This window comes from Peromyscus eremicus, chromosome 6 (genome assembly GCF_949786415.1).
Source record: "Peromyscus eremicus chromosome 6, PerEre_H2_v1, whole genome shotgun sequence".
Classification (NCBI taxonomy): domain Eukaryota; kingdom Metazoa; phylum Chordata; class Mammalia; order Rodentia; family Cricetidae; genus Peromyscus; species Peromyscus eremicus.
Window position 1 is genome coordinate 109,319,431 of NC_081421.1, and position 72,089 is coordinate 109,391,519.

The 72,089-nt window shown below is 40.7% G+C and overlaps 1 protein-coding gene and 1 pseudogene across 3 annotated transcripts; both read left to right on the forward strand.

Annotated features, from left to right (window-relative positions):
• Positions 1–12,568: 12,568 nt before the first annotated feature.
• On the forward strand, positions 12,569–50,059 carry Eif4e (eukaryotic translation initiation factor 4E). 3 transcript variants are annotated; one of them, XM_059266339.1, is made up of 8 exons: positions 12,569–12,784; positions 13,760–13,806; positions 37,684–37,790; positions 43,658–43,753; positions 46,242–46,305; positions 46,838–46,951; positions 48,406–48,545; positions 49,304–50,059. In XM_059266339.1, the coding sequence occupies exons 2-8, from the start codon at positions 13,789–13,791 to the stop codon at positions 49,416–49,418; spliced, it is 654 nt and encodes a 217-aa protein (XP_059122322.1). In that variant the 5' UTR covers positions 12,569–12,784; positions 13,760–13,788; the 3' UTR covers positions 49,419–50,059. The 3 variants fall into 3 exon arrangements, with proteins under 3 accessions (XP_059122322.1, XP_059122321.1, XP_059122320.1); XM_059266338.1 differs by lacking the exon at positions 12,569–12,784 and adding an exon at positions 12,865–13,042; XM_059266337.1 differs by lacking the exons at positions 12,569–12,784; positions 13,760–13,806 and adding an exon at positions 35,792–35,917.
• On the forward strand, positions 47,042–47,138 carry LOC131913905 (U6 spliceosomal RNA; annotated as a pseudogene).
• Positions 50,060–72,089: the final 22,030 nt, after the last annotated feature.

Consider the following 72,089-nt stretch of genomic DNA (forward strand, 5'->3'; position numbering starts at 1 on the left):
TGGAGACTTCAGAAATTGCAATTGGAAAGACTTATTTTTCATTTTGGAAAACTTAAATATATTAATATCAAAATGGAAAGTTTGGATTTTAGGATGATGTGACATGCGTGGAAGGATTCCCAGAAATCAAGAATAAGCATGGAGAGAAACAGAATCTTGACAACAATGGTCCCCAATTATTGGCATTCTTCTGTCCCACACCAAACAGCTCTTCTGATATGTGACAGAATCTCTTATTTTTTTCTTTTAGCAACATGCTTGGGGTTAGAGAAGGAGAGAGTCGCATTCCAACTCCAAAGCCAGCTTGATTTATAATTAAATAAGGACCACAACTTTTCTAGAGTTAAAGAGATATTGATGTTAGGCAGTGAGATATTACCCTGTATATATTGGTACCAATAGATTCTTCCTTTCTGCTGTAGATGTCTGGATATCCAAGGCTTTTTGATTTATTGAAGATGGGTATTCCTGTTAACCTGTAAAGACAAAAGCTAGAACTCTGCTCCAACCCTTGTTTGTTGAGTTTTCCCTACAGTTCTACTTGTAGAATTGTCGCATCAGTGGGTGAGCTATTACCTCTATTCATCAAGTGGTTTCTCCTGTTCAAATCGAATTTTTATTAATTTTGTTGGTATCCATAGCTTTTCTTCTCCTGCAGAAACAAAAGCAAAACCCCTTCCCCAACATAGGACATATCCTGGATATTTCCATTCCAAGGTCAACACATCTTTGAAGTAAACAGGTTGGTTTAGCTCAGGAGTTTTGTCTGTTGTCCAATGTCTCTCTGCAGCTGTTGTCCCTTTCTCATCAGCATTGAGAAAATTCAAGGTTAATAAAGCATTATGTAATCTATTTCTAGGGGTCATTGTTACCTCTTTCTGTTTATTTAGCATATCCTTTAAGGTTCAATTAGCTCTTTCTATGACTGCTTGGCCTGTGGGATTGTGTGGTATACCTGTAACATGCTTTATATTGTAATGAGCAAAAAACTGTCTCATTTTATTGGAGACATATGCTGGAGCATAGCCAGTCTTAAGTTGTACAGGTATTCCCATGACGGCCATAACTTCTAATAGGTGTATAATTACAGAATCAGCCTTTTCATAATTCATAGGAGTTGCCTGTTGAAATCCTGAATAGGTGTCAATGGTATGGTGTACACATTTTAATCTTCCAAATTCTGCAAAATGAAACACATCCATCTGCCAAATTTCATTTCTTTGTATACCTTTAGGATAATTTCTGCCAGTAATGGAGTTTGGTTATAGAAGGAAGAAGTAGGACATTTTTTTTCAAGATTTGAGCTGCTTCTAGCAGGCAGGGGTTTTAGGATTCTCCGCATGGATAAGGGCTGTGGGGAAGGCCCACCCATGTGGGCACCAGGTAATGTGAGAAATCCACAGAGTCTGGTTAAAGGGCAAAGGGATTTATCAGGAAAGGGAAATTCACAAGACAACAGAGGAATTGTCACAGGGTCCTGGAAAGGTGAGGCAGAGTCCCATGCTGTTCTTCCAAACCTGAGACTGGCCCAGCATCCAAGTCCCACAGGCAGTGAGGAGAGCAGCCTACAGTCTCTGGTCTTCAGCGTTGCCCCAAGCCATGCCCCAGGGGCAGGTACTTCAAAGTCATAGGTATGTAGGACAGTTACCCGCTATATCTCTAGGGGTGGTGCTTCAAAGTCATAGACAGAACAGCTATCCACTGAGAGAGAGAAAGAGAGAGAGAGAGAGAGAGAGAGAGAGAGAGAGAGAGAGAGAGAGAGAATATGAATCACTCATAGTCTCTCCTTATACAATGGACACATTTTCATAGTTTAAAAATACATATTTCATCAATTCTGTTTGCATTCTCTTGGTGAGCTATAAACAAAATTAATTAGTATTTAGAGTACTCCTGGCTGTCTTGGAACATGCTCTGCATACCAGGCTGGCATCAAACTCAGAGATCTGTCTGCTTCTGCCTCCTGAGTGCTGGGATTAAAGGCATGCATCACCACCACCAGGTTTAAAAGTTTTCTTAAATTGAGCATGAAGGTACACACTTGTATTCCTAGCAGTACAGAGGCTGAGGCAGGAGGATTGCTTTAAATTTGAGGTCAGCCTGGACTACACAGTGAGCACTAGGCCAAAATTTCATAATAAACCCGTTTTTATTTATAATGAATCTATGCTAAGCAAAGCCTTAAAAAATCATGTCAGAGAAAATGAAGTATGTAAGTATATACTTTAAGAAAGCATATATAGAGTGTTTGATAATACATAATATACAGACTTAAATATATATACTGAGATTAGCCTTATTAGAAAAGTACACAGTGGTTGGGCTGTGGTGGTGCATGCCTTTGGGTGGATCTCTGAGTTTAAGGCCAGCCTGGTCTACAGAGTGAGTTCCAGGACAGCCAGGGCTACACAAAGACACCTTGTCTCGAAAAACCAAAAGGAAAAGTTTGTATCATGTAATTGTGCTTGGTTGAAATGTTAGAACTGTCCAAACTGAATATGAAGGAGTCAGAACAGGAGGTGCCTGTTGGGGAAAGGAGTTGTATTTGCACAGAAAACAGAGCTGGTCAAAATATTTTATACGGTTTTGAGTTTTTTCTTGTGTTTTTATAACATTTTACATCTTGATAATGTTTTGAATTGTGCAACTCTATTATGTGCTAAAATTCATTCAATGCATCAGTAATATCTGTACATTTCATTTTATATAAATTTAGTCTAAAGAAACATGCCATAAATAAATAGTGAAATCTTCTTAATCATAGGCATTTTGAAGTATTTAGTTCTAGGAATATTGTCAATTTATTTTAAAATCATCAAAGGAATAAAAGGATGAATATGATCAAGGCATATAGCATATATATGAAAATCACAATGAAATCCATTATGCTGTATAACTATATGCTAATGAAGACAAAGAAGGATATGTAATTGAGTACAATAATGCTTTTTTTAAAAAAGCAGAAGGGCTGGTGAGATGTCTCAGCAGGTAAAGGTGCCTGAGGCCAAGCCCGATGCTTTCAGTTCAATCCTTAGGACTCACGTGGTGAAGAAGAAACTGATTGTCCCAAGTTGTCCTAAAGTTTGGTCTAGACTTGTCCTAGGGGACAGATTCCTGAGTGCCATACTGTCCTGTGATGAGAATTTGTGTACTTATTTTTCCTATCAAAATCAGTTACAGAAGTACAAAGTAGATCTTATGGGCCCCAAGCAGACCCTTCAGATCTCAGCCCATTTCTGCTGCTAATATAACACCACCACCAAGGTAGTTTATAAAGAAAGCAGCTTATTTTGACTCGTATTCCCCCCCAGGTCATAGAGCCGTATCTGGTGGTGGCCTTCATACTCGTAGAGTCCCCAGGTGACACAAGCATTCTATTAGAGAGGCAGGAATGGGCACAGATCTAGCCACACTGACTTTTCTAGCAAATCTATTCTGTTTTTGGTTCGTTTGTTTGCTTGTTTGAGACACAGTCTTACTGTGTAGCTTTGAAACTATATAGACTAGGCTGGCCTCAAACTCATAGAGATCCACATGCTTCTGTGTCCCGAGTGGTGGGATTAAAGGTATGCACCACTACGTCTGTGCAAACCTATTCTTGAAATAAACCATTAATTTATTAGTCCATTAATCCACACCCATGGATGAATCCATTCATAAAGGCCTCATGTATAGGATCTCATAAGGTATGATGTCAGACTCCTGAGAGATGGGGCAGTGTGTTCCAAGTTCTCATCATCCTTAGGCATGTATCACTCAGCAAATGTTAAGTGATGGAAAAATTTCAAACTACATAGCATGTTTCCTTGATATGACAATCACTTATATTTACTTTTGTTGTTTTCCAAATTTTTGAGACAGGGTCTCATGTAATCCAGTCCAGCCTCAAACTTGCTATGCTGCTGAAGCTGGCCTTGAATTTCTGATCCTCCTGCCTCCTAAATTGGGATTATAGGTGTGCACCATGTGCAGCTGTACTATTTACTTTTAAAAAGTTCTAACCATGGTTTTCCATTAGTTCTTTGAGTATATCTTTGTTTTTAAGCAATGTTATGAATATATAATGAAAGGTAGTGTCTCCCAAACTCTGAAGTTAAGGATATAGACACTCATTGTGATAGGTGGTTTCAATTGTTAGCTTGACAGAATCATCTGGGAAGAGAATCTCAATGAGGGGTTTCCTGGATCTGGTTGGTGTCTGGGCATGTCTGTGAGGGACTGCCTTGATTCCTAAAGTCAATTGATGCGGGACACCCTAGCCCACTGCAGGCAGCACCATTCCCTAGGCAGGGAATCCTGGACTGTATTGTGGTAGAGAGAGGGCTGAGCATGAGTAAGCATGCACATCTCCATTCTCCTCCTGCTCTTGACTGTGGACATGACTAGCTGCTTCAGGTTCTTTCCATGAATTCCCATCAATGATTGACTGGAACGTAGAACTATAAGTCAAGTCAATACTTTCTCCCTTCAAGTCACTTTTGTCAGGGCATTTTCTCATCCCAACAGAAATGAAACTAGGACGCTCAGGAAGCAAACACTAACACAATTCAAAGTGAGTCATTGAGCAAGTTTCAGTAGTTTATCGGGATTATAATAAACTTGTTACATTTTTTTCTGGGTAACACCAACATTTGAATTTTTTTTTTTTTTAAAAAAGGGTTATATGTGTATGAGTGCTTTTCTTGCATGTGTGTATGTGCACCTGATGTATGCTTGGTACCTGCAGAGGCCAGAAGAGGGCATCAATCCCCCAGATGGTTGTAAGCCACCACATAGGTGCTGGGAGCTGAATCCAGATGCTCTGTAAGAGCAGCAAGTGCTCTTAAGTGCTGAACCATCTCTCCAACACAACATTTGGATTTTTTTTTAAATTAGAAAACTTCCTACTGACAATAATATGGTGTTTCTAGACTCTTTATCACACAATAGATTCTATCTGTTCTCTATACTTGTGTAACATGAGTTGTCCTGCATGCAAGGACATGTTATTAATTGCATTTGCCTTTTGTGTTCTTTCTGAAAATTTGCTACTAGAATACACTTAACTACTATTAAAAAAAAAATTCCCAACTTGCAGGTGTCTAGTGAAATGGAGTAGAAAGTAAAATATGGCAAATGCCGGCAAAGGATGATAACCACCCGGACAGTTCCCATAGGATGGCATTTCCTCAGGGAATCATCCCAGTCTCAGGACACAGAGGAGATATGGTCCAATGGGTAGCTCTCAGCTTCTCCCACAGAAAATAATTACAAGAAAATAACCCCAAGAGCCAAGCACCCCTTTAAACAGTGACTTCAAACAACCTAACTACTATTGTGTGCACATTTGCATTTCCTGAGAAGCCCTATATACAAATAAATATGGGAATGTAGGTTGCTGTGGGATGGTCTGTATGTCAAATGTGTTGCTGATTGGCCATTGGCTAGGCAGGAAGTATAGGTGGGACAAGGAGAAGAATTCTGGGAAGTGGAAGGCAGAGAGACACTGCCAGCCGCCATGATGACAAACAGCATAAGATGCCGGTAAGCCACGAGCCACGTGGCAAGGTATAGATTTATAGAAATGGATTAATTTAAGCTGTAAGAACAGTTAGCAAGAAGCCTGCCACGGCCATACAGTTTGTAACCAATATAAGTCTCTGTGTTTACTTGGTTGGGTCTGAGTGGCTGTGGGATTGGTGGGTGAGAGAGATTTGCCCTGACTGTGGGCCAGGCAGGAAAACTTGAGCTACAGTAGGTTTATCTTTATGGTTGCTTGATGAGCCTGAAATTAAGACAAGGTGAATAGGTTGTGTCCTGAAGCAACATCTCCAACAACTGGATTTGTGTTTTCCACACTGGGAAACCTTGTCCCTGGAACAGGGAAACACAGTCCAAGTACTGTCACCCTACATTTCTTATAGATGGCAAGCAGCTGCTCCTAATGAACACACGTCCAATCGAACACTGCATTGTAAAGGCAGTGTATGGAGTAATGAAGACCTGAATGTGCTTCCCTCACCCAGATCTCTGATTAAATTTTGGGCACTCTAAATGAAAATGAAAGAAGGCCATTGTTTTGGACCAAGTTCCTACACTGGACCCAATTAATGGTCCATAATGCTGAAGTTCCACGTCCCCATAAGGAAACTAAGCTGTTTATCTATTAGGATTAGAGAGATAAGAGCCCAAATTCCCCAAAGACTGGTCTGAGGCAGTACGATAACGAAACCCCTCTGCTTTAATCCTTCCATCGAGATGAACCAATTCCTCTCAGTAATCTTCCTATTTCCATTTCCCATTTTACATGGCAAAGAACTTGGAAATGACCAATCTGCTTTTTGCCTTGTTTCTATTTTCGTCAGCCTTCTATGTTTATGAGTCCAACCTCCTTTGCTCAGCTCTTCAGAGCATTCCTATTTGAAGAGTGTGGCGTTATCTGACTCTAGCATTGAAAAAAGACCCAATCTTTAAGACCTTAAAATCCAATTGTTTTGTTTTGCCCCACAAGTGTTTACAATGTTGATTTCTTTCTAAAGATTACTGATTTTATCCCATGCATTTTTTATTTCTCCCAGGTGTTGTGAAATATTCCTTTACACTGTGTGAAGATGTGTCACTATGATAGGTTTAATAAAAAGCTAAATGGCCAAAAGCTAGGCAGGGGGTATAGGTGGGTGTTGTTTTTGTTTTTGTTTTTTTTGAGCTGGCAGCCCAAAGGAAAAGAATCTGTCTATATAGTGGCCAATGTCCAGCTACATATATTCACATAAGGCCTAAGAAAGCTTAAAAAGAACAAAAACCTTGGCTTCCTGGCATGGCTTCCTGGTGACCGAGTTCTCTCAGTAGGCTCGGCACACAGAGATGACTGCCCCAGGGCTGGAGGCACCCACCAGCACCATGCGCTGAGTTATGCCGCTCCAGTGGCTGACATAGTAGTTTAAGATTTGTCTCCTGTGATCAGAGAATGCTATAGATGCTCAGTAAAGCCAGGTCCAGACACATACAACCTCTAAAAAGGTACAATATGTTTAAAAAAATCTGTGAGGCTTAAAAAAGAAAAGAGATTGAAGACCAGATAGTTATAGTTTCACAGTTTTTCTTGTTACCAAATTCAAAAGAAAAACTTACATAAGAGATATAAAGTTTATAAGGTTGAGAAACATAAAAGCTTAAGTTGTTTATCTAAAAGGATGTTTTAAGGTCTAAAAAGATATTTTTAGGATTGTAATACAATTTATGACAAATTGTGGTTTAGGTATAAAACTTTGGACTAAAATAGGATAATGGAGTATTTTCTCTAAGTTTGCCAAATGCAAATGGACTAGACATTATAAATGTAATTCTTACCCGATAATTGTTCTTATTGTAAATAGTTTTACTGTGTTAGAGTTAAAACTTTTCTTTTTTATTTAGACAAAAAGGGGGAAATGTGGAATATTCCTTTACACTGTGAAGATATGTCACTGTGACTGGTTTAATAAAAAGCTAAATGGCCAACAGCTAGACAGGAGGTATAGGCAGGACTTCTGGACAGAGAGAGCACTGGGAAGAAGGAAGGCAGTCATCAGCTAGACGCAGAAGCAGCAGCATGAGGAGTACAGAGAGATGATGGGGTAATTGAGACATGGAAGAACATAGGTTAAAAAATATGGGTTAATTTAAGTTATAAGAACTAGTTAGAAACAAGACTAAGCTAAGGTCAAGCTTTCATAATTAATATTAAGTCTCCATGCCACTTTTTTTGTGAGCTGGTGACCCAATTCTGGTCTACATCCAGGTTTCAATTGCATAAAGTAATTATGTTTATTTAACCTTATTGTTGGCCTAATATACTACTTATATGAATTTTTCACACTATCCACAGGTTGTTTCTTTTCTCATCGTTTTGGAGTGTAGCCTTCATTATGCAGTCCAGTTACAATCTGGTCAATCTCACAGACTGGCTAAGAGTGACTCCCTCACCTGAACAACCAGGCTGCCAACTTCAGACTGCTCTTTTGAATGAAGTACCCATACAAATGACTTAGTTGGCATACACTGAAGGATTTTTTCCTGATTAGTTACTTGATGAGGCCTAAGGCTGGGCTTTTTAAGAAAAATGACTGTTGGGGGATGTCTTTCTGTATGCTGTGAATATATGTTGTTCCCATTGGTTAATAAATAAGCCGCTTTGGCCTATGGCAAGGCAGCTTAGGGGCAGGCGGGAAATCCAAGGAGAGAGACAGCAAAAAGAAAGGTGGAATCTGGAGAGAGGCGCCAGCCTGCTGTCCAAGGAACAACATGCCAGCAGACTGGTAAGCCACAGAACACAGGGCAAAACATAGATTAACAGAAATGGGTTAATTTAAGATAAAAGAGCTAGCTAGCAAGAGGCCTGCCATAGACCATACAGTTTGTAAGTAATATTAAGCCTCTGAGTGATTATTTTATAAGCAGCTGTGGGACCGTAGGGCAGGGAGGGACTGTGGGGCTGGGCGGAACGGGAGAAACCTTCCAACTACAAATGACTTTTGAGTTTCCTTTAAATATTTATTACACTGTGCCTACACACCATCAAGGAGCTAGTGTCTGCATGGCAGAGGTGATCAATAATTAAAGAATGTTTGGTATGATGCCACGCTTAGAGTAAGGGCAAAATAGAGCAGAGTTGGGACCAGGTAATGGGGAAGCTAGTTTACCGGGATGAGCAAGGGTGGCATCTCTCACATGACATGGGACAGAGGCTTGAATGCAATGCGGCAAGCAATCATGTGACTGTGCCACTCATCACTAGGGTGCCTCATGGTGCTTGTTAGCTGCATCCTCTTGCTTCTTAGTCACACTCCTTTATATGGGCACTGAATTATTTATACCTCCATGACTTAGTATACCAACCAGATTTTAAAATCCAGGAAGGAAGTGCCTCTATTTCATGTGTCTTTAAATAGCCTTGACTGATCACATAGTTCCCATTAGTTAGTACCTCTTGGATGCTTTCTTGTCAGGCTTGCAAACCAACTTCTAATTAGGAGTGCTTTGAAGAGAGCCCAGGAGATGGCTCAGTGGGTAAAGGTGAGCTTGACGACCTGAGTTTGATTCTCTGAACACACATAAAGGTAAGAAGAGAGAACGGGGTTCACACTCACTTCCTGCCACCACCACGCCCAAAAACAAATTTAAATGTTTTCAAAGAAAAATAAGCATCATCTGGAAGAGCTAATCAGAAGAGAGCAACTATGTTGTGAAGAGGAGAAAAATGGTTTGATTCTATCATTGTATCTGCAGACTTCAACATGTCACTTAATAGTAAACACTCTTTCTATTTAAACAACATCAACAAACAGGATTATAAAAGTCAAATGAAGTAATGCATATGAAAAATACTTGGCATGTTACAGGAGACCAATCCATGTTAGCTGACTTCTTACTTACACAAGCTTGAAATATCCTAAAAAGATAATAAGCAGCAGTTGGTTCTTGAGACAAGGAATCCTTAAAATATATTACATTTTACCAAAAGAGAAGAAACAATATATATTGTCACACTCAGTCTCACTCAGTACTCAGGAAACAGATGGAGGAGGACTAGGCAGTTCCAGGCTAGCCTGGGCTACACAGTAAGTCTCTGTCTTAAAAACAGCAACAACAACAACAACCACCATAACAAAGCAAGAAGCCTGGCCAAAGGTCTCTAATGCCACCTACATGGAAGGCTGACACAGAGTAGGGAAAATTCAAGTTCTGCCTGGGCTAGAGTGAGTTCATGGCCAGCCTGAGCAACTTAGTGAGACCCTGTCTTAGAATAAAGAGTAAAAAGAGGGCTCTGTATAGCTCAATGGAAGAGCATTTGTCTAGTATATGGCAAAGAAAATTAAATTAAAAAAGAAATTTACATCAATGTAATATTTTACCACTCTAATGACCAGTAATGTTGAATGTTTGTTGCGTTCTAAAAACTATTTCAAACATACTACATGAAACAGTCACTATTTCTCACTGTAACCAAATGAAACAGTATTATTTTCCCATTTAACTCATGAGAAAAATGAGGCACAGACTGACTAAAACATCTGTCCATGATCAACAGAGTGAGAAGCAAGGTTTGTATTATGAGAGTTTTCGGCACCCTAGATGTTCTTAGCTATCGAAATAATCCCAAAGGCTAATTTTCATGTAGAAGACACTATGTTGAATCTTTCCTGAAGGAAAAGTACAATAATAACAGTAGAACATAAATTATAGTACAGGCAGTACCATATCTCGTGGACAGATGAATGGAGTGGAAGATGTGACTAGAAATTGGTTTAGATTATTTCTAGATAATGTTCAGTTTACAACATTGACATAATTTATTTGCTCATACAACTTCATACCTTCGTTCTCAAAGTCTACTTAAGAAAAATGACTTATTAGGCTTAGTACTTATTGGGAACTATGGATGTCTAAAATTCTAAAGCTTGCTTAAATAAAAACAATGATGAGAACTCAAAGTGAGCAGTAATAATTTTATACAGATCATAGAAGGTATGATTAGTTTGAAGTATAGTTGAAAAATCTAGCAAAACAGTAACTTCATTCATCTAAATCAGGGAACTAAAACTCCAAAGATAAAGTATACATCCAAAATGACTGATGTGTTCTATCAAATTATTTGAAATCTCAACATTAGTTAAATCTATAAAAACTGGTAATATACCAGTCTGAGGAATATATTATATTGAGAAAATGTCGTCATTTTTTTTTACTAATGCTTAGTAACATTCAATCAGCCCAGGATTATAAGGAATAGCTACAGTGATACTGTGCCGGACCAAAGTAGCTGTGTGTGATCTAGACAACCCCATCATATAGGACAGCAGTACAACATCATCTCTCATTCATAAGTCTGATTTAAAATTAAACTTTTGTTTTCTTTAATACCAGCATAGATATGGTAGCAGGGTGATAAGTGCATTTTTTTTGTAAGTAGATAAAACATAATCTATTCTGCTGCATACATTTAAGTTTAGCACAGAGCTAGGCACAGCAGCCTATATCTTTAGTTCCAGCTTCTTTGGAGGATGAGGTGGGGGGATCCTTTGTGTCTATGAGTCCAAGACAATCTTGGACAACATAGCAAGACTCTGACTCGACAAATAAATAAATAAAACTAAATCAATTACATACAGACAGATATATAACACACAAAACCCGGCCACTATATATTTGACATGATGAAAAATCTTGAGTGTTGATACTAGGCAAACACATCTGAAATGTTAAAAATATGAAACAAATAATATACAAATATGGAGATCAATTAAACTACAAAGAATGGGGCATACATAAGTACTATAAAAGCACAAGTCTTTTTTTTGGGGCGGGGGGGGGGGGGACAGGAAGGACAGGAGTACTGGAAATTGAATCCAGAGTCTTAAGCAAAGTAGGCAAACGTTCTACCTCTGAACTACACCCTAGCCCAAGATAAGAGTCTTGATTGACAATAGAGGAGGAAGGTTGAAGAAAAAAAAAATATAAATGAAAGCTATTTAAAACAGAAGTTTTATAACCGTGGCTGTTGGGCTCATCGGGATATTTTCTTGCCAAAGGATTGATTTTTGTTGTTATCTTGCAGCTTAATAAAACAGGATATTTATGGTGTCTTGTCTTTTCTTGGATAGATTCTCTTGTTGCTTTGCCTGGCCTGGAACTTGCCACCTAACTGAAGTTGAACTCCTGATCCTCCAGAATGCTGGTTTTATGTGGTGTTGAGGATCTAAAACAGGACCTCCTGCTCACTAGGTGAGTGCTCTACTAAGCTACACTCCCAGCCCTGTATGCTGTCTTTTCACCAAAGTTAACCAGATATCATTTTACAAACAACAGAAAATAAAGGGATCGACTGTAATTACCTTGGTTAGTGTAACAGATTTGTGCGTAAAAATTCACCTATTTGTTTAGTCTGCAGAACTGTATCGACTTTAGAATCTACTGGTGCTGAGTAAACAAAAGCTTTCATTTAAATCACTTCTGCCATTCTGGTAAACAAAAACATGAACAGGCAACTGGCTTTGAGCTCTTCTACAGCTTCAAGTATGTGTTAGTCAACCCAAGCATCCATTATGTACTCAATAATAGCTATGACACAGCTCCGGACAACAGCAACACCCTAAGGAGGCAGGCACAGATAGCCTGCTTGTACTGCTTTTCCTGGTGATAACATGCTTAGGCATCGTGGAAATTGCAAGGAGACCCTGTCTTCCTCATTAGAACCTTTACTCAACACTGTCTTGAGAAACGATAGCCCAGTAAATTAGAAGAAAATGCAGCATGCCTGCGTGGGGACAAATTTCTGTTTGTTAGAAGTTGTTATGAACATAATTTCCTGAACATAAAGCTTCTGTTGAGAGCAGCTACATTCGAAAAGAAAAAGGGTCTTGAAACTTTAAAACTGTGTTGGTGTACATGGCAACGTAACAAAGTAAACCAAAGAAAAATTTAAAACATTGTTAAGGGTTGGGGATGTAGCACTCAGGAAGCCCTAGGTTCCACCCCAATCGCCGCATTACCCCACCCCCACCCTGGCATGCGCCAGCATTCCCAGTACTTTGGGAGGAGGTGGAGGCGGGAAGATCTACAGTTCAAAGCCATCCTCCCCTACACCGCAAGTTCGAGGCTAGCCTTGGGCTACAGGAGACTCTGTATCAGGAAAAAAAATTGTTAAAACAGCAGCGGAAGGAGAAGCAGCTGGTTCTTAGGAAGGCACGCACTTGCTCCTAAGCATTTAGATTCCGAAGCGTTTTCAAAGCTGGTTACAGTCCTTACCACAGCACACCCTTGTGAGGTAAGTGTATTATCATCTTTGGTTCATAAATGAAAAAGCTGAGGCACCGAGCGATTAAGTCACTCGCCTAAGGAGCATGAGTCAACGTCAAGAGTCATAGTTGACCCGGCTTAACGACTCCTGACCTTCAGTCCAGGGCTGAGTCAGCGGAGCCCCGAGTGGCTTCCCTGGCTGGCACCTGGACGTAGGCTATTTCCGTTCACGTTCAAGCAGAATACTGGAACTGATTGGACAGAACTTCCAAACTTTTTACGTCCAGTAAGATTCAACCCTGACACATTCATCTCAGGACTGGGAACAGGAAAAGCCGACGCGTGCACTCCTCCTCCCCAAGCGTGCGAGTGGGTACTGTGGGCTAGCCCGCCCACCCGCTTGGGCAGCGATGGAAACAAGTGACCACCCGCGTTAGTGGAACGGGGACGGGGGGAACGCAGACCGCATCAACGACTCTCCATCGCCGCCTCTTTCTGAAACCAAGAGAAAATGGTGGGAGGCGAAAAGAAAACTCAATAAAAACACACAAGCAACTTGTCCTAGAACCTCAGCTAAGCAAATGAAGCCTCCTTGCGTGTGCTGAGCGTGCAATTCCCAATCTTCTAGGAAAGATGGGAGGACTGGGCGACAAAGGGCACAGCAGGAATGCCCCGCAGTGACTGCGACCGTAGCTCTGCTCGCTACACCGCAGAGGCCTAAAACCTACTCTGCAGCTAGCACCCGCGGCGCCGGGAGCCGCGCACCCTCGCCAGCGACCACGTGATCAGTTTTTTTTTTTTTTTAAGAGGAAAAAAAAAAAACTTCTTCGCGTTAAGAAAAAAAAAAAAAAAGAGACTCCACTTCCCAGAAGCCTCTCGGTCCCCACGCAGCTGCAGTCTTGCGCAGGCGCCGCCAGGGCCAAACGGACACGTCCGTCACGTGGGCAGGAGCCGGCCAATCCGGTTTGAATCTCATTTTTTTCCTCTCGCCCCCCCCCTTCAGGAGCGGTTGTGCGATCAGATCGATCTAAGATGGCGACTGTGGAACCGGTGAGTATTGCCTTCGGCCCCCACCCCCGAGGTCCCCGCGCTCTGGCTCCGTCCGCTCAGGGACTCCCCGCGGGACGGCGTTCCCGGCGCGCACGCCGCCCCCGGCCGCGCCGGGCCCCTGTCCCCCGGCCTGACCTTCCGCAGGCAGCCTTGGCGCCGGGAGGCTGGCGGCGGCAGCGTGGAGCGCACACGCCGTGTGGGGGGCCCGGGCACCGGGGCGGTGGGGGAGGGGCGCCGCCGCGCGGCCCGGAGGTGCGGCCGGCGGTGGGGGCGGCGCGGGCCGGCGGCGCGGGGGGCGGCCCGGGTCCCGGGGGCGCGGGGCGGGCTCTTAGCGGGCACGGTGCTCGGCGGGGCGGGTGGGCGGTGAACCGGCCTGGAAGAGCCGGAGGGAGAGCCCGGGGCCGCTGCGCCCCGCCGCCGCCGCCGCCCGCGCCCCGCTGCCCGCGCCCCGCCGCCGGGGTCCTCGTGCCGGCCGCGCACGAGCCGTTCAGGAGGGTGGGCTCGGCGGAGCCGGTGGGCGCGCGGGGCCGGGCGGGCGGGCGGGAGGGGCGCGGCAAGAGGGCGAGCGCGTCCCGCGGAGAGCCGCGGAGCTGCGGGGTGGAGTGGGAGGACGCCCTGGGGTCGCGCCACGCACCTCTCGGGGCCGGGGGAGGGGGGCGGCCGGGAACGGTGATCCCAGCGTCCCGGCCCCTCCGCACCGGGACTGGGCTGTCATGGAGGAGGGAGCGGGGAGGAGCGAGGCCTACAGATCGCGGCCGCGGGTTGGCTGGCCGGAGCCCTGCAGTTCACACGCGCCGGGCTCCCATTCATTCATCTTCTCGGCGCAGCGCGCACGCCTCCGACGACTCCGTAGATTCTTCCGCTCTTACGCGACTTGACCGTCCCGGAAGATAGCCAGCGAACACTGATACTGGAAATAGAAACTTTCAAGATCGTCTTTTCTTAAGTCTAAAAGAAAAAACATTAGCATGGGGGCGGCAGCGCGTGCCGCGGCTCCCGTGTGGAAGTCGGAGAAGAGCGTTTGGAGTCCGGAGGATCGAAATTCAAGCGCTTTTGCTGAACTCTGGTACCTCCGGCGTTTCCCTCTGATTTCCCCCCTCCCATCCTACACTGCTTTCCTCTTAATTAAAGCACTATTCCGAAATTGATTGAAGCAAGATGCTCACCGAGCAGCACGCTGGTAGTTACCCGGAAGGCAGAAGAGTGTTTTTTTTGTCATGGTTTGGGTTTGCCAGCAGCTGGCCATCCATTCAGGTTTTTTAAGGAATGTCACACCTGTGTGATAAAGTCTCAGGTGATTAAAGGTGTAGACTAGCAACCAGAAGCCTTTGACATACAAGAGTTTGTAGACTGTGTTTGCTAGATTTTTTAAAAAAAAATTAAAAACTCACCTATAGACTCAAGAATTTTGATTAGTTTGCAAAATGGACTTATCCTGGCAGAATTCACGGAAACGGTTTTTTTTTTCTTTTTGGCATGATTTACTTTTTTTTTTTATTGGCATCGGTTTTCCTGGCAATTTGGTTGTCTGCAAAACTGCCTCGTAAGTTTAGTGAAATGAACTGACTTTAGAATATCAGTGTTATGTAAGAACAAGAGGGAAGCATTTAAATTTAACTTAAACTCTCTTGACAAGTTCTGATGTCTACGTTCGACTGAGTCTTCTACCTTTCTCAACCAAGTGTTAAGGGAAAATAGTATGGGTAATAATAGAGGCAACCCAAAGACCCTAAGCAATAAAACAGCAGTGTGTCCGTTCTATGATAGTTCAGTTACATTGAAGTCTTGGAATGTGAAAGCCACAATTTAGTCTTTAGATTTTATTCTGAGTCCATATTTAGACCTGATGCTATGTTTAGGGTGAGGAAACAAGTGAGATTTAGATACAAAGTTGAACAAAATGTGCTCTGTACTTGTTCATTGTGAGCTCTTATGGAGCCTAACTGCCAGTGTTGGGGTCAGAGGTGAAATACTCCTAGTGATGACTCTGTTGTGATAGTTGTATTGAAAGTAGTTGGAGATAGTATGCAAAATGGCATTGAGGTACATGGGTTCTTTGTTTGATTTTTTTACACCCCCGCCTGTTGACTAGTCATATGGTATTTTTAATATTTTTAAGATTTGTTTTTGGAGCCCGGCTGTAGTGGTACATGCCTTTAATCCCAGCACTGTAATCCATCAGAGGCAGGTGAATCTCTTGAGTTTGAGGCCAGCTCGGGCTACACAGTTCCAGGATAGCTGGGGCTACACAGAAACCCTGTCTTGAAAAACAACAAAGATTTGGTTTTGGTGCTTGATTTCAGGTCAGGCCTGGTGCGTACTAAGCTAATTCTACTACTAAACTAGACTCATGCTTTTTCAGTTTCAAATAACTTTTTTAAAACAGCTGATTGTTTTACTATTGGATTGCAGTTGAACTGCATTGAAGCTTGTAAAAATCTTATTTGTTTATTTAGTTTTTTCGAGATAGGGTTTCTCTGTGTAGCTTTGGAGCCTTTCCTGGAACTCACTCTGTAGCCCAGGCTGGCCTTGAACTCACAGAGATCCACCTGGCTCTGTCTCCCGAGTGCTGGGATTGAAGGTGTGAGCCACCACCGCCTGGCGCTTGTGAGTTTCTTTAGATTTTTTTTGTAGTGTGCTTAATTGTAGTAGTTCTCGGGAGCATCTAAGACCATCTAAAACCACAGATATTTACATTTTGATTCATAACAGTAGCAAAATTACACTTACGAAGTAGCAACAAAAATAATTTTATATGGCTGGGGGCCACCAGAGCATGAGGAACTGTATTAAAGGGTCGTAGCATTAGGAGGGTTGAGAGCCACTTAGAGTCATGAGTAGGTGATTTTTCTCCCCTTACATATCCAACCTTTTATAAGTATTCGTCAAATTTTTAGTCTATGGAAATTGCATCAATGATCAGTCATTTTGATATGGCAGTATTTCTAAGTGTTTGAGCTTGGTTACATAAGTAATAGCTTATAAATATAAATTGAGAAGTTGAAAAGGTAACATTAAGGCAAGTGTATTGCTTCACAGAACCTGTGGACAAAGGCTACTCCTCTTAGTTTGAATTGTAGGAAAGTCAAAATAGACTGAATGAAGATGGCAGACAGTGTCCTTAACCGTCTTCTAGTGGTTCATGTTTCTTTTTGGATAGGTTGCTTTTCTTCTGCTCTGTTTTTCTTGTTATTTAGAGAATACTTTCATTAGTTTTTATAATTTCTTGTTTTTGTATGTGTGTGTGTCTGTTGGAACTTACTTTGTGGATTGGGCTGGTTGGCCTAAAACTTGGGTGGGAGTTCTTCTTCCTTCCCAGTGTTGGGATATACAGGTGTGGACCACCACACCTAGTCCAGATATTTCCTCTCTTTATACTTAGCAACCTGCTTTTAAAATAAGACTGACAGACATGGAGAAGCCAGCTGTGGTGGTGCATGCCTGTAATCTGAGTACTTGGAAGTGGAAACAAGAGAATTGGGAATTTTAGTGCAGCCTGGCCTACATGTCAAGACCTGGTCTCAAAGCACAATCAGATCTTAAGGAAAAAGGTCCACTGAGAGGCTTAGGGTAAGGGTGTTTGCTGCCAAGCTTGACGATATGAGTTAGAGCCCTAGAACCCTCATAGTGCAAACAGGACCTCTTGCAAAGTTGTCCTCTGACCTTCAAATCCACACCAAGGCAAGTATACACCCAGAAAAATGAGTAAATATATGTTTGGAAAGCTTTTAAAGAAAACAGGAAAAGAGCTAAATGTTCTAAAGTATAATATATTTACCAACAAAAAACTGTTGATGGGTAAGCAAACTTTGACAAACTTTTAAGTGAGGAACCCATTTTATTAATAACTTTGTTCAGGTGTTTATTTCACATTTCACTTTACTTTATACTCTGAATCTGTAATTATTTGACTTAGAGAAATGAAATGTGGGTGTATACTTTACACATCATAGTTCCATAGAATCAGATGTAAAATGAGTCAGGTTGGCTTAATCCAGATTGAACAAAGTCCTGAGCAAATAACACTTTCATGAAACACTTAATTTCTAGAACAGTGGCTCTCAACTTAGGGTTGAACAATGCTTCCACAGGGGTCGTCTAAGACCATTAGAAAACACAGATATTTATGTTATGATTCATAAAGTAGCAGAATTATAGTTATGAAGTAGTAACAAAAGATAATTTTATGGCCGTGGGTCACCACAGCATGAAGAACTGTATTAAAGGGTCACAGCATTGGAAGGTTGAGAACCACTCTTCTAGAAGGCTAAGAATATAAAGTTCAGTAGAAGTGCCAGCAGCCCTGGACTTCCAGTAGCTGTTCTGGCAACAATCATTTCTCCTTTCCTTCCCTGCCACATTGAAGATTATCTTCTGTTACATTGTGATTTGTGCCATCTTTCTCAGGGAGATGGCTGAGAAGTGGAAATGAGCATGGCTTCTATAGTCATTAAAATGTCTCTGTGATGAGGAACGTTGAAAAATGGGAATCAAATATCCTAAAGTGATCCTGATTTTTAAATGTAGTACTAAGAGGATAGTTATCATGTGTGGATCTAACGTTTATACTTGATCAAGGTTCTGCGTACAGGTACCTCTGCATGCACACATCTGCTGGGAAATTCTGCCAGTCCTTGGCCATTAGCAAGCCTTGGGGAAGCCTATGATCACAGCCTTAGGATTGTTCCCTTTCCTGTCCTTACCAAAGAGTCTAGTCACATCTAGAGAAGAACGGATTGCTTTTCATCTAAAAAATAATCATTTTTTGTCTTAATAGTCAGAAAAAGTTGTTGTGTGTGTGCACATGCGCACGAGAGTGTGCATGTGTCCCTTTAAATTTTAAAAATACGTTATTCCATGGAAATTGATGGGAGGCTTAGTTACACTATGTTAAGAGGATTTATTTATGTTGAATTCATGATAAGCCTGACTAGTATTTCCAGGAAGGTGGATTTAGTGTTCTAAGCAAGTAATTTTTAAAAAATGACCTTTTAATCACCGCCTGTTGGTAACAACTGTTTGCTTTTGTAGTGGCTATTTTTAATATAGGCAGATCTTTATTAATTGCTAACTTAGTGTGTGTCAGGCATCACAGCAAATACTTTATATATATTCATTTATATATGCTTGCAGCAGTTCTGTGAGATAGTGGAGTTAGTCTTCACAGATGAGGAAACCTTTAAGGTAGCCAGGTCCCAGAGTATGTGCTCCTAAACATCACACTGCCATCTATCTGCTGGGCATGCAGGGTAGCTTCAGAAAGGGGAGCTTAGTGTTGATAAGCTTACTAGGGGCTTTGCTTCAGCTATAAAATTGAAGGTTGTGTAGACAGGCTTTAAGACAACGCTTATGTGATCATGTCGAATTAAAACGTAGAATTTTAAGAAAATAGCCTGCAGATAGTTTACGCCTCATATGCAATGGTATATTTGCATGTAACGTATTCATCCTGCTGTGAACTTGGGATAATGAGTTCAGCATAACACAAATGCCACAGCAAGATCAACCCTGTGTTTAGGGAATAATGACAAAAATCATGTACATTTTCAGAATAGGAGCTGGTTTTTACCTCAAATATCTTCTATTTAAAGTTGGCATGGAGAGCTCATTGTGTAATTGTCATGTTTTAGTACTCGGTCTAGAACTTTGTAGGTAGATTTCAAAAGATAGCAAGTGACCGCTTCCTTTCTCCTGACTTCTTGTTTGCCTCTTAGGATATTTTGCTAGTGAAAAGTTTCAGTGAATTTTTTTTTTTTTTTTTTTTTTTTTTTTTTTTTTTTTTGGTTTTCCGAGACAGGGCTTCTCTGTGTAGCTTTGCGCCTTTCCTGGAACTCACTTGGTAGCCCAGGCTGGCCTCGAACTCACAGAGATCCGCCTGGCTCTGCCTCACGAGTGCTGGGATTAAAGGCGTGCGCCACCACCGCCCGGCAGTTTCAGTGAATTTTAAAAAGAAAAGAAATCCACAAACAGGAATTTACTTGCTGTAGACTAAGTAATTTTAGATAGGCTTGCCAGGGTGAAAGTTATTTTTGGGAAAGTTTCAGCTATAATGACTATTAACAGGTATTTAAGCTTGTTACTACAGTGTGCTGTACAGAAATCAGCTGTAATAGTCTTTGCTTTTATAGTGACAGATTTTAGTATCAATGTATTAGTATTTCCATATGAATTCTTAGGGGACAGTAGCCTGGCAGCTGCAATGTCTGTTCAAGTGTCACTGAAGGCAAGAATATCTGATTTCTTAACAGAAAGGTGAAAAGTGCATATTTTTCTCCTTATATTTTAGATGAATTAAGTATTTTATAGGTAAAGAATTATATTTTTGTAAATTGTATTTTATCTTGCCAAGATTATATAGGTGCTAAATGAGTTAGGACTTAAACCCCAAAGCAAATCTGAAGCTTTATTGATGTATTGATGTTAAGGGGGAGGAAAACTACATCAAAATTCAACCAAAACTAAAATGTTCAACTCTGCTTTTCAGCAAAACTTGTACATTAAGGATAAAATTGATGCTTAGGTCATCATTAAACATGAATAAGTTAATATAAAATCATTCCACTGAAAGTCTATGCCATATGGTATGGGTGGTAGGGTTATGAATTTTATATATACAATATATAATGCATATATTAGAGACAGATACACATAAGTATATATTTTTCTTTTTAAAATTGTATAGTGTTTTTCATTATTTTGGCTTGTAAATTCTATAATGGTATTTAGCTATTATTGTGCTTTTATAAATTTTTTTTTAAAATAACTAATCAATGGTCATGATCTAAAATTGAAATAAATTCCTTTAGCATTCTGATGAAGTCTGTGGTCATATTCTCTATATTTTTCTCTTTGCGTTGCTATGGATAGAATCCATTTCAGTATTTTTAACTGTGTTATAAAATGCACAAGGTTACAGAAAAAAATTACCAGTTACATTGTTGTATAATGAGACTGCTGTAAAATGCCTAGGAGTACAGAATAAAAACCAATTATATCAATGTATATTAAGGTTGAGTTAATGAAACATACTAAATACATTGACTGTCACAGGCTAAATCCTGTCTTTTATTATTTTGTTTTTTATTTTATTTATTACTTGTGTCTTATGTGAATGTATGTCATGTGTATGTGGGTGCCTGTGGAGGTCAGAGGGCGTTGGGTTCTCTGGAATTGGAGTTACAGATGGTTGTGAACCACCATGTGGATGCTGGGAATTAAACTTGTTATCTTCTACAATAGCAACAAGTACTCTGAACCACTAAGCCATCTCCCCAGGGAGTGCACATGCCATTTTTGTTTTTGAGACAGGGTTTCACTGTATCTCCGTCTGGCCCAGAACTCAGATCTGCCTGCCTTTGCCTCTTGAGTGCTGAGATTAAAGGTGTGTGCCACTGTGCCTGGCCCTTTTATCACTGTGAAAAGTAACTCTTGCCTATCCCCACATACCCTGTTCATTCTAAATATTACTTATTTGCTTGTTTTCTAGTAATATTTATTACACTTATTTAGTGAGGGAACATGTGCTAAGGGGATCATTGGAGGTCAGAGGACGGGGGTGGAAGTTGGTTCTGTCTACCATGTGGGTTTTGTGTATTTTATATTTGGTTTAATTTAGAAAATACAATTAGGGATGTCCAATTTGGCTGGATATTTAAATTTATCCAAAAACACATGTTTAAAAAATAAAGTGTATGAAATTGGTATTGTTCTCTGAGTTAAAAAAAAATGGAAATTGTATATGCCTATACATAAATACATAAAATGTATGTACATACATACGGTATAGAGTAATAATATATATGTACTTATATGGTTTATAATAATAAACTGGAAACCAAGTACCCCACTAAGGAAATCAACTTTCTTTTTACTCCATTGTCATAGTCTTACTTTTTAAAAAAGGCCTTTTAAATGTATTTTATTTTTATTTATATGTGGGGGAGGGGCGCAAGAGGAGGCCAGAAAAAGGCATTGGATTCTTGGAGCTGGACTTAGAGGTGACTGTTGGGAATTAAACCTGGGTCCTCTGGAAGAGCAGCAAGTGCTTTTAACTGCTGAGCCACCTCTCCAGCCCCATAGTCTTTCTTTTTTGTCTGTCTACCTACTACTCACTATCTTGACTTGGGACAGTTGGTCCCCTTTTTTTTTTCTTACTGTAGATTTTTATTTTAAACTGTAGATTTTTATTTTATTAATTAATTTTTCCCGGAGCTGAGGACCGAACCCAGGGCCTTGCGCTTGCTGCCACGGTCATATGTGCTTGTGTTCATAATGTGCGTCAATCCTGCTGCATCTTGAAGACACTTTTCTTAGAGTGTCTTCACCTGGCTCTTACAGTCTTCCTGCCGCTTCCATATAGATCCTGAGCCCTGTGGGGAGGGCTTTGATGAAGACACCCCCTTCAGGACTGGGTGCTCTACGAAGTTTCTTGCTTTCTGCAAATTGTCCAGTTGTGGGTCTCTGTTAATTCTCACCTACTGCCAGAAGCAGCATCTCTGATGTCAGTTGAATAAAGCACTGATCTCCTGATAGCCTGCAGAGTACATTCCAGTACCCTGATGTCAGTCAGTAGGGGTGAAACTTTTGGTTAGACACCAGCTGGACTTTTGTGTTCATTGACTTAAGTGTTGTCTTCAGCAATAGGGCCTTACCACCAGGTTGTGGAGAGCAACCAATAGTCTTGGCAATAGCCTGTGATGTTTGCGGTGGAGGTGGCAGTCTGTGGAATTCCTTTGGCCAATGGCTCAACAAGATAAAACCCATTCCTGGGTACTGGAGGATTTATTTGGTGGAATAAGATAACTAGTTCGGACATTGTCTCCCTATTTTATCTCCTTTCGGGGGGTGGGGTATTATTTGAGACAGGGTTTCTCTGTGTAACCATGGTTTCCTGGAACTCACTTTGTAGACCACGCTGGCTTTGAATTCAGAGATCATCTGCCTCTGCCTCCCAAGTGCTGGGATTAAAGGTGTGTTCCCCTAATGCATAGTCCCACATTTATGTATGTATGTATGTATTTAACAGTAAGCTCCATTTTACATTAACACTAATAAAAATGGAGATTGAGTCTAGGGTACTTGTTGAGTAGGTAAGTGCTCTAACTTAGTTTTGTTTTTATTTTGAAACAGGGTCTGAGATGCCTCAGGATGGCCTTGAACTTGTTATCCATCACCTTTCAGGTTCTGGAATCACAGGCCTGTAATACCAGACCTGACTTACTGTTTAGCTTTGGTGTCAAAAACAAAAGAAAACAAAACAAAACAAAAAAACCACCTTGAAAACCTACATGGTGTATAAGAAAAAAAGATGAAAACAATTTAGTAAAATTTTGGACTTGTAGTCTGCCTTCAGCTTCTAGAATTTGTAGCATAGGTCTTCCCGGAGAAGCCAGTGAATAAAATTGTGAGCATGTCCTGAGAAGGTAGGACTCTACTATCTGACTGGTCTGTCTTACGGGCCAGGCAAACACTCTTCAATAATAGACAGTAGTCTGTAGGAGTGGGCCACTCTTACCTTGTTTTAAGATTAGATTAAAGTTAGGCTGCTTTAGTCTAAATGTACAGGCCAGCTGAACAGAAAGAAAAAAAAGCTTCAATATTGTGGTCAAAATGAGTAATGTATAAATTAAGATCTGGGCCAGACATACCACAACAGTTGATGTGTTTTCAGTTTTATTTTTATATTTTGCAGTGCTGTTACCCGAACCCAGGGCCTTACAGATGCTAGGCAAGCACTCTGCCATTGAACTGGTATTTTGTTTGTGTTCATTAGATAAGGTAATGGGCATGTTGCCATTATAGCCCATCAAATCACGTTGCTTATCACTTTGACCTAAGTCACAAGCTGCTTTCTGTTATGTAGTGCACTGTGCTCCTGGTTCCCTTCCTTCTGACTGTGTGACTTGCACTGGTCTGTTTGCTGTGCCCCATTGCCTTTTCCTGTTTGGTTTCTTGTCTCACACTGTTAGTTAGATCAGTATCTTCTTTTTTTTTAAGAGAAAAAGTACATGGGCCGAGGGAAATGGGAATCATTTTCTTCAGTGGGATAGCCACTGAGATTTCCTGTGCTCCAGTAAATAATCCACCCCACCCGACCCCATGATCATGCAGACAATTCTAATTAAACCCAGTGGGTCGCAGAACATTAGACAAAGATGGGAGGGAGACGTGGGAAGCATGGCTTGTTCATTGGGAGTGGGAGGTGAGAGAGGGCACTGGAGATGAAAATGTCTATATATGTATGAAATTGTCAGAGTAAGAAAGTAAGTGTACATGGAATTAAATGGTTTTCAAGACCTTGGTAACTAACTAAGCAATATTGTGCCTGTATTGGTATCCTGAGAAACTGAAGCCATTCTATGGTCAGCTTCTGTTGTAGCTGTTCAGAAGTCTTTGTTCAGTCACTGCAATGGCTTGTTTTCCTCTTGTCTCTGTTAGCATACGTGTTTTCATCCATTGTACTGGTGCTTCCTGGACTTTCTTACCTTTATAATTTGATTTATTGAAATATTTTCGTTGTAATTCTTAACTAGTTGACTATTCTGCTGTACCACTGTTGATGTCATGAGGGTGGTAGCCAACAACACTGCAGCCACAGACTTTGTGGTGGCTCCAGAAAGTTCTCTGGGATATCTTTGTTAATTAGAGTTACCCTTAGCTAGGTGGTGACACGCCTTTAATCTCAGAGAGGAGGCAGATCTCTGAGTTCTGAGTTTGAGGCCAGCCTGGTCTTCAAAGTGAGTTCCAGGACAGCCAGGACGTAACAGTTCCACAGAGAAACCCTGTCTCAAACACCACCACCACCACCACCACCACCACCACCACCACCACCACCACCAAAGAATTACTCTCCTTTGTGGTGGTTTTCTTCTGGCAGTTCTTGGAGAGCTTTGATGGTCCATGCAGAACCAAAAGGTACCCCCATTTTCTTTGTCAGTTTGCTGTAGTGCTTGTAACTCTCTCTTGTCTTGACATCACCCATCCTCTGTTTGTTTGTTTGTTTATTTATTTATTTATTCTTATTTTTAGATTGGATATAGACCTGGGGACAGTTCAGACAGATTTAACAATCTGTGTACTTCAGACACAGGACTTTGCTTGAACCTAGCTGGCATGGTGGAGGTGGCTGTAGTCTGGGTGAGCTGAGAGATTTGGGACAGCTAAGAAAGTTACACTTTGGCTGCTTCCAAGCATACAGCGGGAAGGCTGGATTTTTTTTTTTTTTTTTTTTTTTTTGGTTTTTCGAGACAGGGTTTCTCTGTGTAGCTTTGCTCCTTTCCTGGATCTTGCTCTGTAGACCAGGCTGGCCTCGAACTCACAAAGATACGCCTGCCTCTGTCTCCTGAGTGCTGGGATTAAAGGCGTGCGCCACCACCGCCCGGCAAGGCTGGATTTTTTAAACATGACAGCTCAAATACATCACTTCTGACAAGTCTGTTAGTATGCATTCATTCATTCATTCATTCATTCATGTATGTTTTTCCTTTTTTTCCTTCATTGTTTAGATTTCTTAGACTAATTTTTGGGGTAAATTTTATGTATTTTCTAATCTTTTAGATATTATTTTAATTTGCAGGTATTTTTCTTTCTGCTCCTCTTTGTCTTTTGGATGTTCTTATAGCTTCCTGTAATTGTTTTATGTGCATGTAAAATCATAACTTATCTCGCCGGGCGGTGGTGGCGCAGGCCTTTAATCCCAGCACTCGGGAGGCAGAGCCAGGCGGATCTCTGTGAGTTCGAGGCCAGCCTGGTCTACAGGGCGAGATCCAGGACAGGCACCAAAACTACACAGAGGAACCCTGTCTCAAAAAACAAACAAACAAACAAACAAAAAATCATAACTTATCTCTTTGGTTGTATGAGAGAGAGAGAGAGAGAGAGAGAGAGAGAGAGAGAGAGAGAGAGAAAGCGCTCACACTTTTCTCTGCTTGTTTCCTCTAAGATAATTGTTTTATTTTTGAACTCAGGACAGTGGTCCCAGTAGCTTGAGGTAGCAGAGGGAATTGAGGAACCTAGCTTCTTTAATCAGTTTTCCTTCCGTGTGCCCCTCTTTACTGCAGTTCTAAAGGAACTGCCAGCTTGATCTACATTGATGGTTACCGCTTGTCCGTCTCTGTGCTCGGTGTCCCTCTTTCTGCTTTTGCTGTACTGATGTGTTTTGATGGCTTTGTACTGTAGTTTTTAATAAATATTTTAAGTTAGCACACAAAAATAGGTTTCAGTACAATACTTTGTTATCTGCACCACCCCTGCTGACTTCTGTCTTGCTGCACATAGTTTTCTGAGAGAATAATATTACAGTCATTCATTAAAACACTTGATTGATGACCCACGAGATAGGCACTCTAGTTACCTTTTAAAAGTGTGTGTGTGTGAGAGAGAGACAGAGACAGAGACAGAGACAGACAGAAAGACAGAAAGACAGACAGACACTGTGGGTATGTGGACTTGAGTGCAGGTGACTGGAGGCCAGAAGGCATTGGATCCTCTGACATTGGAATTACAGGTGGTTGTGAACCACCCCTCAGGAGTGCTGGTACCAGATTTTAGTCCTTTGGAGGTTGGGGGTGCACTTAATTGCCGAGCCATCTCTTCAGCATTGTGGTGTTTGAATGTATAGGGATAATGAACATAGAGGTAGTAGCACGTTGCTTGATAGTAACTACGTAACATCGATCAAGTAAAAATTTTCAGGAGGCTGGCATGGTGGCTCATATTTGTAATTCTAGCATTGCGGAGGTATCACTACTGTTGAAGACCAGCTGGTACCAGAGTGAGACCCTGTTTCAAACAAACAACAGAAAGTGAAAAGTCATAGTTTTCATGAGCTGTGAGGGTTGAAATTCTCATTTTCAAAATCATAAAGTGCTGTTTCTCTGGATTTCATCTGTCCTCATCTGTACCTTGGTTTGATGTAGGGCCTTGACCCTGTTGGATGTTAAGTTTGTAACTTGTAGGTGTGCAGCTCCCTTGGCTGTAATAGTGTTGCCTTTTAATATAGCATTTGAAACAGTGAAGCCAGGGGGACTGGTGCTAGTTTACTGGTTGTGCTTTCTCCACTAGTTAGTATTGTGGCATTGAACTTGTACAATTCTCAGTTTCTTCAGGAAGGGAAGCATTGACATTAGTCACTTGAGTGTGGTGTCATATGGGTAGTTGTTTCCAGACAAGTCACCAATACTTTTTTCTTCACGTATCCACACTTGCTGTACGTGATTGGGCTGAGAAGGTCTGATGGTAGAATTGAGGGTAGACAGAGCAGTTGAGTCAGGGACTGTAATTTAAAGAGCATGCTCCAGGCAGGTCACTATTCTTGTGTTATGTTGCTGAGATATGAATGCTAGTGATTCAACGTTTGCAATTTAAATTTGTTTCCTTATGGTAAAATTGAAAAGACTAGCCAGACCACCTCAGAGTTTGGAAATCTTCTGTATGCTTCATTTACTCCTCTGCTGGCTTTTCAAATTCATAACACTCAACAGAATTGATGACTAATTGCTATTGTCACTGTTGATAGTTGTGTCAGACTGTTGGATTATCACTAAAACCCCTCACAACTCCTTGCAAGTGAAGAAATTGATGCATATAGGGAGTTTTATAGTCACTTAAATCCTTATTCTTAAAAAGTTCACCCTACTAGCTAAAATTGAAAGGAGTTGTCAAATAGGGGCTATAACTAGATCCCCTACATGTACTCTACTTTGTAATCAATACTTCCTCCTAGTCCATCAGAAGTTGGTAGATCTGGGATTGCAGTTCCTATTATTAGAGGACAGCTGTAGTAGTGAAGGCAGAGCCTGGGAAATGGAAGCTGTTAGTTGTAGCATTGCTTGCAGTCATAGGATGATAGGTGAGCAAATGTGACAGACTGTGGGAGTCCGGCTCCTACCTTTTGAAAGGTTCTTAGGTGGGGGAGAGAGGAATGAGGAAATATCAGATAGAAAGAGACTTAGCCGATGAAACACAGGATAGCTTCGGGAGGGCCTGGGTCAATATCCAACAGCATGTCCTTTATTGAAAAACAATGCCAAGGGGAGGGGCAAAAGACCCCTCCCCCTTTCAAGATCAAAGCACACCATACAGCCAAGTGTAGACCCTTCCAAACACGTGGTAAACATGCCTGTAACCAAATCATCTTCTTATGCAGCCCTGCTGGGTAGTGCAAGCTCAGAGTCTCTGACCTCACTGAGTAAGGTCTCACTAGATGGCCTCTGTGGGCTCCCACAACAGACCTATAATTTATTTCTTTCTCTAGCTCCTTTGATCTTTAATTCGGTCTTGACTTCAATATCTACTATATTCCTTGTTAATAGTTCAGCTCCATATTATGTTCTAGCCATTCATTAATTTATTGAGGCAAAAAATATAGAAAATGAGGCCCAAAGTATTAAAACTTTAGAACAGAAAAGGTGTTCTCTTGGGTATTACTGTAGAGTGATGTCACAGTGTTGGATCTCTCTACTCTGAGAAGGCCAAAGTGATTTCCTTATACTAGCTACCAAGAAACATTAAGTGGACATGATGCAGAGAGGAGAGGAAAGCAGGATATGTATAATATTTCTTTTCCTCTTTTGTCAGAATCATAACATACCTCTCCAACCATACAGTGTACCTCAAATATTTGCAGAATGGAAAGCCATGCAACCATATAGTTAGCTTTTAGTTTCTCAGAGTTTCCTTGTGTAGCTCTGACTGGAACTTGCCCTGTAGACCAGGCTGGCCTCTAACTCAGAGATTCCCTCCCAAAGGCTGGGATTAAAGGCCTGTGTTACCACTACCCAGCATAAAGGTCTGTGTCACCACCACCCAGCACAGTGTCTTTGTTTTTTAAGAAATGTAAAAGAAGGGCCTAGAAAGATGGCTCAGTAGCTAAGGGTATGGACTGTTTTTCCAAAGTACCTGAGTTTGGTTGGTACCACTTACACCACCAGCTCCAGGAGGGATCCATTGTCTCTGGCTTCAGTGGATACCTGCATGCATCTGAACAAAGCCCACATGTGCACACATATGTAATTAATATTAAAAGGCTTAAAGTTTATAAATGTGGAACCATTAGATCAACAAGGAAATGCAAGATCTCTAACAAATGCCCTTAGGTTATTCCCTGGTAAAGCATACATTCATTGTGGACTGACTTAGTTGAAGGAAAGCTTTTCATCTATTGATTCATCTAGTCGTGGCAGTGAATCTTCTTAGATAAGTGCTGCAATGCCCATCTTTGCTTTTTCAAGCCAAGGATTCTCTGTGTAGCCCTGGAAATCTCTCTGTAGACCAGACTGGCCTCAGAGATCCGCATGCCTCTGGCCCTGGAATGCTGGGATTAAAAGTGTGCGCCACCACGGCCCAGCGTGTAATGCCCATTTATGATGAGGAAAGTGAGGCACAGGAGAACTGTCACGCAAAATTACACAACATGAAGGGCAAAACTGGGATTCCATTGAGGATAGATAACATGGCTGTAGATGTGAATTGAGCCCACTGTATCCCGCTGTATAGGAGTGAAAAACTTGTGTTCTTGAAATTGCTGACTGAAGCTAGGCTTAGTCCAGCGCAACTGTTACCCTGGCACTTGGATGGTAGAGGCTGGAGGATCAGGAATTCAAGCTCATCTGCCCTCTGTTACCTAGTGTCTTTGGGGCCAGCTTAGGCTACGTGAAACCTTGCCTCCCGAAAAAAGTTGTACTGCTTTTATAAAATGATACATACTATGAAAAAGGCATGTGATTGATTTTAGTAGATATATAATTACTGTCAAATGTTGTAAACATTCCCAAATGTTTATTTTACATTTCAATAGCTTAACTTCCCCATGGACCAACAGTATGGTGTGTGGGTCACACTTGGAGTTACTGCTTCAAATCTGTATTAGTGCTAGAGGAGCCGTGTACTAAACTGAGGGATTTTATCACTTCACATGGAGATGAAGGGTTAGGTGATCTCTCCTAAAGAGAAAGCATCAGTTATTTATGGTGTGAAGGTAGTGGTAGACACAAATGAGTGTCTTGGAGGGCTAATCTTCAATTCCAGAAGAGATGATTAAATGCATATTTGTATTGCAAGTTGGTGACAGATTTGAATATTTAAAACCACAAATAAGCATACCAGCATTTTGGGAACTGATGAAAAATTGATGTGATCAAAGTGAGAATTTAAAATTTCATCACATTATAGAAAATACCACAGACATGGGGTAGACTCAGGAAACACTCAGCCATATAATATTAGGACTGTGACACATTGATATTACTAACTTATTGACATGTGCTAGTTTTTTTTTGTTTGTTTGTTTTTGTTTTTTTCGAGACAAGGTTTCTCTGTAGCTTTGGAACTCACTTTGTAGACCAGGCTGGCCTTGAACTCACAGAGATCCACCTGGCTCTGCCTCCTGAATACTGGGATTAAAGGCGTGCGCCACCACCGCCCAGCCAACATGTTCTAGTTTTTAAGGAGTATTGAAAAGGCTGAGTTTTTGTTTGTTTGCTTGTTTGTTTGTTTTGTTTTTCAGCTAGTTAGATTTATCCTGCTCTTGCTTGCTTTTTTTTCAACTTTCCACTGTTGGTACAGCAGCAGTGAGCCTGGGATCCAACCCTTTACTTGACCTGTATATAATCAACTGATCTAAACCAAGTTTACTCTTTTGCACTTGAACTGACGATATTTTTCTCTTCCCTTCCTGCCATGGGTAGTTCGTGGCTTCCACTGCGTAGACAATGAGGTGTACTTCTAGCTTGACATCTGAGGCCTTCATAGTCTGTAGCATACTGTCCAAACTGGTTTCATGAATCACCCGACTCTCAGGTACTTTGGTTACACAGCACCATCCTATGGCTTTGCTCTTTCTTCTCTGGTCTGCCTGTGTGAAATGCACTTGTTATATATACTATGCTGTGTTTATATATCAAGGGCAGGCTGTCTGTTAGGTTAAAAATGTGTTAGATTATTTTGAGAGTAGCCACAATCTATTGTTAGCCTTCATTTTTTTGTCCAGATGATTTGCACACCTGAAAATCCTTGTAAAATGAGGCCGTTTAAAATGTGGTTGGGAAAGGCAAGCATGGTGGTGTGCACTTACAGTCTCAGCACTCAAGATTATCATCTGTGATGGAGTGAGTTGGAAGCTAGCCTCAGCTACATTGATTTTTTTTTTTTTTTTTTTTAAGGCAGGGTTTCACAAAGTTGCACAGACTGACCCCAAAATGGCTAGACAGCATAGACTGGCTTGGAACATTGAGTCTTGATTTAGATTCCCAAGTCCTTCAATTACAGATGCAAACCACCATGCCCATTTTAAGAAGTTTGTTTTTAAGTATATAAATGTAATGCAGTTCCACCGTCTACTCTGTAGGAAGCAACTTTAAAATAAGTGTGTTCAGCTGCATGTTGTGGCATATGATTTTGATCCTAGCACTCAGGATGCAGAAGTAGGCAGGTCTCCTTACAGTCCAGCCAGGGCTACATAGTGAGACCTTGTCTCAAAAAAATAAAATTAAGGGCTGGAAAGAGGATTCTGTGCTTAGGAGCACTGGCTGCTCTTCCAGATGACCTTGGTCTGGTTCCCAGCTCCCACATTGGCATCTGTAATTCTAGAGGATCTGATGCCTTCTGACTTATGAAAATATTGCACACACACACACACATATATACATGTGTGCAGGCAAAACTCACAAACATAAAATAAATTAAAAACTTTCTAAATCAAATAATTTGTATCTCAGTAGTAATTGCAGTTGTTAAGACTTTGGTAACTGTTATCTGAGTTGTCTTTAGACTTATAATCTCTTGACCATTAGTCACTTAAGAAAATTCTTTACCTTGTAATATTTGATTGGCAGATAAGTAAGCTTAATTTTTTTTACAGCTTTTTTATTTTTGCTCATATTTATTTATTTTCATGTGTGCTAGGGTTTTGTCTGTGATAGTGTCAGATCCCCTGGATCTGGAGTTACAGGCAGGTGTGACCTGCCATGAGGGTGCTGGGAATTGAACCCCGGTATGCTGGAAGAATAGTCAGTGCTCTTAACCACTGAACTATCTCTCCAACCTCAGTGAGCTGAATTCTTACAGATTGTATTATCTTTTGAAGAGTGCAGTTGTTTTTGTGTTTGTGTTTTTGAGACAGGGTTTCTCTGTGTAGCGGTGACTGTCCTGGAATTTCCTCTGTAGACCAGGCTGGCCTCTTGTCTTGAACTCGCAGAGATCTGCTGCTGACATTAAAGGCATGCAACCTCCACCTCCAGCTGAAGAGTGTAGTTTTATTACTATCAAGATTTGTTTTTAGTATTTCTTAAGACGTAAACCATGCTTTTTATTCCTAGGATATGACTTTCCTCTGGTTTCTGAAAGCTGAAAGACACACCCCAACCATACCCCTGACTGTATGGATTCAGTGTTCCTAACATGGAAGCCTCTGGTGCTTTGAGTCCATGTTCTCTGGTAGATTGCCAGAGTCACACTATGAATATGCCATTCTGAGAGTCACCATAGGACCACGGATCTGAACATAGCTTTTTCTGGCTCACTTTTCTGCCACTCATTTTCTCTGGTACACTGTCACCCAAGCCACTGACTTTTTTTTTTTTTTTTTTTTTTTTTTTAAATAACCTACTGACATCCCCACTGTTCGTCTGGATGGCATTGTTTATTTTAATCTAGTCAGGGAAGAAATGGCATTCAGTTATTTGTAGCTATAGTTTTCCTGGTCCTGCCTGGCCCACGATCAGGACAAATCTCTCTCACCTGCCAATCCTGCAGCTGTTCAGACCCAACCAAGTAAACACACAGAGACTTATATTATTTACAAACTGTATGGCTGTGGCAGGCTTCTTGCTAACTGTTCTTATATCTTAAATTAACTCATTTCTATTAATCTATAAGTTGCCATGTGGGTTGTGGCTTACCAGTATCTTTTTTTTTTTTTTTTTTTTTTAAAGATTTATTTATTTTATTATGTATACAGCATGTATGCCTGCAGGCCAGAAGAGGGCACCAGATCTCGTTATAGATGGTTGTGAGCCACCATGTGGTTGCTGGGAATTGAACTCAGGACCTCTGGAAGAGCAGTCAGTGCTCTTAGCCTCTGAGCCATCTCTCCAGCCCGGCTTACCAGTATCTTAACATCTGCTTCTCATCGTGGCGACTGGCAGCATCTCTCTGCCTTAGCCTTCCACTTCCCAGAATTCTCTTCTCTGCTTGTCCTGCCTATACTTCCTGCCTGGCTACTGGCCAATCAGCATTTTATTTATACAGAGTGATATTCACAGCACTTCCCCACTTCTTTTTTTTTTTTTTCAAAAGGGAAGGTTTTAACTTTCACATAGTAAAATTACATATAACAAAACAATTATCAAACAAGAATTACAGTTGCAATATTTAGTCTATAATATCTAGTCTATTTGTATTTGGCAAAATTAAAGAAGATATCCTATCTATCTTATATTTGTGAGTCTAAGGTTTTATATCTAACTTATCTGTTATCATAACTAAGGAAATTATAACTATCTAGTCTTCAACTACATCAAAGACCCCAGAAGGATATAATATTACCTGAGAAAGGGGAGAAAAGGGAGACGCAAGCAACTTTTGGGAGTCTTGCGAGAGTAGACAGAGACAGCTGGCAGCCTGGCCTGCCATCCAAAGTTCCTCTGTAAAGTTGGGGCATCTGTCTTCAGCCCACAGGCCTAGAGTCTCTTAGTCACTTTTTTCTGTGTCCTATAGAGTGTCTGGCAATTTCCTCTGCGAAGCAGGAACCTGAAGGACCATTTTGCCAAGCAAAGTTCAGTGGTCACCTTCCTATGGGTCCTGCATGTCCAGTTGATCAAGCAGTCCAGGCAAGAGCAGTTCCTTGCCCAAATGGCTGTTGCCAAGGTGAAAATAAACTCCATATAGAGTGTCTTCGATGCCCATCCTCCTCTCTGAAGTAAATCGTTGTTGCCAGGAGCAGACATGTCTCATTTTCCAGAAAGTCTAAACTTTTAAAACATTTTAAATGCCATATTCTGTAGGTGTTTGAAGTATTTGAAGATTACCTACCTAATTGAATTATATCTGTGTATACCTAGAAAACAACATGACTATAAGTTTGACCATCATAGAAGACTAATTATTAATCTGTATTTCTTAATTATCCATTGCAATCTAAATGAGTTACATGAGCATAATACCTCAAAGGAGAATAGAAATATATATACAGTATAACAAAATTAACTTTAAATTTGTATCAATAGACTAAAATCCATAGCAATGTAAAACATTTTTAAACAAGTTGTTGCTCTTTAAAAGTAGGTTCAACAATCTACCCTTTTATCCTATCATATCTATATCCTATATATCTATATCATATCCCCCTTTCTTCTTTTAGAAAGATATTATATTTATAATTAACCTGTTTTAAATAAAAATACTGGTTTTTCTCTGTCCCACACCAGAGGGCTCTTTTGATTTGGGACACAAGAATCTCTAAATCTTTTCTTTTAGGAATATGCTTGGGTTTAGAGGAGTGAGCAAATTCCATCTCCAAAGCCAGCTTGGTATATTTGGGAATTTGGGTGTAGCTTCTCTTACTACTTCCTGCTGGAGGGGGGCGCTGTATCTTATGGGGACACAAAGAAATTTTTAGGCTTATGGGGTAGTCCGTGAGGCTGTATTGTCTGAGCCAGTTGCCTTGAAACCGTTCTGGATGTTGGATCATCTGGGCCATTGTGTCACTGGAGACCTTTCAGAGGGTCTTGGCTGGTCAAACCTGATGTATCTTAATCTAGAACAAATCCATAGCCTCTGGCTTTCTGTAGAAACAAAAGCAGAGCCTCCTTTTCAAAGCAACATATCCTTAGATGCAAATTTTGAAGTCAAGGTACCTTTAAAATATACATACTGGCTTAACTCAACAGCTTTTATGATCAAATGTTTTTCTGCAGTTAAAAATCCCAAAGACAACACAATCCAGATTCTCTGTGTAATATCCATCTTTACGTGGCTTATTTTATATACTACCTTTACTGTCTCTTTAAAAATTTTATTTTTAAAAACTATCTGTTTATATAACTGTATATATTTCTTTTTCTCTCTTTCGAGCCTACGTACATTTTTACACACATTGTGAAGCATTTAAAGTCTTGTTCCATCTGAATCTGTCTTATTGTGAATCTATTGTTTTAAACTGCAGCATTACTAGGGCTAAAATAGCAGCTTTGGCTGGTGGCTCCGCCCTCCTCAGCTTCCCAACATGGCGGTGGTACAGTTTACCGCCATCTCTGGGAGTCATCAACTCTTAGAAACAGTGGTTCTATGCTTCTATCGAAGCAGTGTGTAGCCCAGAAACCTCTTTTTTTTTTTTTTTTTTTTTACTAGCAAAGACTAAATCCACTATGCAGCATAATGTGCCGCTTGTAGAGCCTCATTCCTGCCATACTGCCGGTCAAACGTGCCAGGAACTTACCGTAGTAGCTCAAACCTAACTTGAGAGAGACAACTAGGAAGCTGCTTTTAGCTCCGTTTTAGAATCTTTTTTTCTCAGGTTTTAGGTGGAAACTCTTGCCAACCCGGGTGTTGGGTGCCATTTGTAGCTATAGTTTTCCTGGTCCTGCCTGGCCCACGATCAGGACAAATCTCTCTCAGTAATTGTGATCTGTTCAGACTTAAATTGGCTAATGAGAAAATAAGAATGATTTTGTGTTTTGGTTTTGTTTTGTTTTGTTTTTTTCGAGACAGGGTTTCTCTGTGTAGTTTTGTTGCCTGTCCTACCTAGATCTCGCTCTGTAGACCAGGCTGGCCTTGAACTCACAGAGATCTATCTGGCTCTGCTTCCTGAGTGCTGGGATTAAAGATGTGCGCCACCACAGCCTGGTATGGCATGATTTTGTTTTTTAAGGAGTTGACTACATGTAAATTTTAGGGCCTTGATTATTTTGTATAAGTGTTTAAATTTATTCAGTTTCTAAGTTCATAATTTCTGATTAAGTGCTTATGACCATTAGTAATCCATGGGCAAAATCAAGCATAGTTGATGCTGAATGATTTCTCTATGTATTTTTTATATTTACTTCTTTGTGTATATGTAGGGGGGAAACATGGATGTCAGGAGGAGAACTTGCAGGAACCAGTTGTCTGCTACCATGTGGGTACCCAGGGATTGAACTCGGGTTGACAAACCTGCTGAACTATCTGACCAGCCTCTTTACTTACTTTTAAATGGTGTCTTGTATTTAGTGTGTGTGTGTGTGTGTGTGTGTGTGTGTGTGTGTATGCTCATACCTCTGTATCTTCATTCTCAAAGCTAGCTGGCCCACAACTTCTGGGTAGTCCTGTCTCTTGCTTCTCATCTCACTATAGAAGTACTGAACTCAAATGCTTGTGATGTGTCTGGGCTCAGAAAATAAAGTCTCTGTACATGTTAGAGGCTGATTTAAAAAAAAAAAGTATCCTTTAAATTGAGTATTCATTGCTTCTATTGTGAGGTCTTTTAGCGTATACATTTCTTTGCATGGGTCAGTTGAAAGCTGGTAGTTGGACTGGGAGTGTAACTTGGTGTTGCCTCATACACACAAGGCCTTAGGTTTGATGCCCAGTGCTGGGGAATATATACATTAAATAAAAATATTAAGAATTGAAGCTGAGGGGCTGGAGAGATGGCTCGGCAGTTAAGAGCACTGGCTGTTCTTTAAGAGGATCCAGGTTCAATTCCCACCACCCACATGGCAGCTCATAACTGTCTGTAACTCCAGTTTCCAGGGGATCCAACATCATCACACAGACTTACATGCAGGCAAAGCACCAATGCATATAAAATTAAAAAATTTTTAAAAAGAATTAAAAACCTACCAAAAAAAAATTGAAGCTGAGAGATGGCTAAGCAGTTAAGAGCACTCACTGGCTGCTCTTCCAGAGGACCCAGGTTCTGTTCCAGTATTCATGTGGCTGCCAACAACAGCTTGTTCTGGCCTCTAGTAAGCATTGCATTCTTGTGATGCACACACATACATTCAGGCAAAGCACTCATACATATAAAAATAAATAATCTTAAGAAATAAAATCTGATAACCAAATATTGTTAAAGTGAGTGTGCGCATGCATATGTGTTTAGCTTTTGCTTTAGCTTATAATGCCTTTCTTTGGCTATTTATAACTGTAAGACTAGTTTATGGCAGGCTGAGGAACAGCAAGGGGCAAAATGGTGACTACTTTAAATTATTCCCAGGCTCCTTTTTCATAGTTTTGATGACAGTATTAATTATGCCTTGCCTAAAAGAAGAATAAAGTCTTAAGTCTAAGAATACAGTTCCACCTTCTTTCATTATTGCCTGTTGAAAATTCCAAACAGCTATTCTTTCAAGTAGTGAGTCTGACACGAAGTTATAAAGGACTCTGTATTGCTGACTTGATCACTTAAAAAACTGCTGTTTTAAAAAATTGTTTTTCATTATATCAATATAGTTGTTACACTTGCCAAAATATAGCTTTAAACCTTTCCCCAGTCTACCTCCATAACATAGAGTACTTCTTTACTTTTTCTTTGTGGACTTGGGAATTGAACACACTGCCCCACGCATGCTAGTCATATGCTTTACCACTGACCTATGTCATTAACCTTTATGTAATATTTTAACATTAAGAAAGTTGGATCATTGAATTTTATCCATAATCTCTGATGATCTAAAAAATGTGCAAATAGGAGGGTAATGATTTTTATAAAAATCACTTAAATTTGAGAAGCCTTTTTGTCTAAATAAAGAGCTAGAGTGGTCTGATTGTCCTAGAGGTTGGTCTGTTGTCTACTTTGTGAAATTATGTGCTCTAATTTGTTGTATCAAACTTGTTTATAATATTGCTGTTGTGGTTTTGTTTAAAAACCTTAAAATCCTACTTTATATTATTTTCCACTAGGAAACCACCCCTACTACTAATCCCCCACCTGTGGAAGAGGAAAAAACAGAATCTAATCAGGAGGTTGCCAACCCAGAGCACTATATTAAACACCCTCTACAAAACAGGTAAGCTTTCTGACACAGGTAGTAAGGGTGTGGTGCCCAGAAAAGTTAGATATGACTGGTTTTAGATATATATTCTCAGGTACCTGCCCACAGGGACTTTTGTTAAGGGGAAGGAATGCCTCTGGAGGATGTAGTCATAAAGACAGGACAGAGAGGAGGGCCACAGGAACCAGGTACATGGCTTAGTCAAGGTTTCACAGTCTCCATTGGGTTGGACAGTTAAAATAAGCCTTGCTGACTTCAGCGAGGGTTTTTGGTAAAGTGTAGGTGAAGGAATGAGAAGTTGTAGGAAAGTTGAAAAGTGTGTAGGACATACAGAGAGCAAGGATGGGCAACGAAGGCAGATTGAGAAGGGGAGAGGTGAGGGGGTGTGAGGATTAGAGGAGGTTGGTGTGGTTAGACAACAAGCTAGGAGAGGGGAACAAAGAAGGTAGAAGATGGATGTGGTTCTTAGGTTTTCTCGAGCTTCACCTAGACCTGCCAGTCAATGTCTGGTTTAGTTACTGCCTTTTCAGATTATGTAATGAAAATCATTTTTACTTCACTGAGAAATGATGGTGGGAAGAACATGGAAACTCAAAGTGTACATGAAATGTAAATGAACCTGGAGAAAAGTAAACTGGAACTGACTTCTGAGGGTCCAGTTTCTTCCTAGTTTCTATATGTTTGCCTGAGGCAGATTTTCTTTTACTGAATTTACTTTGAAAGCCTGCAGGCCTATTTGTAATTTATTGTTATATTTTTGTCCTTCATTATCATATTGTTGACATACTAAAATGATAGTTAAAATGTAGCTGATAGACTTTTTTCCTAGGAGAGACCCTTTGATTCAGTGTATCCCTCCGTGAGGAACATAATTAATTCTATATGATGGTGAGGTTTGTCATTGTCTCTAAATGGTCTTTCCTTAGTAAGGTGTCTTACGAGGAAAATAAGTTGACTAGGGATGTAGCTCAGTAGTAGAGCGTGTGCCTAGCAAGTGTAAATCACTGGGTTTGGCACTCAGTTTTGTAAAAACAAATAAATAAAAAAGGATTCAACATGACCTGATAAAATTCAGGGGACAGCAGAGCACCTAAATCCTTAGGTTCATTTTTGCCCTTTCCCTGGTATTTTATGAACACTAATGCTAGGAGTTGGAGCTCAGTAGTTACAGGCTCAGGCTGCTCTTGCAGAGGACCCAGGTTGGCTTCACAGGACTCAGGTGGCAGTTCACAACCATCAGTAGCTCCAGTTTCAGGGGATCCAATCCCATCTTCAAGCGTCCATGGGCACCAGATATTCACATGATGCACAGACATACACGCAGGCAACACACATGCGTGTGTGCTTGCACACACACAACACGCAGAGAGCTAACTCTACCATTTTGTCGTCAGAACACAGTTACTAGTTTTGCTGTCATTATGGAGAGAGGTAATCCAGCACACCTTCAATACTCCAAAGAAATGTGAGATCATGGAAAAGTATAAACAGATTTACTCAATCCTCGTGAGATCTCTAAAGAGATTTCAGTTTCTCTATAAGGTCTAATCTTTTTTTGTAAAGTATGCCATTTGGGAAAGTACTGTAAAGTGCTTTTTGATACTTGAATCATTACTGACTTACCATAAATTTGGTAGTTTCTGTGTTTTCTCAGAAACCTTTAACAATTACAGGATTTAATGATGAGTGGGGGACAGTGTATATAAAATAAGCGTGTTTGCTTTCTCTGGTAGTGTGTTTGCCTCTTTGTTAGAGGTGCTGTGTATGATCCAGAGCTTTGTGTGTACCCACTTGAGCATGAGTTGTTCTGACCACATGGGTGCCAGTCTGAGGTAGGAAGTGAGGTGTGCTTACTAAGTGTGTACTTCTCTTGAAGTTTCAGAACATTTCCATACTCTTTACCGTCCATTCTGTGTTTTTACTTGGATCCTTTTTTCCCTTTTGGATTATCTTTCAAGTTGATTTCTAGACATTCAAATAGTAGGGATATTGAATCAGTAAAATGCAGTTCCAGTTTACTTTTATTAGATTCTCTGGAATTATATGTGATTTGATTTTAAAGGATTTTAATATTTATGTAGGCAAATAGCATTTTCCCCTTGGCTTCTGTACTTTTTTTTTTTTCTTCCGTTTTTCAAGACAGGGTTTCTCTGTAGTTTTGGAGCCTGTCCTGGAACTCAGTCTATAATCAGGCTAGCCTCGAAATCACAGAAATCCACCTGTCTCTGCCTCCCAAGTGCTGGGATTAAAGGCATGCGCCACCACTGCCCAGCTTCCTCTGAATTTCCTGTCAGTCTTAGTAAAACATTACCATGTAGTAATTTAAAAATAAGTATATGCTAATATTTTTATGATTATATCACTTTGTTTTCAATAATTTCTCAAATGTTTGATCTTGTGACCCCTTTTCACTTAAAAAAAAAAACTATTCATTGTTTTATGTGTATGAGAGTGTGTTGCCTTCAGGTGTATGTACCATGTGCATGCAGTGCCCATGGGGTCAAATCCCTTGGAATTGGAGTTAAACACTGGCTGTGAACTACCATAGGGGTGCTGGGAACCAAACATGTTTCCTCTGCAAGTGCTATTTACCATTTAGCTTTCTCTCCAGCCCCTCCTTTTAAACTGTCTGTTTGTTTGCTGTTGTTGTTTTTCCAGACAGGTTTTTGTGTAGCCCTGGCTGTCCTGAACTCTGTAGACCAGGCTGGCTTCAAGCTCACAGAGATTCACTTGCCTCTGCCTCCCTACTGCTGGGATTAAAGGCGTGTGCTACCACACCTGGCTTTTGATTTTTGTGTTCCTGCTTAACTATATTCTTACAGTAATGCTAAGACATGACATTGGAATCCATTGGCTTTTCTTATATTTGGAACAGATCCTTTACTTTTGTATGATTCTTTTTTTTTTTTTTTTTTTTTTTTCTTTTTGGTTTTTCGAGACAGAGTTTCTCTGTGTAGCTTTGTGCCTTTCCTGGATCTCGCTCTGTAGACCAGGCTGGCCTCGAACTCACAAAGATCCGCCTGGCTCTGCCTCCCAAATGCTGGGATTAAAGGCGTGCGCCACCACCGCCCGGCTTGTATGATTCTTGTAGCATGATTTATTGGTTGCTCTGAGAATAGTCCAGTGAATTATGCAGACCTTAAAAAATGTGGACACATTTCATTTAAAGCATCAAATATCACCTCTAAACTTATCAGAAATGCCATTGTTTTGTGAAATTGTCAAGCTTACTGCAACAGATGCAAGGTTTCCATAATTACAATTTTTAACCTAAATATTCATAATTTTAAGTAATAGGCTTATTCTTTTTTTCCCAAGAAATAAGTGTAGTTTATATCGGTTTTTCAAGTGAAATTGGAAGAAAATATGGCTCATTTGTATCACCCTTCAAAACAGTATTCTGTTAAACAGTAGATGTGTTTTACATGTAGACTATGTAAAGGACATGTAAACAGGTAGGAATTTAGTGAGAAAGGTGCTTATACTGTAGCCCACCATAGTTTGGCACTCACTAGGCAGTCTAGGATTGCTTTCGGTGGTTCTCTGGCAGCCCATTGAGGTTTTGGAATGGAGTTCAGGTTTGAGCAACCATGTGCAACTGAGATCGTCAGTTTTGTAGGCTTGGCTGTACAGCTTCTGAGGCTGCAAGTCCCTTAACTTGAAAATAGCATTTCAGAGTGATCTCTAGATTATACTACCTCACATAGTGTAGACACTCTGAATGGTTTTTCACTTGTATTGTACAGGAAAGAATCCTGTTCACAATGGGTGTAAGTGCTTTCTTCCAAATACTTTCTGAGGTTGCTCGAATCTGAAGATGTGAAAATTATGGGTACCAAGAGATGACTGTATTATATTTCAGAGTGTAAGAATTTATTACCATTAGAAACTACAATGTGAGCCACAGTCATCCTAGGGTCCCCCCTGCTATGTAGCCTCCCTGGTTCTGTGGGTTGCAGTCTGATTGTTCTTTGCTTTATATGTAAACTCCACTTTGGTTTTACTTATTTACTGGGCAAGCCTCAATGAAACAGTTCACTATTAGGATAAGAATTTATACTGTATCAAGCTGATAATAGAAAAATTTAAAAAAAAATGCTTTTCTATTAAAAAAAAAAGTAAAAAGTAAATACATAAAAAAAGAAACTATAATGTGTGTGTGTAAGTAAGGCTTCTATAAACTATATATTAGGAATAAAACTTTTAGCCAGAAGTATACACAGCTATATAGAAATCATCATACATTGTTTCAAAGTATATCTGTAGATCTGTTTAACTCAGCTTGTTTATTTTTTTTAATGTATTAGACTACAGCATCACATTTAATGTTTTTCCCCTTCTTTGTGCCCCCTTTTTCCTTTTAGCTAATTTCTACTGTCTTGTCCTTAAATAATTGTGCTTTCTTAACTGCTATCATATTATTTTGTATACTATAATTGTCTATTTTGCAGAGAATCTGTTATGTAGTTGATACACAATGCTATTTACTTTTAATTATGGGGCTGAGGATCAAACCTAGATCCTGACATTTACTAGTAAAGCACTATTTCCCCGGTTAAAATGCATACTTTTTACATGAAAACTATTGTTTGCTTTTGTAATAGAAACTGCCATTTTATATTCTTCTAAATGTATGTAATAAAGTAAAATAACAATTTATCTTACCTTTTTAAGTTTATTTATTTAAAATTTTAGATTTATTTTTATAGGTATGGGTGGGTGTTTGGCCTGCATGTATGATTGTATACCGTGTGTGTACAGTGTCTATGGAGGCCATGTGGGTGCTGGGAATTAAACCTGCGCCACCACTGCCCGGCTTCCTCGTGGCTTCTGGATTTCCTGTCAGTCGTAGTAAAACATTACCATGTAGTTAGTTTAAAAATAAGTATATACTAATGTCTTTGATTAAGTCACTTTGTTTTCAATAATTTCTCTGGGTCCTCTGAAAGAGTAGGCAGAGCTTTCAACCACTGAGCCACCTGACAAGCCCCTCTTAACCTTTTAAAACCTACAGCTTAGTAATTGGTTTGTATTCACCTATTTTCATCTTTAAAAAAAATGTATTTTAGAGCCAGGCATGGTGGCTCATGCCTTTTGTCTTAGTATGGAGAAAGGCAGTGGTCTCTTGAGTTTAAGGCCAGCCTGGTCTACAAAGAGAATTTCAGAACAGCTAGGGCTACACAGAGAAACCCTGTCTCAGACCTCCTTCACCCTCCCCATTGTATTGTATGAAATTATTTATTTTTGTGTATATATGTCTATATATGTGAAGATTTTCATGTGTCACAGCACAAATATGAGGTCACAGGACAAACCCAAACTGGCTTTTACATGGGTTCCAGTTGTCCAAACTCAGTCACCAGGCTCCCACTGTAAGTGCGTTTGCTGCTATGCTATTTCCTTAGCCCCTTTTCATCTTGTAAACTAAAACTAGGTACTTAAAGAAGTTGCCAGCACCATTCTGTCCAATCCTTGGCATGACTTTTGTTCTCCGAATCTGACAACCTTTTGATACCTCATGTAAGTGGAGCCATAGAGTAGTGAGTGAGTGAGTGAGTGAGTGAGAGAGAGAGAGAGAGAGAGAGAGAGAGAGAGAGAGAGAGAGAGAGAGAGTGTGTGTGTGTGTGTGTGTGTGTGTGTGTGTGTGTGTGTGTGTGTGTGTTGGGGGTAGTATTATTTCACACAGTCCCATGTCCTTGGACTTCTCCTTGTTGTACTGAGTGTCAGAATTTCCTCTTTAAGGCTGATTAGTTTTCCATTCTATGTCAGTACTACATTTTCCCATGATTTTCTTACTGATGGACACTTTTACCTTTTGACTGGTAAATAAATCTGTGAATATGAGTAAACAACTTTTTTATATGCTGGCTTTTTATTTTTAGGTGGGCACTCTGGTTTTTTAAAAATGATAAAAGCAAAACTTGGCAAGCAAACCTTCGATTGATCTCTAAGTTTGATACTGTTGAAGACTTTTGGGCGTAAGTAATTTTATTTTAAGTTGTATAATTTTTTTCATCTTACATCATTCATAAAATGAAAGATGAAGTTCATTTGTCTCCTCACAAATGTTTGAATTGGTGATTATGATTTAGTATACATTTTTTGGTAAATACAAAAGCTCTGTGTTTGATGTCCAGCACCCCCACAAACAACAAAAAAGAAACAGGTTCATTATGGTTAGCTCTTGAGGTTTGCAGAATCTCTATTCCTCATCTTCCCGTGAGAATCCTCTTTCATTGCCTTGAAATTTTTGACATTTTTGGAATTTGTTCCATTGTGCAATCACCTAGATGTATTTGTGTCATAACTGGGTACTAGAGAGCCTTATCTCTGCAAACAGTTTTCAGTACAATAGCTGGAATTCTTCTGCTCAGGTGTCAAAAGGTGAAGTGATTAAAATTCAGAGACATGTCAAGAATGATGGTGTCTGTGATGGTAGTTCATCAATTTTATTGTAATTTGTAAAGGAAAGAGTAACTGAATTTAAGTTTAGTTTTCAGTTTAGGAAAAAGTTGACTTGGAATCATAAACTTTTATAAGATTTAAAAATGGAATATGGAATATAAACTGCAAGTTTTTTTTTGAAAAGTGTGTGTTTGTTTGAGACAGGATGTGGCTGAGTTGTTGAGGATGTCCTAGCATTGTAAAACTTGCCTTTAGCTCCCAAGGCATAGCAGACATACACCACCCATGCCTTAGAAGCTTTGAAGTCGATTGTTTTCTGAGGATCAAATTCAGAACCTTAAATATGATAGGCAAGAGCTGCATCCCAGCTCCTCCAAAGTTAGTCTTGCTTTCCTTGGAAAATATATAGGGAAATAGTATTTGAGAATATGAAAGGCCTTGAGTTACCTCGAAGTTACCTAGTCTGTATATTTATGTTAGGTTTATATACATGCTGAATTTAGTGATTCTTAACATTTTTATGTAAGTCCCTAAGTCTGTTTGCTCACACAAAAGAATGGATTGTAGTCAAAATTCATAGCTGTATGTTTTTTCAAGGGCACAGTCAATATTCAGTGTATTTCTAATGCTTGGCCTATAATAGACATTTGATATACATTGCATCATTGAAAAAGGCAAAGTATAGAATAAATAAAACTGTTGAATTCACTTTTTTCTACTAAGAACATTCTGATATTTTCTTTTTTATGATACAAGTATATTTAAGTTTTGCTAATTAATAGAGGTAGTTGTCTAGTTAATTGGAGTTATTGAAATCATCAAATGGTTTTTATACTCTAATTGTGTTTACTCCAAGACTCTTGAGTAACTGTGAAGCCTTTGCACACACAAAAAGAAGCTCTAGTTTTCTACTAAGGAAAAGAAGGGTCTTGAACCCCACCTTCAGTCACATTTGCACTCAGTGTGGAGTGTTCGGCTTTTACAGGTTTATATAATTGTGTTTCTAACTTGTCCTCTAGTTAGTGTAAGCAAAATCACTGGGTACTGTAACTGAGAGACTGGAAAGAATCCTTTCCTTTTTGTACATATTAGGCTACTTCTTTATTTCTTGTTCCTTTCTAGCAGATTTTATATGAACAATACTTTAGTCCATTTGATTTAATCTAGTCTATGTAATCTTAAGACTCTTGGGGTTGTGGTTTGGGAATAGTGAACCATTAGATACCTTGTTCATAATAATGTTATCTTATTCAAGCCAGATTATACTGTATAATGTGATAAGAAAGAATTTTTTCTTAAAATTATCTGAAATATTCCTAGACAAAGTTAAAGTCAGAACAGGAGAAGATGCCTCATATAATGCCATTGAAAGTTTGCAGATGTGTAGCTAAGATAATCTCTGCAATCTGATGTTGGAGATAGGCAAATACTGTTAACCAATGTTTAAATCAGTTTTACTCTACAAGAGATAAGTGATAATGGTCTTCTACCTTCAGGCATTGAATATCAAACATCTCAAATACTGTTCCATGGCTTAAGTATTTGGGAAATAGCTCAGAAATACAGGTCCAATTGTTGTTATATGGCTGTGAGCCTGGTATGTGTCCAAGGTCCCCCAACATCCATGTGCTGACTGGTCTGGAACCATTTTTTGAGTTGGAGAACCACTGCTGTGTTTACATACAGTTGGACACTTGCTGGGGTGATAATGTTGATTGAACCATGCAGTCTGGTGGTTTATTTTCATTTTCTTAAATACAGATGTATGAAATAACATGTATTAAATATTTTTGTTAGAATAAAGTCATTTAAGATAGTTCTTTGTAGTAATTTACATTATAAATTTCTTTGAATGTAATCATTATTTAGACCTGTTTTGTCCATTTCAGAAATTAGAGTAAAAAAGAAAAATAAATATATGAACTTATATGTTTTTTCAAATTTTCCAAGTGTGTGTGTGTGTGTGTGTGTGTGTGTGTGTGTGTGTGTGTGTGTATCTATGTAAGCACCCAAATCCTGCATTACATATTATGTTTTTAATTATTATTTTCTTTTACCTAGTCTATACAACCATATCCAGTTGTCTAGTAATTTAATGCCTGGCTGTGACTACTCACTTTTTAAGGTATGCCTAATCAACAATTGTTTATATTTATTACAGGACCAGACCATTCAGGTATTTGTAAAAACTGGCCATAAATTCAGGCAGTTGGCTTTACCAGGCTTGAGTACAGTATTCTGGTGTGACTTAGTTACTCATGGGCACATCCTGGGATTGACTTTGAGCCTTGCTAGTCCTGTGTGGCCTTTCCTGGGTATACTTGAGCAGACTGACTTTGTCAGCTACTTTTAAACCCATGAGATATTTATAAACAGACCTAGGTGCTAGGATAGGACATTCATTGGCTCATATGAAATAATTTTTAATGTAGCTTCTAAAAGGTGTCTGCTTCTGAGGAATTTTAAGACTCCTCAGATGAAGTGGAACCTGGAGATTTGGTAGTTAGTGATGCAGTGGTTCTCTTCCGTAGTCGCATGCCTCTGGCACGTAATTCCTGTGAACTTTGAAAGGCTGTACCAATGGCAGGGGTGTAGGGAATAAAGGAAAGTTGTCAGTGCTGTTGCTTGAGGGTTCTAATTGTGCTCTTACTTTGTAGGATGGTATTGAGCCGATGTGGGAAGATGAGAAAAACAAGCGGGGAGGACGATGGCTAATTACATTGAACAAACAGCAGAGACGAAGTGACCTCGATCGCTTTTGGCTAGAGACAGTAAGGCTTTCAAATTATAGACCAGCTTTGGAATGTTATTTTCTTTGGCTTGTTCAGGCTACCTGTTCTAGAAAAGTCCTTGTGGTGCTCACATGGCATTGTATATGCTAAAATCGGAACAAAATAGAAATTAGTATGGTCCTTGTACAAGGATGACATGCAAATTCCTGAAGCATTTTATGTTTTTTTGGATGCAACTGGAAAGTATTGTGTTAAGCAAAATAAGCCAGACTTGGAAAGAAAAATATGGCATGTTTTCTCTCGTATGTGGAACTTAGGTTTAAAATACATATGTGTGTGTTTTTTTAAATAATGTGTGTTCGTGGATCATGAAACTACTAACTAGACCTAATGAGGTGGGAAATAGGACAGTGAGTAGATGTAATGGGAAAGTACAAGGATGGACTAAATGGGAGAAGGTGGGGAGTGGAAATGAGAACAGTGTGATGACACAGTGTGAAGGTGCCATGGCGAAACCCACTACCTTTTAGACTAATACAAAAATACCTATAAAATAAAAGTATGTCAAGGAAAATTAAAGGAAGTTCTTAGATGTTGTGCCTAGGTGTGACCTTTCCTGCTGAATAATAATCACCAACCCTTGCTCTCTAATGTTTGACTACATAGCTGTCCTCCTGTCTCCAACCTTTGAATGCTGTAGTTCTAGAAGCTGTAGTTCTAGAAGCATTGTGCTGTTGGGCAAAGACTTTTTTTTCTATCATGTGAATATCATACACATGTGAGTCCCATGAATAATTTTTATTATTCTATAAGTCAGATAAAAAGTGATTGACATTACATCTTCTACAATCAGCTGTACTAACAAATCTGATCAGATAGATGGATATTAATGAGATCACTTTTGTGTGTGCCCGAAAAAGTTAAAACATTTGAAGTTTTTCTTTTAAGCCAAGGCAAAAAAACGATATAAATGAGTAAAATTCAAACATTTTAAAAGTCAGTCCCCCCCCCCCCCCCCAGAGCTGAGGACCGAACCCAGGGCCTTGTGCTTGTTAGGCAAGCGCTCTACCACTGAGCTAAATCCCCAACCCCAAAAGTCAGTTGTTGGTCTGTGGCTCCACAGGTCAGAGTGCTTACTGCCAAGTCTAACAACTTGAGTTCAATTCCCAGGACTTACATGGTGGAAGGAGGAAACCTTAACTACTGCAGATTGTCCTCTTCCTTCCATTGGTTTGCCGTGGCATGTATGTCCTGTCTTCATCCCCAACAAAACAGCAAAGAATCAGTTCTTTTTATTTTCTATCAGCTTTGGTTTTTGTCTCTAGATCAAGATGACTTCAGACTTGGCATTGTTGCTTCTGCCCGACCAGTTTAAGAAGTCAACTCTTGATTTAAAATAGTTTTTTAACTGTACATCTAGAAAAGAGACCTTTGCTTTCTTGTACGATGTTGATGATGTGTTTAACGTAATTTGGACTTTTTTTTCCCTTTAGCTGCTGTGCCTTATTGGAGAATCTTTTGATGACTACAGCGATGATGTATGTGGAGCTGTTGTTAATGTTAGAGCTAAAGGTGATAAGATAGCAATATGGACTACTGAATGTGAAAACAGAGACGCAGTCACACACATAGGGTGCGTTTGCTCCGCCTACCTACTTCTTTGACAGTATTGAGTTTGTGTGTGTGTGTGTGTGTGTGTGTGTGTGACCCCATATCTGTTTTGCTAGAATTCTCTTTGGTTATATGTAAAAAGAAGAATCAAGTTTGATTCTAAGTGGGATTTATAAGAAGGAGATTCATTGTTGAATTGTCATTTCTCATCTTTTAGTATCAATATTTACTTATATAACATTGTATTTCTTGAAAAAACAGAAATTGATGAGTTTGTTAAAGGTGTTTTGTTATGTCTCAGTTTTAGAGGTTTTGGAATCGAAAACATTTAGCCTCAGTGTCTCTCTCTCTCTCCTGTCTCTCTCTCTCTCTCTCTGTCTCTCCTCTCTCTCTCTCTCTCTCTCTCTCTCTCTCTCTCTCTCTCTCTCTCTCTCTAATCTCATGGATGCTGGGATTCCAAGCTTATGACACTACACCTTAGTTTTAACCTTTTAGATAGAGGAGTGAAAGGAAATGTGTGCATATTATTTATATTTTTAAATAAGTGAAATATATGTGTGACTATTCCATCATAGGTATTTATGGCTATAGATTTGTAAACTGCCAGTGCTGTGAGCTCATAGACTGATCCTACTTTGTTAATTTTGCTAGTTAGGCTGAAAGAAAATGAATACTTTGCTGTGCTTCCTGTGAGCATTTTTTATGTAAAGACTAATATATGAATTTATCAAAGACTTTTTTAAAGAAGAATTAATGGTCCTTGTTTTCTTTGTCTTCTAGGAGGGTATACAAGGAAAGGTTAGGACTTCCTCCAAAGATAGTGATTGGTTATCAGTCCCACGCAGATACAGCTACGAAGAGCGGCTCCACCACTAAAAATAGGTTTGTTGTTTAAGAAGACACCTGAGTGTTCTCACAGGAGACTGCGTCACGCAATCGAGATTGGGAGCTGAACCAAAGCCTCATCCAAGCAGAGTGGACTGCACTGAAGTTTGATTCCATCTAAATGTTGCTAAGATATAAGAGAAGTCTCATTCGCCTTTGTCTTGTACCTCTGTTCATTTCTCCCCCTCCCCCTGCCCCCAGTTTTTGCTAATATGTCCACTATCCCAATCAAAGAATTACAGTATACGTCACCCCAGAACTGGCAGATGTGATCCTGGCCACACTGTAACAGCTGGTTAGAATTGCCATGATACACACACTTGCCTTTCCACAGTATTCGAAAAAGAACTTGCATTTCTGTTACCTTAGCAGGAAAAGATCTGTTTCTGTTCCACTCCGTGCAGGAGCGTGTTTTGCTGGTGAGAGTCTGACTACAGTTTTCTAGCAACCTCGTTTCCTTTCCCAGCATTCTCCTTGCTGTCCTCTTGCTGATGGCTGCTAGAGTTTAATTTATTTGCTTCCCTCCTTGATAACATTAGTGATTCTGATTTCAGTTTTTCATTTGTTTTGCTTTTGTTTTTTTCCTCATGTAACATTGGTGAAGGATCCAGGAATATGACAGAAAGGTGGAATAAACATTAAATTTGTGCATTCTTTGGTAATTTTTTGTTTTTTTGTAACTACAAAGCTTTGCTACAAATTTATGCATTTCATTCAAATCAGTGATCTATGTCTGTGTGATCCCTAAACATAATTGTGGACTATAAAAATGTAACACCATAATTACATTCCTAACTAGAATTAGTATGTCTGCTTTTGTATCTTTATGCTGTACTTTAACACTTTGTATTACTTAGGTTATTTTGCTTTGGTTACAAATGGCTCAAGTAGAAAAGCGGTCCCATTCATATTAAGACAGTGTACAAAACTGTAAATAAAATGTGTACAGTGAATTGTCTTTTAGACAACTAGAGTTGTCCTTTTATTTCTCCATCTCTGTAGAAAGAATCTATACTTGTATTGCAAGGCAGTCTCTTGTGTCTCCTTATAGTGTCTTCCCCATGCACAGCCTAAGTTTGGAGCACTAGTTTACTATTATGTTTATTACAATTTTTAATAAATTGAATAGGTAGTATCACATATGTAATTAAACTGATGTGGCTATCTTTTTTAATAAAGTTAAGGCACAGTTTTTCAGTCTTAGGTTAAATAATGTACTTTGAATATGTTAAAATTCATGAGAATTGGGATTTTGGTGTATCACCATTTGATAGGAACAGTGGCTATAAAAGTAATTGTTGACTTTGAGATGTTTTTACTTAAAGGCCAGAAAACTAGCATAAGGAGAGTATAGGGGAACATGTGTTAGGATTCTTAGTGTTATTATCTGAATAAAACAGAATAAACAAATATTAAGAACTATTTATATTGGTCAATTGTTGCAGTATGGTTTTCCGTAAACTTGAAACCTTGATCTGTTCTTTTCTTGTATCATTTGAAAGTAAATGAAGATACTTTGTCTGTAGTACACAACTGTATAGTTGAGATTCTATGAAATGAGGTGTGACTATTGTAGACCAAGGAGTAAGCCGAACTGTGGTAGTAGCAGAATGGAAATCACTAGTTGAGAGGAAAATGTCTTTAAGTGGTAATTATTATGAATTCATCCTTTCACACTGATAAACTTGATAAAGATCCTCTAAAATAAATATGGAATCAATAGCATTGCTTTTATTACACACTTTTAAGATGTCCCACAGTTGCCAACTGCCTGCTCTCGGTGTTGCAAACAATCCCTATTCAGTGTTCTAGAAATAGCGGTGTTTATAATCTCAGCATTCTCTACCTAATGTCTGCTATGTAAGTGTAGATGATTCAGAGATGTTCCATCTTTTGACATTGCAACATGATGTGGTCTGGGTTAGGCTGCATTCATAGCCATCTCCTGAGTGTGAGGCCCAGGTTGGATACCTGAAACTGATGGATATAATGTATAGTAATGAAAGTGCTGGTGATGAGACTTTGTTACCAACAAATAGGATTCTAATAGTTGTGTTTATTAGAGATGAATGCTCATATTCCTTTAATTCTAGAGTATAGTTCAGTTGGTTTTGGTTTTTGTTTTTGTTTTTCTTTTTTTGAGTTGGGATTTCTCTGTGTAACAGTCCTGGCTGTCCTGAAACTCTTTGTAGACCAGGCTGGCCTCGAGTTCACTTGAGATCTGCCTGCCTCTGCCCCCAAAGTGCCGGGATTAAAGGCATGCGCTACCACTGCCTGGCTGAGTATAGTTCAATTGTAGAAAGTATCAACTTTAAGAAGTGGAGAAAGAATCATAAAATATAGTTTCAAATGTAAAAACTTTTAATAGAATGTATTTTTGTAATAGAAAATGGAAATGATTTCTAATGGATGAATAATTGTAATGTAGTTGGTCTTGTTAGATTTTCTTTGGGACTGCCAGCTCCTCAGTAATGACATAGAAACTTCTTATTAATTATGAAAGCTTGGCCTTTAGTTTAGGCCTGGGCCCAACTAGCTCTTATAACTTAAATTAAGCTGTTTCTATTAATTATGTTCTTCATGTGGTTTTTTACCCCTTCCATTTTGTGTGTCCGACTCCCTCTGTGTCTTGCTGGTGTCTCCTACATGCCTAGATTCTAACCCTGAGTTCCCTCCTCCCTGGAAGTTCCACCTATTCTCTCCTGCTTAGCTGTTGTCCATTCAGCTCTTTATTAAGCCAATTAGAAGCTGCCTTAGGCAGAGACACATCTTTATAATATACAAAAAGATTATCCCACAACATTGTAATGGATAAATTAATTCTACAGAAGGAGTTAGTGTGCACTCTGCAGGAATTAAATAACGACAACACTCACAGTACTGATGGTTAGGCAGTGTTCTAGTCCCCTCATGTGCACATTGGCTGCATAGTATATGTAGGTATCACTTCTCCATTTTACAAAGGAAGAAACGTTTAATTTAATATTAAAGTTTTTGTTAGTTGTAAAGTGAATTTGAGTCCTAGAATTTGCTTTTAGGAGCCCTTAATCACATACTCAGAAGAGGAAAAGATCTAATAGGCTGTAGTAAGTTACCTCAGTTTTATTCAGCTGGTAAGCTAGGCATATAAACGTTTCTCCATTTTACTGCCTTTGATAATGAAGCTAATAGATTGTTTTATTTTGAAAGACTGTGTCTGTTAACCAGCTGAGTTAATCACAAATGACCATGGAGGAAGTTACAGGAGTTAAAGTGTAAATGAATGTTTTTATTGGTGCTCTAAGTCATCGTCTGAGATACATGGCAAAGTATTCAAATTGGTAGGAATCAAAGTTCTTGAATGCTGGTTAAATTAGTAAATGGCCTAGCATGGCAAGTGCATTCCTATAATCACAGTGCTGAGACAGAATGACCACAAGTTTGAGACCAGCCTGGGTTACATAGGCCTTTTTTCCAAAAGATAAGGGCTGGGAACGTGCCTCCTTGTTAGAGTGCTTGCCAAGCATGTGCTAGGTTCTGTGTGTGATTGCCAGCACTGTCAGAAGAAAGACGATGAGCAGAGTGTTGCGTCTGTGCTAATGTCTATCTCGTTTCTCACAGACTGTCTTCAGTATTAAGTAATATAGCGAGTAAGGCAGCTAATCCCTACATTACTTAGTTCTCCTTTGGCACTAATCCTCTATACAGAGTCAGAATGCAGTTCAGATTGGTGACTTCAACATGAAATACTAGCCACTCCTTGGGAACGAGTGTAGAAATTTTGAGTATCTAAAAACTTGCCCAGGAATTTATGTTGTAACCGTAAAGTGTGTGATCATTTCCCACTAATATAAAACAGTGTATGTTTCACAGGATCGTGTTTGACAGTCTGGAGGTTAAGTCTGGCCCTCACAGGGCCCTTGGAAGGCCACTGCTGTGCTTTCCCTGGGCACTTCCCACCCTCTAACCCTAAGGCAGCCTGTGGTATGTGTCACAGCACCTTACAGCTAGTGGGTTGGGTGTAAAGTTTGGGTTCTGTTGTATAGCGTATTAATGCACTGTCGTATCCTGCTTGTTGTGAATTCCAAGTCAATACATCAGCGTCTTGCTAGTCAGGGTACAGCTGTAGACTTGGAGATCCTTGTGATTGGTCCACTGGTGCAAGTAGTCATGTGAAGGTGGCATGCATGTGATGACGTGCACAAGGGGTGAATTTGAACCTTTTCATTTTGTCTCTTCTGACCTCGGAACTCCTCAGAAGTTTTGTACAATTCACTTGTCTGTTACTTTCCTGTCAGAACCCGTGCACTAGAACAGGGTGTGCTAGACCACTATTGTAAAGACAGTTTTAAAGCACTTTCAAAATAGATGAGAGTCTCCATTAAGTTCTCCAAATAACTTATTGAAATTGAAGGGTTTTTTTGTTTTTGTTTTTTTAAGAACAGGGCAGTTGTGGCACATGCTGTTAATCCTGGCACTGGGAGGCAGAGGCATCTCTGAGTTAAAGGCCAGCCTGGTCTACAGAGCTAATTCTAGGACAGTCAAGGCTATACAAAGAAACTCTGTCTTGAAAAAACAAAGCAAACAAAAGACCTGGTTGTCTTGGAGAACCTCAGGTCCAACATTGAGTCTTCTAAGTGAGTCCCACTGTGGGAAGATCCCAGCAAGCCAGGACGTGGGAGTGCCAGGTTGCAACTCGGTGGCTTTTTTAAAAGATGTGTATGGGCACTTTGTCTCTGGTATGCATGTGTACCACACAGGTGTGTGTGTGTGTGATACCTGAGGTGGTCAGCAGAGTGCATCTAATGCCCTGGAATTGGAGTTCTGGACAGTTGTGAGCCACTGTGTGAATGTTGGATCCACTGGGTCCTCTGCAAGAACAGTTAAGTGCTATTGCCTGCTGGGCCATCACTTCAGCCCATGGCTCTTGTTTGATTAGGTGACAGTATTTGATTTAAGAAACAAAAAACTTTTAGTAATTTTCATTGTAATATTGCATTGATGTGTGTTTTGAAGTTAGCAGGTCTTTCTCTTGTCCCCAATTCCAAATCTGAACTCTGATTTTTAGTGTTTGACAAAACATGCCCACTTTTCTTTTCCTTACAGAAGGTAGGAGATACGTCTTGTGTGCCTTAATTTGCTCATTCCAAGGCATTTCTTGACTTTTTTGTAAGTACCAGATTTTTCTGTGCCATACACTAGATGTATGTATGTGTACATGTGGACATTATTTCTTTTGGACATGAACCATCTTACTAAGATGGACTCTTGGTACACATGGAAAGCAATATTTTTGTTTGCCCTGGTGTTAGTTTGAATTTATCTTTTAGTGCTGTGCTCCCTGTCTCTGCAGACCTTCACAAAGTTGTATCTTTATATAAGGAAGATAATTTCCTTTGCTTCAGCAGTACTAATTATAGTTTTTTCTCTCTGTTACCCATACCATGCTAGTCCTCACGAATCTTCATCTATCATGGGGTGTTTGTCCCCCCCATGTGTGTGTATACGTTTATACCCTATGTTACCCTAAGCATGGCTGTGCCATGATTGATGAGAATATGCATTATTTAGGAGTTCTTGGGTTATTCCTTGTATTTTCAAGGCTCCCTGGTCCAGATGGCAGTAAACATTGGTATCAGTGGTTCTGCCTGGCAACCCATTTGTAAAAACTAAAATGCTATCTTGGAATGAAACTTATAAACGATAGAACTTGCATAAGCCTCGTTTTGTTTGTGGGTTTTCTTTCTTTTCCCTTTTTGAGCTAGGTTCTACATGGCCCAGAATGGCATTGAACTGATACTCTTGCCTGGGCCTCCCGGGTGTTGGGATTACAAGTGTGTCCTAGCACACCTGCCTTACCTAGTCTTAATTTGCATAAAATTGTCATAAAACTCTTCTCACAGAGGCTGGGATTAAAGACACGTACTACTATGCCCAGCTTTACCTGCTTTATTTATTTATTTTATTTTATTTTATTTGGTAAAGGGGGGAAAGATTCCCTGATTGAGAAATAGGATAGAATAATAGGGCTTTAATTAAAATTTTTAGCTCTGGCAAGTACACAATGGAGTCACCTAGTAATTGGAGTGTGCCTGCTGCCTGTGCCATCGTGACAACTGTTGAATTTAGCCACTCTGAAATGGTGAAGGGCACTTAGAACTTGTGCAGTGATCTCTCTTCTCATTTTACATATGATATTGCTGGAAATTTCAGGGTACAGAGTGTGCAGAAAAGACTTGTGTGTGTATGATCCCAGCACTGAAGAGGCTGAGGCAAGAGGATTGACAGTTCTAGACCAGCCTGAGCTACATAGTTAGCGTCAGTCTCAAAACTGGGAGTTTATGTTCAGATTCTGTAAAAGCTACCTATGTCCTACATTTCTGGAAATGACTTGAATGTCATTTGTGCTTTTCCCATTGAATCTATATGGATTGTCATCCCTGAAAGTTAGAGAATTAGTCTATCAGTGACTGCTCGTAAGTTAATTGGAATCACCACTGAACACAGTTCTAATGGACCTGTGCTTTTAAGAGTTTACTGTGTACACCAGTCACACGGCTTCTTTGACTCAGGCCTGTGATTCGTTCTAAGGTGTCACCAGGTAGGTGATTTATGAAACAATCCTTGGGATCCAGGTATTGCTTTTGAAAAGTGCTAGGCAGTATGATGCTTGGTGTCTGGTTTCTAATGCAGGAGTCAGTACTGACATGTGTCTATTTTGCTGGCTCCTCACTCAGTAGCTGCATCTCAAGTGCTTGCTATTTGTGCTTAGTGGCTGTGCTGCCAACCTCAGACAGCATTGTCCACCTTTTCCAGACGTTCTGTTGAACAGCTATGCTGCATTGTTTCTCAAGTGGGCTTTTAAGGTTTTCAATGGCATTGAGTTTTACTTTGAGACAAGTATCTGAAGAGCACTCGTTATAGAACATTTAGAATTAGGGTTGCTGTTCCTTTTGTTCAGTCTGGTAGTGAGATGTACCTGAGGGTTGCCACTCTTGCAGAGAAGACGAAAGAGCCTAAAAATTGTTTTGCAAAATTTTTCTCACTACAAACATAAAAAAAATTTTGTTTTATGACCCCACTTATGTATATACTAAAAAGTTATTAAATGTAACATGTGCAATGAGTTTTGAGGTTTTCTATGTCAGTCTTCTCTCTCCTCTTTGTTCCCTTCTCAGTCTCCAGCTGCAGTTTGAGAACAGGACATGAGAGGTATCCATGTGGTAATGGGGGCTGTGGAACTTATAAAGGAGTCTATATATAATCACTGGCCTCTAAGGTCTTAGTCAGTGTTCTGTTGCTGTGAAGAAGACCACAGCAACTCTTATAAAAGAAAGCATTAATTGGGGTGTGCTTAGAGTTTCAGAGGGTTAGTTCATTATTGTCATGGTGGGGAGCGTGGCTGCAAGGAGGTAGACATGGTGATAGAGAAGTTGAGAGTTCTCCATCTGGATCCCCAGGCAGCAGGAAGAGAGAAAGACTGTGACCGCCTTGAGCTTTTGAAGACTCCGAGCTCACCCTCGTGACACACTTCCTCTAACAGGGCCGCACCTTAACCACTCACAAATCATGCCACTCCCTGGTGCAAGCATTCAAATTGATGAGCCTTTGGGGCCATTCTTACAAACCACTGTGGGTTCCATGGTCAGTACTCCACTTAACTTCTCCTTGGGCTTTAATAAAGGAAAACATGCCTCAGTGAGTTCTCTCAACAGTGTCTCAGAACTGTAACTCCAGAGCAGCCCACTCTTCTGGCTTCTGCAGCCACCAGGCGTGAACTTGGTGCATGTATACACATGCAGGCAAGCACTCATATACACAAAAAAGACAAAACTTTGTCTTTTGAGACAAGGTTTCTCTGTGTAACCTTGGCTGTCCTGGAACTCACTCTGGACCAGGCTGACCTCGATCTCACGGAGATCCACCTGCCTTTGCCTCCTGAGTTCTGGGATTAAAGATGTGTACTACCACTGCCCAGCTGACAAAACTTAAAAAAAAAAATTAAGCATTCTCTTGTTCCATTTATTTCAGAATAGACTCGTCGTTTCTATTTTGCTTAACTGATAATCTTTAACTTCATTGCTTCAGTTAGCAAGCATCATTGCTTATACATTTCCTTGGCAGATGGAGCTAGATTAAGTAAGTGTCTATTTGTACATATGCATATACTGCTGTTCCTATAAACTTTCATACATAACATGTTGCCACCTGCCCCGGGCTTCAACTCACATTATTAATGCAAACTGTCGCTCGCGTTTGTACCTTGTGTTAGGGCCCATGCCCCCATCACTTGCCCCCTTTCAACTCTTTCGTCTGACTCCTTTTTTTCCTTCTCGTCTTCTCTGACTCCTTTCCTTTCCATATCCTTTTTCTGTTTCCATTTCTCTGATCCTCCTTTATGTGATGAAAGAATTCTTTCCTCATCATCCCCTCCCCATTTCTTTTTGCTGGAGTATCAGTTGCTAACGGACCAGCTTGATGAAAATAACCATTTCTTTTTTTGTTTTTGTTTTTGGAGACACAGTTTCTCTCTGTAACTTTGGAGCTTGTCCTAAAACTTGCTCTGTAGACCATGTTGGCCGCGAACTCACAGAGATCTGCCTGCCTCTGCCTCCCGAGTGCTGGGATTGAAGGCGTGCGCCACCACTGCCTGGCCTATTTCATTTTTTTTTTTTTTTTATTAGACGTTTTCACACTCTGGAGGAGTGTTCATCTGTTGGTAAGTTTCTGCTACTTCATTTGATTTCTGGTAGTAGTCTTATGCTCGTCTAAAGGTTATTCCATGAGCTGCAGGCTTCAGCGTGCTTTCCCGGCATTTCTCAACTTTGCTGTTGCTGGACCTGTTGATTCTATGTGCACATGCCTATCCTGCCTACCTCCATCTTGACCATGCCTTTCTCTGAGGTCTGTTGCTAGGCTGGCTTGTTCTCTGTGCACAGTGTCAGATTCTCTGAGTAATTCAGACCATTCCCAACTCATGCTCGTTCCACGCTTATGTGGGGCAAAGTTGATACATAGTCTATGGAAACTACTTGGAATTCTGGTCTTTTCCTGGGCTAGTTTTCTGCAGTGAGACGCTCTTTTGAAATACGGCCTGGGCCACAGCCGTGCTCAGCCACTGTCACTGCTGAGAGCAGGTGATACACACTGTTCTGTGTGGGCAGGCTTTTGTTGCTTTTTGAATGTGTTTGGTGTTTTAAAATCCCATCAAAACTGCAAAACACTCACCTGTGTGAAAGAGAGGTCCCACAGCTCATTATAAAATAGGCTTTGTGTTAGATGTTTCTCCCAACCGCAGGCTAAAATGTTTTGAGCAGGTTTAAGGTAGAATCAGCTGAAATATGGTGCTCAGTTAGTTAGGTATATTTATTGCATTCTGGAGATGAATTGTGACCGTTGTATTGTACATTAAGATTCTATACTTGTCTGTGTTTGGGGTCCAGTTAATGCTTTTCTCTAGGTCTTGTTAAAAAGGTGACAGGTGTTTCTCCCACGTGTTTTTGTTACTTTAGTTCAGTTTCCAGAGGAGAAAGATGAGTAGTGATTTACATGGCTTCATTTCATACCTCTTGAGAAGGTCCTCTTCTTCATTTCATATGGCTCAAGGAAGGAAGGGGGTCACTTCGTATTTAGTGTACTGAATGTTCCATTGGAAGGCAGAGTTTTCTTTAAGAGATGAATTCTTGTAGTTAGGTGGTGGTGACACACACCTTTAATCCCAGCACTCAGGAGGCAGAGGCTGGTGGATCTCTGTGAGTTCAAGGCCAGACTGGTCTACAGAGTAATTCCAGGATAGCCAGGACTGTTACACCAAGAAACCCTGTCTCAAAAACCCAAAGGCCCCAGAGGTTCTAAACCTAGCGGTTTGTCATTTTAAAATGCATTTTTTTTCTGAGTAAATATTTTAAATCTTCAGAAGCACTTTAGCTTTTTTCTAATTTTATACTTATTTTTTTCAAGCTGCCCTGGAACTCGTTATGTAGACAAGGCTAGGCTTGACTCACAGAAATAGACTACTTTGATCTCTCAAGTTCTGGGATTAAGAGCGTGTATCACATGTGTGCAGTGCTCATAGAGGTCAGAAAAGGGTGTCAGATCCCCTAAGGATGGAGTTACAGACAGTTGTGAACTGTCTTGTGTGCTCTGGGAATCGAACCTGGGTTCTCGGGAAGAGCAGCCAGTGTTTTTAACCACTGAGCCATCTCTCTGACTCCTCCAGGCATTCATAAAGCCCCCATAAATGCAGGTGGTTGAGTCATTACCAGGTTAACGGGAGTATTGTCATACATATGTGTAACTTTCCAGGAATTCACAAATGCCATTATAAATCTGTAAATTCCCCCAGAAGTAGAGGTGAGTTCTGTTCTATCTGTAGCTTCACTGGTTGTATGTAAGTGCAATGCCACATGTATGGGACGTATACTAGGATGAACAGGTGCCTGTGCTTTATGGAGTTTAGGGTCTGCTGGGGGAACGCAATAAATAGTGGTTCTCAACCTGTGGGTTGTGACCCCTGTGGAGTTGGAGGGCAACAAGGGGTTGTATATCAGATATTTACATTATGGTTCATAACAGTGCCAAATTACAGTTATGAAGTAATAATGAAATAATTTTATGGTTGTGGGTCACCAACATGAGGAACTGTATTAGGAAGGTTGAGAACCACTGGTATAGATGAACACAGTAATGTAAACATCTCCCAAAAGGTGCATGCTGTAAAGGCTGCTGGAGCACTGTGGGAAGGGATGCTGTCCTCAGCTGGGTATTGGTGAATTTCAGAATATGAGCTTTGGATGAAGCTCATGTTGCTGTAGTAAGAGCTGTGGTGAGGTGTTTGCTGATGCTCTTGGTTCCTCAGAATCAGGTGCACGAAGAGTGTGGAGCTGGGACTCTGCAGAGATGGCTCAGCAGTTAACAGTTGGTGCTTTCCAGAGGACCTGAGTTAGGTTCTCAGCACCCGCATCAGGTGGCTCACAGCTTCCTGCAGCTCCAACTCCAGGGGATCTGACGCCCTTTTCTAGCTCCCGTGGGCACCGCACATGTGTGGGCATAGACACACATAAATAAAAACTAAAATTTAGAATGATGAGCCATTGTCACCTGACATGGAAGTCCTAATTTATAGTTATTTGTATGGTAGCATTTTGAACATACTTTCATAAGGGTGAATAGATTTAGACTTCTGCCTGTTAGTGTTTTGGTTGTTTATATATATATATTTATATTCTTGACCCATTTTCCTGTCAGGTTGTTTGTGTGTGTATGTCTGTGCACACGTGCATGTATGTGGTATCTGTGTTTGTGTGTGTATGCATGTGAGTGTGTACATGAATGTGTGTGCATATGGAGGAGGTCAGAGGTTGGATGGACCGTGCATGCACTCTGATGGCGATGCACCAGAAGCCAGAAACCTGGTGTTTGTTCTAAACATCTGAATGGGGGAGGCGAGTTTATAGGGAAGGAGGAAGCAGGGCTGGCTGATCTCAAGAGGGGGCTTTCTGTAGGGGAGCAGTCTCAGGCTGGAACCACCCAGGAGGAGGAAGCTGCAGTCCACGCTTTCTGCACACAATGTCAGCATCTGTACATGGACCAGGGAAAGACTTTGCCATTCCCATGGGTCTGGGGCAACGCTCATGTCAAACAATGTCAGGACTTGATTAGTTCCTTACTCAGGACTTGTCCATCCCCACAAATCTTATTAGATGAGATGGATCTCTCCTGAACCTGAAGCTCGCCAGTTGAACTAGTCTAGCTGGTTAAAGAGCTCTAGGGATCTGCTCGTTTCTAAACCTGCCTTCCCAAACCCCCCAGTGCTGGGCTGACCGGCATACCCCACCACTCCCGAACCCCCCAGTGCTGGGCTGACCGGCATACCCCACCACTCCCGAACCCCCCGGTGCTGGGCTGACCGGCATACCCCACCACTCCCGAACCCCCCAGTGCTGGGCTGACCGGCATACCCCACCACTCCCGAACCCCCCGGTGCTGGGCTGACCGGCATACCCCACCACTCCCGAACCCCCCGGTGCTGGGCTGACCGGCATACCCCACCACTCCCGAACCCCCCGGTGCTGGGCTGACCGGCATACCCCACCACTCCCGAACCCCCCGGTGCTGGGCTGACCGGCATACCCCACCACTCCCGAACCCCCCCCCCGGTGCTGGGCTGACCGGCATACCCCACCACTCCCGAACCCCCCGGTGCTGGGCTGACCGGCATACACCACCACTCCCGAACCCCCCGGTGCTGGGCTGACCGGCATACCCCACCACTCCCGAACCACCCCCCCCCCCCCCCCCGGTGCTGGGCTGACCGGCATACCCCACCACTCCCGAACCCCCCGGTGCTGGGCTGACCGGCATACCCCACCACTCCCGAACCCCCCGGTGCTGGGCTGACCGGCATACACCACCACTCCTGAACCCCCCAGTGCTGGGCTGACCGGCATACACCACCACTCCTGAACCCCCCGGTGCTGGGCTGACCGGCATACACCACCACTCCTGGCTTTTTCGTGTGGGGGCCGAGGATCTGGACTCAGAGCCTCATGCGTGTACAACAAGCACTTCCCCGCTGAGCTGTTTCCCCAGCACCATAGTTGGCTTCTTTTCTATTTAAGGGCTAATTATTTAGCGTTTAGCATTATACTTTCACAGATACATCATTTTTTTTTACTTCAGTTGGAGTATTATTTTTTCAACCACAAATTGCGAGTAGTATAAAGTCAAGTATATTTCCATGTCAGTAATGGATATAGATTGATGACCACTGTGTCTACATGTATTTCTATTTTCTGTGTATGATTCGTCTCTTCTGTTTATGACTTTTGAATATGATATGTACATTGAGGGCAGCAAAGACCAACTTAAACTTGAAGTAAAAACATTTTTTTTTTTTTTTTTTTTTTGAGACGAGTTTTTCTGAGTAGCCCTGACTGTCCTGGAACTTGCTCTATAGACCGGGCTGGCCTCAAAACTCCAAAATCCACCTGCCTCTGCTTCCCAAATGCTGGGGTTAAAGATGTGCACCACCACTGCCCAGTGAGATCTTTTCTTCTCAAGAGCACTTGGGTTGAAAGAGTTAGATGCACTTTTCACGTGTGGTGGTATGTTTTTTACTCCCAGCACCTGCCTCTGCCTCTGAGTGTTGGGATTAAAGGCATGCACCACTAATCCCCATTGAAGAAAATCTCTTAACCTCTGCTCTTGGATTACTTACCTATAAAATGTAGATTATTAAAAAAAAAAATCCATACCAGGGTCGGGTACCATGCCAAGATACCCTGTATATACTTGATGAGTGAAAAAATTCAGAAATAAAGATGTTCAGAGGCCATGACAGCTACTGACACAATCTCAGCAAAATGGAGTACTCACTCCAGAAGGGGCTGACTCTTGACTGAGCTGGTTTTTCATTGTAGTGGTAGAGGGTTTTGTTTTTCAAATACCTTCCTTCTTTCTGGAGGGGTAATGCTTTGTCTCCTTTTTCTCTTCCTGTTTTTCTCCCCCTCCTGCTTTTTCCCCTCCACTAGAAGTTTGTGTGATTTTTATTTTATTTTATATTTTAATATAGGGTCTCAGTATGCAGTCCTGGCTGGCCTGAAACGCATAGAGATCCTCTTGACTCTGAGAGGCAACTGCTGTTTCTGCCTGGGAGTCCAATGGTATCCACGTCAGAAGAGGGTTTATTCATTATTGAGATGCGCAGATGTGGGACAGAAGAAGTTAGCAATCTGTCAGTTTGTTGTGGCTGCAGATGTCAAAGGGAATGTTGATGATATCCAGGTGGCCTTTTATTAGTGACTTCAGCCCTTATCCCCAGGTTTTTGTTCTTTCTGCAAGACCCTGAGCTTTTCCCTAGAAGTGAAGGATGTGTTCTCAGTCTCTTCCATCCAGAGAAGCTGAAGTGGCCTAAGGTAATGCAGATACTCTGTGCCTGCCTTCCTGGGGGAATTCATTGATGCTTAGTCTGAATTTGAAACAACTGAGCAGTGAGAACACATTCATACTGTCACTTTCTCTGAAACCTAATCCCAAGCTCTTCATTTCAGGTTTGGTGGATATCCACACAGGAATTTTCCACGGATTTATTTGCAATATGTTTTCTAATCTTTTGACTATTTGAAATTCTGTTTTGTTTTGTTTTTTTGGTTTTTTTTTTTTTTTTTACATTCCAAGAAACTTTGAATAGGTATAAGTGGTTTGGCATTCTCTGGTTGTAGTGTTTTTCTAGAAAACAATAATCACTGGGGTGGAGAACTTGCTCCATAGTTAAAAGAACTGGCTGCTACTCAAAGAATCCAAGTTTGGTTCTCAGCGTTCACAACTGTCTGTTAAATCCAGTTCCAGGAGATACAGTGCCCTCTTCTGGCCTCTGCAGACACTACACACACTTAATACACAGACATAAATGCAGATAAAATGGATAAAACATTTGTTGTTTTTATCTAAGTTGTTCTGTTTACCAACAAAAACTCAGGATTCAGATATTGGGTTGAAAACCTGCTAGATCAGAGAAACAACCACCTGACCTTCCTTTTTGGCCAGAGACCCAGCAAGAGAGCATCTCTCCTGTCCCAAACCAAAAAGGACCAGGAATCTCCAAGTCCCTCCTTGCCCCTTCCTGTGTATCTCTCTATCTTTTTTTCCAGGTCCTCTGTTCTCTCTATGGCTAATTCTTTTCAACTAGTTGCTGGCTCTGCTTCCTGATCTAAGGTTAATTTTATTACACAGTCTCAAAGTTTTACAGTGCCATCAAATATCCCACATACATTAAATTAATTACATTTAATAAACTGGGGGAAAATAGTCAACCTTGGTCATATATGCCTTTAATCCCAGCACTCAGGAGGCAGAGGCAGGCAGATCCCTGAGTTTGAGGCCAGCCTGGCCTACAGAGCAAGTTCCAGAACAGCCAGGAATACACAGAGAAACCCTGTCTTGAAAAACCAAAAAAAAGAATAAATACTATTTGGTGATTCTTGACGTTTAAAATCGCAGTCAAGCTAAGGTTATAGCTTAGTGGTAGAGTCTTGCCAGCATGTACAAGGTCCTAGGCTTAATCCTCAGTACAATAAGTAAATGTATACATACATAAATTTTAAGTTCTTTCAATTAGCAAAAAGTGCAGTCAGGCCTACCTTTAATGTTTGTAGGGTTCAAGACAAAAGTTCAAATGAAGACCCATATACAGTATGTTTAGTTATAGAATGTTTTAATTAAGCTGATAAATTAGAAACATTCCATTTTCTTACTTTGGTAAAGAAATTTGATATGAAGTGCAGATATCAGGAGACTGAATTGGATGGTACATGTGTGAATTGTACCTGGGGGTTTGGGTGAGCGAGAGAGACCCATGTCTTTGGTTAATGTTTGTTTCTTTGTTTCAGATCTCTCAAGATCTTCATTTATTTTTATTCTGCTTTTTATATATTCAGCTATTTCATGGTCTTTAGAAATCTTTATTCTGAATATTTTCAAGTATTCCTTTCTTACCTTTACTATAGAAAAATTATTTCATTACAATTTGGGGGGGGAACTGGAGAGATGGCTCAGTGGTTAAGAGTATGACTGTTCTTCCAGAGGTCCTGAGTTCAATTCCCAGCAACCACATGGTGGCTCATAACCACCTGTAATGCGATCTGGTGCCCTCTTCTGGCCTGCAAGGACACATGCAGACGGAACACTGTATGTATAATAAGTAAATATATCTTAATTTTTTTTTGTTCTGATAGCAGTAATATAAAATATTTGTTGTCTTAGTTTGGGTTTATATTGCTAAGAAGAGACACTGACCGTGGCAACTCTTTTTTTTTTTTTTAATGTATATAGTGTTCTATCTGCATGTTTGGCTGCAGGCCAGAAGAGGGCATGGGATCTCATTACAGGTGGTTGCTGGGAATTGAACTCAGGACCTCTGGAAGAGCAGCCAGTGATCTTAACCACTGAACCATCTCTCTAGCCCCGACCATGGCAACTCTTATAAAGGAAAACATTTCATTGGGGTGGCTTACAGTTTAGAGGCTCAGTCCATTATCATATTGGTGGAAGCATGGCAGCATGCAAGCAGACATGGTGCTGGAGAGGTAGCTGAGAGTTCTGCTTCTGGATCCACAGACAACAGGGAGTGACAGAGACACATTAGGCCTGGCTTGAGATTCTGAGATCTCAAGGCCTGCAAACAGTGACACTTCCACCAACAAAGCCACACCTCCTAATAGTGCAACTCCCTATGGGCCTATGGGGGTTATTTTTATTCAAATCACTGTACTTGTGTACATTGAAATATATTCATCAAAGATGAAAATTGAGTATTCATGTTTTCAAAAAGTTGTCTTTTCAAAAAAATCACTTGTGTTTTGTCTGCATGTATGTCTGCATATCAGAAGAGGGCATTGGATCCCATGGGACTAGAGTTAGGGCTACCTGTGAGCCTCCATGTGAGTGCTGGAAATTGGATCTGGTACTAGTGCTCTTAACCACTGAGCCATCTCTCCAGCACCTTCAAAAAGTTCCTTTATAGAAAAATGCCATCTAAGACATGTAGAAGGAATGATTTAGTCCTTTATCCAAGTCTTCATGGCATGATTCAGACAAGAATGTTCATGTAAACAGAGGTGGAGCTTCTGTCCTGTATGCCCGAGTCACTGGCAGTCACTTCCCAAATTACCACTCAGAGGTTTATATTAATTATAAATGCTTGGCTGATGGCTCAGGCTTATTACTAGCCAGCTCTTACATTTAAATTAACCCATGTTTCTTATCTATGCTTTGCCACATGGTCCATGGCTTGTCACCTTATTTTTTACATATCTTGCTTCCTCAGCAGCTGGCTGGCGTCTGCCCCAACTCTGCCCTTTTTCATCTCCATCCTCAGTTTGATTGTACTGCCTAACATTATTCTGCCTCACCATTGGCCAAACAGCTTTATTATCAACCAATGAGAGCAATGCATATTCACAGTGTACAGAAGCACTTCCCACAGCATGCTCAAACACTAGGTAAGAAGTCACTGGAGAAGACAGAGACATAGCAAAGCACCACCCCACAGATTGACTGCTTATTTCAAAGAAAAGCACAAGTCCACAGTGCAGAAGTCCGACTTCCATTGTCTGAGCCAAGGGATAAGGTTCCAGGGTATGAGCCTGTTGATGACACACTATGTGACAGGCAGCACCAACTAGGAAGCTTAATGTAACCCTTGCAAACCTTAAGCTGGTTATGTAACCCATTGGAAATAAATTGGAGATGGAGCAACAATTTAATGACTTGGAAGATCCTAGGCAATGTGAAATAGTCGCGCTGTTATGACATAAATAGAGAGCAACGGAAACAAGATTTTGAAAACAGAAAATGAACTGCCAATAGTATTCACATCAAGTAACCAAAGTTCAGTACTTTACAATATCCACTATTACTCATTTGTTTCTATATAGTTCTAGAAGTAATGTGTAGTCGAACATGGTGGAACATGCCTGGAATCCCAGCAGTTAGGAGGCTGAGGCAGGAGGACCATGGGTTTTAGACCAGTTTGAGCTAAATAATGAATTTCAAGGCCAGTCTAAGCCATACTGTAGGATTGTCTCAAAAAAAAAAAATGGGTTGAAGATATAGCTCAGTAGTAGAAAACTTGCCTGCCCTGAATTTGATTACCAGCAGGAAGGGAGGAAGAGAAGGAGTGAAGGAGGGAGAGAAGGAGGGAGGGAGGGAGAGAAGGAGGGAGGAGGGAGAGAGGGAGAGACAGAGGGAGGAAGAGGAGGGAGGGAAGAGGAAGAGTAATGGGGAGCAAGTAGGATGAAGAGAGGGAGGGAGGGAGGGAAACTGAGAAAATGAATGTATAAAGTGAACAGCTGATCCTTTACATTATCAACAAGACAAACACTGAACATTAAAACATTGTGAAGTGGGGGAAAGATGGCTTTTTCAGCAAATGGCTTGGGCAAAATGTGATACTGCATGGAAAAAGTTGAGCCCAAACTCATAATTGTTCATAAACAGAAAGCAACTTCAGTATGATATAGAAGAAAATGGAAAGGCCAAACAATGAGGCTTTGAGAAGGTAGCATCTTCATGGCTGTTGGCAGTGGGAAAGTTTTTTTAAGAGACAGAAACACTGATGTTAAAAATTAATTTGAAAACATTAATATTAAGAGTGTTCATTTTATAAAAGGCCACTAAGATAGGTAAAAAGTAAACAAAGGAAAACCGTTGGTACATATACCCAATCAAGGACTGTAGCTAGAGTTTTCCTGCCTGGCCCACAGTCAGGACAAATCTCTCTCATCTGCCAGCCCCACAGCCCCTCAGACCCAACCAAGTAAACACAGAGACTTATATTGGTTACAAACTGTATGGCCGTGGCAGGCTTCTTGCTAACTGTTCTTACAGCTTAAATTAATCCATTTCCATTAATCTATACCTTGCCACATGGCTCGTGGCTTACCGGCATCTTCATATGCTGAGTCTCTCTGACTCAGCCTTCCACTTCCCAGCTTTATTCTCCTCCTTGTCCCACCTACACTTCCTGCCTAGCCAAAGGCCAATCAGTGTTTTATTTATTGACTAATTAGCAACACATTTGCCATACAGAACATCCCACAGCACTTCCCCCCCCCTTTTTTCTTTCAAAAAGGAAGGTTTTAACCTTAACAAAGTAAAATTACATATAATTTGGGAACTTGGGCGTAGCTTCTCTTACTACTTCCTGCTGGAAGGGGGCGCTGTATCTTATGGGGACACAAAGAAAATTTTAGGATTATGGAATAGTCCATGAGGCTGTATCGTCTGAGTCAGATGCCTTCAAACCGTTCTGGACGTTGGATTATCTGGGCCATGGTGTCATCGGAGACCTTTCAGGGGGTCTTGGCTGGTCAAACCTGATGTATCTTAATCTTGAACAAATCCATAGCCTCTGGCTTTCTGTGGAAACAAAAGAGACTCTTTTCCAAAGCAACATATCCTTATATCCACATTTTGAAGTCAAGGTATCTTTAAAAATATACATTTTGGCATAACTTAACAGCTTTTACAATCAAATGTTTTTCTGCAGTTAAAAATCCCAAAGACAACACAATCCAGATTCTCTGTGTAATATCCATTTTTACGTGGCTTATTTTTTATACTACCTTTACTGTCTCTTTAAAGACTTTATTTTTTAAAAACTATTTATTTCTTTATATAACTGTATATATTCCTTTTTCTTTCTCTTTCAAGCCTACATACATTTTTACACACATTGTAAACTATTACATCTGAATCTGTCTTATTGTGAATCTATTGCTTTAAACTGCAGCAGCTGTGGCTGCTGGCTCTGCCCACCTCAGCTTCCCAACATGGTGGTGGTAGTTTACCACCAGCTCTGGGAGCTATCATGGGTCTATGCTTTTATCCAAGCAGCGTGTAGCCCAGAAACTTTTTTTATTTTGTACTAGCAAAGTCTAAATCCACCATGCAGCTTAATGTGCCACTTGCAGAGGCCTCATTCCCGCCAAACTGCAGGTCGAGCGAGCACGCTAGGAACCCACAAGTAGCTCAAACCAGCAGCTGCCGCTCATTTGAGAAAGACAATTAGAAACTGTTTTTAGCTCCATTTTAGAATCTTTTTTCTCAGTTTTTAGGTGGAAACTCTTGCCCCATGTTGGGCGCCATTTGTAGCTAGAGTTTTCCTGCCTGGCCCACAGTCAGGACAAATCTCTCTCATCTGCCAGCCCCACAGCCCCTCAGACGCAACCAAGGAAACACAGAGACTTATATTGGTTACAAACTGTATGGCCGTGGCAGGCTTCTTGCTAACTGTTCTTACAGCTTAAATTAATCCATTTCCATTAATCTATACCTTGCCACATGGCTCGTGGCTTACCGGCATCTTCATATGCTGTTTCTCATCATGGCGGCTGGCAGTGTCTCTCTGACTCAGCCTTCCACTTCCCAGCTTTATTCTCCTCCTTGTCCCGCCTACACTTCCTGCCTAGCCAAAGGCCAATCAGTGTTTTATTTATTGACTAATTAGCAACACATTTGCCATACAGAACATCCCACAGCAAAGGACATATAATCAGACCCAAAGAAGAACTCTTACAAGCCAGGCGGTGGTGGCATATGCCTTTAATCCCAACACTTGGAAGGAGGAGGAGGCAGGCAGGTCTCTGAGTTAGAGGTCAGCCTGGGTTACACAGAGAAACCCTGTCTCGAAAAACAAAACAACAAGAAGAACTCTTCTAAAGCCAGGTGAGGTAGTACAAGCCTTTAATCCAAGCCCTCTGGAGGCAGAGGAGAGTGGATCCTAATTCAAAACAACAACAAAATCCAGAATTTACAAAATCCGTCAGACACCTATAAATACCAACACTTGGGAGGAAGAGGCAGGAGAATCAGGAGTTCAAGGTCATCCTAAGCTACATAGGAAGTTTGAGGTTAGATTGGGATGCATGAAGTTTCGTCTCAAGCCAGAAGAGGCGGATGTGCTGAGATGGCTCTGGACAAGGGCCTGTTGTGACCCGAGATCCCTCGGAACCCGTGTGAAGAGCTGGCTGTGGCTGAGTGTGCCTGTAACCCTGAAGCTGTTGGGGCAGAGGTAGAAGGATTGCTGGGGCTTGCTGGCTGTTAGCATTGCTCCAGGTTCAGTGATGGTGGGGAAAGAGAGAGAAGGACACTGGATATTCTCTGACATCCATGGGTATGTATGCACACACCATACACATCCCCACATGCACAATCAAATAAAAATGAAAGAAGGAAAGAAAGATGGACAAAAGGCCTGGCCAGCTTTATAAAGAGGATGCTCATACAGAAATCTATGAGAAAGTGTTAAACCTCAATGGCATTTAGGAAAATGCATTAGCAGTGAGGCAGTTAGAACCCCAAAACCAGCAAAAGGCAACAGGGACGACTGAGAGGTGTGCATCTCTAATCCTTGAGCCAGGGAGTCTGAAGCAGGGGATCACAAGTTCAAGATCAGGATGATATAGCAAGACTGTCTTAAAACAAAATAAAAATTAAAACAAACTACAACAACAAAACCAGGGTCTGAAGAGATGTCTCAGTGAGTTGGAGTTCGTATTAGTTTTTTCTGTTGCTGAGACAAATACCATGACCAAAAGCAACTTATGAAAAAGTTTATTTTGGTTTATGGTTCCAGAGAAAGCCCGTAAGAGTGGGAGTGCCAAGTCGGCGGTGGTGGTGCACGCCTTTAATCTCAGCACTCTGGATGCAGAGGCAGGCGTATCTCTGTGAGTTCAAAGCCAGCATGGTCTACAGAGTGAGTTCCAGTAAGGCCACCAAAACTACACAGAGAGAAACCCTGTCTCGAAAAGCCAAAAAAAAAACAAAAAACAAAAACAAAAAAAACAAAACAAAAAAAAAGAGTGGGAGTGCCGCCGGCAGCAGCGGAGAGCTGAGAGGGCAGCACATCTGCAATCTCAGAGCAGAGACGGACTGCCAACTGGAAGTGGGCAAGGCTACAAACTCTCAAAGCCCTGCCCGCCCGCCCCATGCACTTCCTCCAGCAAGGCTTCTGTCCTTCACAAACAGCACCAGCAGTTCAGGACCATGGGTTTAAATACCTAGGTCTGTGAGGGACCTTCTTATTAAAAAGACCACTAAATGTGTTACTGCTGTCCCAGAGAATGGGAGTTTGGTTCCCAGCGCCCATATCAAGTGGTTCACCACTGAAAACCTGTAATTCCAGCTTCGAGGCATTTGGCATCATCTGGCCTCCAAGGGTATCTGCACTCATGTACACACACACACATGCACACAAAGGCACACACACACAAAGACATGAAAATAGAAGGGTAGCTACTTGGGAAGAGAAAATGGATTAATGGGAGTGGGAGAATGATAAGAAAGGGTAGCAGATGAATATGATCAAAATACATCATGAGCCGGGCGGTGGTGGCGCACACCTTTAATCCCAGCACTCGGGAGGCAGAGCCAGGCGGATCTCTGTGAGTTCGAGGCCAGCCTGGTCTACAGAGCGAGATCCAGGAAAGGCGCAAAGCTACACAGAGAAATCCTGTATCGAAAAAAAAAAAAAATCATGAAAATGTATAAAAGTGTCATAGTGAAACTTATTGTTATAAGTGGTTAATATATACTAACATTTATTATGTATAATTAATAAATGCAAATAAAAATGTCTCTACACAGGTACATACAACACACATATACAAAGAGAATAAAGGATCATTTGGATACCCACTAAGCTGGTCTACTGTAAGTTTTTCTGTTCATTTGAAACACAGTGAACCATAATTACATCTTCTGAACACATTTTACCATGTTAGGTACCCCTTAAGCAGGTATTTCAGCCCAATGTTGCCTGAGTTATTGTATTTCCTGGGTCAATGAAATACACTTGTAAAATTGGACACAGAGGGAGGGTTCCTAACCATTCAACTTTGATAAAATAGAACATACTTGAAAGCAACTATCACTTATTATGATGATAAAATAAAGTCTTAACGTTTTAGCACCATACCTTTAGAAAAAGAGTGAGTTGAATTCCAACTTCATAAAACATCAGCTCATATGGATCTGATGTCACAAAATTCCTTTGGCCTAGGAGCCAGGCACTCTTTCAAGGTAGGAGATGGGTAAATGGCCTCCCTGCCTGGACACCTGGAGCCCTGGGAGGCACATGGCCAACTGGTCCAAGGTAAGGGTCCTTCTGGCTGGTGTTCTGAGGCTTTCTCGTAAATATTGC

Excerpts from the sequence above, each read along its gene's own strand:
- Eif4e (XM_059266337.1), top strand. The coding sequence starts at position 35,807 with ATGCTGAATGATTTCTCTATGTATTTTTTATATTTACTTCTTTGTGTA. Across the intron at positions 35,918-37,683 it reads AACCAGTTGTCTGCTACCAT|GAAACCACCCCTACTACTAA; the intron begins GTGGGTACCCAG and ends ATTTTCCACTAG. Across the intron at positions 37,791-43,657 it reads AAACACCCTCTACAAAACAG|GTGGGCACTCTGGTTTTTTA; the intron begins GTAAGCTTTCTG and ends TTTTATTTTTAG.